The sequence below is a fragment of the Bidens hawaiensis genome, unplaced genomic scaffold (assembly GCF_021521415.1).
Source record: "Bidens hawaiensis isolate Kalapana, Puna unplaced genomic scaffold, B.hawaiensis_p1.1 tig00015320_1, whole genome shotgun sequence".
In the NCBI taxonomy this organism is placed as follows: Eukaryota; Viridiplantae; Streptophyta; class Magnoliopsida; order Asterales; family Asteraceae; genus Bidens; species Bidens hawaiensis.
The window spans coordinates 111,128-170,626 of record NW_027492369.1 but is presented as its reverse complement, the minus strand read 5'-3'; the positions used below and the strand labels follow the sequence as shown (position 1 = coordinate 170,626).

The following is a 59,499-nucleotide window of genomic DNA, read 5'->3' as shown; positions in this document are numbered from 1 at the left end:
AGCTTGGCAGGTGCACTTCAATATCTTACCATTACCCGCCCAGACATCTCGTATGCAGTTCAACAAGTCTGCCTATTCATGCATGCCCCTCGTTAACTGCACTTTCAATTACTTAAGCGAATCCTTAGGTACATCAAGGGTAAAATATCTCAGGGCCTGCTTATCTCACCCTCCCGAACGACAAAACTGACAGCCTATTCGGATGCGGATTGGGGTGGGTGCCCCGACTCTCGTCGGTCAACATCCTGTTATTGTGTATACATGGGCGACAATTTAATTTCATGGTCCTCAAAGCGTCAACCTACAGTTTCACGATCTAGTGCTGAGGCCGAATATCAAGATGTCGCCAACACCGTAACCGAAATTAGTTGGATCCGTAACCTCTTGCTCGAACTTCACGTTCCGATTAGACACGCCATGATTTTTTATTGTGATAACATCTCTGCTGTTTTTTTAGCCGAAAATCCGCTACAACATCAACGAACCAAACATGTCGAGCTAGACATACACTTTGTTCGTGAAAAAGTCCGCCTTGGCTCCGTTAAAGTTCTACATGTTCCGGCCGATTACCAATACACAGATATCTTCACAAATGGGTTACCAAAACACTTATTTCAATGTTTTCGATCCAGTTTATGCCTCCGCTCATTCTCGGCTTCAACTGCGGGGGACTGTTAGCCGATAATATCACAATGATATTATTGGCATGTATTGTGTATTTAAATGTAATCGTTATTCAGTTTTGCATGATTGACTTTCCTCAGTTAGCTCCATAATTGTAGCCTTGTAACTGATAACATTGTATTATTATTTATAGTCATTGTTAATAAAAGATTGGTCAAGGGGAATTACAAAACCTTACAAGATATTATATATTATTAATCAACTATGCATAGAGATACAATGAGGATGATTATAAAAAAAATTTAATCAAATAATATTTTCTAAACATGATAACAATACCCTAGCTAATAATATGAATCATATTATTTACAAGTGCAACAACATATTATTAGTAATACTTCAGAGGTTATGAACACTGAGAATGATATGCATTCATATGTTTGATTGTGACAGTTATCTTCAACGGGTGCAAAACATGGTGAGATCGATTTTGAGTTTTGGGGGAACTTGACAGGCGAACCTTACACGGTGCACACCAATATTTACACCCAAGGTCAAGGCAACAGAGAGCAACAATTCAAATTGTGGTTTACCCGACCGCCAATTATCACAACTATACAATTCATTGGAATCCAACTGAAGTTGTGTGAGTAAACCGACACTAAGCACCATTTTAATCTTCATGATATCAAACATCAAACGGTTGTTTGAATATATATTAACTACTTGTTAGTGTATTACAGATGGTACATTGATAGTCTACCAATTCGAGTCTTCAGAAACCATCAAAGTGAAGGGATTGCATACCTAACCAACAAGGGATGCGAGTCTACTCCAGTTTGTGGAATGCTGATAACTGGGCTACAAGAGGTGGGCTTGTAAAAATTGACTGGACTTCTGCACCTTTTGAGGCTTACTGACGTCTCCTGCTTATCAATAGTTGAGTTTCAGGCAACAAGGTCAAATGAAACGAGTAAGAGATAACTACATGATCTACAACTACTGTACATATTTCAAGCGCTTTAATGGATATATGGCACCCGAATGTTCTAAACTACAATACTAACCTAAGCAAGATTCAACGATTCAAACATGTTTCCAATTCACTGAAGATTATTCTTTTCATTTGTACTCAAAATTTATTTCAAGATTCTTTTTTTGTTCAACACAAGTGTTGTTTTCCTCTTAATTCTTTCTAGTTTGAGATTTTTAATTCGGTGTCTCACTTCGTGTTTGTGAATTAAATTCTTTAGACTATACAAGCCTTGAAGATTATTCTTTTTGTTAAACTCCAATTTATTTCAACATTTCAAGATTCTTTTGTTTCACTTGAGTTTTACTTCCTTTTATGCTTGGTGGTTTGATTTATTAATTCGGTGCCTCAAATTCATGTTTGTGAATTACAACTGCTACAGACCAAATAACCTGAATAATATATAACACGAACCTGGATTAATATATAACTCGAGTAGTGGCATATCCAAATGTGGCGAACCACAATCTTTTGATAGTTTTAGATCTTCTTCAACCCCAACTTAATGGTTGCTATGGTTATTCCTACTAAAGAAAGTTGTCGATTAGCATGAAAGAAACTTTGGACGAAATTCACCATAATAATAATTTCCAGTTTTTTATACGGTCTGGCCAACGGTGACAATGCCTACAATGTCAAGATTCAAGAATAAAATGATACTTGTTCGATTGATGGAATATGGATGTTGGAGTAATTATTATTAATTGACAAGCTTACATATATAAACTCGTACGTCATGTTTGATGTGCATGAGTGCAAGATTGAGTGACTGTCACAATTTTATATCAACATCTTAATGAAACAAGATCTTAAATTGAAGATTAACACATATTATCAGCTAACCGTATATGATTAAAACTAATTTCTTGATGATGTTAATATATAATCTATTTAGCTTTTTCATCTCTACCCTACCTAGGTTTTAGAATCTCCGGGAGTTACTTCAAGAATATTTGGATCTTTACATGTAGGATCGTCGGGACAAGGTTCTTTAGGCCATAGATCACAGCCTCATGGAGGGCATGGAATTAGTTTTAGATCGTAATCTCCTGGAGGGCAAGGACATGGTTTTGGTGCCGGGGGCAAGGAGGTGTTTTTGGATTGTTACCTCCTAGAGGGCGAGGACATGGTTTTGGTGCCGGAGGGTAAGGAGGTGCTTCTGGATCATCACCTCCTGGAGGGCAAGGACATGGTTTTGGTGCCGGGAGGCAAGGAGGTGCGTTTGGATCGTTACCTCCTGGAGGGCAAGGACATGGTTTTGATATCGGAGGGCTAGGAGGTGCTTTTGGATCGTCACCTCCCATAGGGAAAGGACCTTGTTCGGGTACTGGAGGGCAAGGAGTTGCTTTTAGATCATTACCTCCAGGAGGGCAAGGAATTGGTATAGGAGCGTTACCTCCAGGAGGGCGGATAGTGTTTCCTCCCGAAGGACATGGTACATTACTTCCTTGAGGGCAGGGAATTGGTATAGGAGCATTGCGCTCCGGAGGGTATGGAGCGCTGCCTCCCGGAGCGCATGGAACATTACCTCCTGGAGGGCATGGAGCATTGCCTCCCGACGGACAAGATGCGTTGCCTCCAGGAGGGCATGGAGTGTTGCCTCCCTGGGGGAATGGATTGTTGCATCCTGAGGGCAGGGAATATGTATATGTTTGTTGTCTCCCGGAGGGCATGGTGCTCCAGGTGGGCATGGTGCGTTGTCTCCCGGTGGGCATGGTGCTCCCGGAGGGCATGGGGCTCCAGGTGGGCATGGTGTGTTACTTTCTCGAGGGCACGAAGCTTTGCCTCCCGGAAGGCATGGAGTGTTTTCCCCTGTATGGCACGGAGTGTTGCTACTCGGAGGGCATGGAGGTTTGCCTCCCGGAGGACATGGTGCTCCTGGAAGGCATGGTGAGTTGCCTCCCGGAGGCCATGGTGCTCCGGGTGGGCATGGTGTGTTGCCTCTCGGAGGACATGATGCCCCGGGTGGGCATGGTGTGTCGCCTTTCGGAGGACAAGGAGCTGGTTTTGGATCGTTGCCTCCTTGAGGACTAGGAGCTAGTGTTGGCGTTTTTCCTCCTGGATTCACTCTTGGTCCTGAGTCTTTATCAGCTGGGCAATTGAAAGGCTTGCCATCTTTGCATTGACATTCAATTTTGATGAAATTTTCTGCAAGAACAAAACGTATAAGTAGCAAATGAAGGAGGGATAAAACGGGTTTGATTGAAACCATTCCTTATTAGAATTATTTTAATGTAATCTAACAGTTTCTCAAATCTTTTCATTTTTCGCTTTGCCACTTTATTTGGTTTTGTTGTCAAGAGGGTCAATAAAGGTGGAAGTACTTTGTGGTTATGTGGTAAGTATATGGAGAAACACGAGGCCCGCAAATTTCTGATTTTGAAAGTTTCCAATTCCTATCAATAGAGAAAAGCCTATGAGAATCAAATCTTTTTATTGAATTGAACATAACACTTAATTTGAGTTTTATGATTAGTTAAAAGTAATTATATAAATCAGTAAAAAAAATTCAAGTAAGAATACTATGAGTCAAAGCAGGTTGGGTTTGTGGTTCATGTAAGTAAGAATGCATATTTATAATGAGCAAAGACGGACTGGTTCGGGTTTAGATGTAAACCGGTGTTTGTGTCCTTTTTTCATGAATATAGATAACTAGTTTTATACTCATTAAGTAGCCCGGAGTTTAATGTCATAAAAAAAAATCTATATTCTTTTGTATTAGAAACCATAATAGTATGTGTTTAAACTTAAAAATAAAAGCACAACTCATTTAACTCATGACTAAAAAAAATGACCGACTTCATTAAAAGTTCCAATGCGTTTTGTCTCATATTCACCAAGTACCATCCTTTAGATGCTATGACCGTCACAGGGTCCTTGCAAGCTCACAGGTTCCTTGCAAGCTCCAATGAGTGCACACTCACCAAAACTACTTATGAAGATGGGTGATGTTCGTCAATTACACCAACCACACTGCTTAAAAACACACTAACTTCTATATTCTCTTTTTCTCAAAGCTATAGTAGAGTAGAAGATAAAAATGAAAGCAATTAGCTGCTAAGCAGAGATGCCATTACCAACCTTATCTTTGTTTCCCTATATCATTCCATAAGCATGACAAATAACATCTATTTTACTACCATAATGAAACTAAAATGGGATTGCTATCATTGTAATATTCAAAAATGTAACATTACAGAAAAAGTAAGTTATCATGAAAATTAACAATAGTAAGAAATTAACACCAAGATGTACAACTTTGAGAAAAACCTCTTATCCTTCTAACAAAAAATCATTATAAGTAAAAGACTACATCTGCCATACTTCTTGACCAAAAATATTACTTATGGCTTTCCCAAGTACCTACCCATCTAATGTATAGTTCCGACATGCGTTAATCGCTCCACACAAAGCAAAACACATGTAGTCTTTGTTTAGAACTTAGAAGAAACCTGTTAGAAAGGCGTTTTATGTTCAGATCACAGTTTTGCTGCATAATTATGTCCAAATTATCCCAAAAATACTGCTGAACCGTAAACGAATTTAGATTTTCAATTTTGCTGCATAATTATGTCCAAATTAGTTGCACAAAACTGCAGCTTTCGGTTCCTGATAATCAAACTCCAATATAGAAATTATTGTAATCTTTCAAACAGTTTGGCTCAATATGTTTGCAATTAATCTCTTAAATTAAGTTTTACCCAAGCAATTAAGTACTTGTTCGAATTTCAAGTGATCAATGGTCGAACTGTAATTTCATCAACCAAAATAATCCATGATCAATCCATTTCACCATAAAAAAAAACTATAAATTCACCGTAAACTCGTTATAACTATTCGTACCTTTGAGAATATTCACGCATGATACTGAAATTAAATGCCATGAATCACTTCATAAAGGCAAATGATATGCCTTAAAATAAATAAATATATACATACATACCCGTTTAACTAAATGGATTCACAGGTTGGACCGATCTTTTTTTATAGTTTGACCGTAGAACTTTTAGTTTTAGTTAGTAAAGTTTAACCCACGCCCGGCGGACTGTATGTACTGGAATGCTTTACCACTACATAACACCCCATGGCGCCCGAAACACTGCCCCAGGACGCCATAGGGGTAAATTTTGCATACAGGCGTGATGTGTATAACACCATTTTGTTCATTTCCCCCTTCACATTTAATCACATAAATGTCACATGTCACATAACACCTCTGTTTGGTCCCTTTTTGTTATTTAGTCTTTTGTATTGAACTTTTGTATGTTTTGAGCTTTAGTGTTTATTTTGTATGTAATAAGCCCAAGGGAAATAATATAATCAAGCCCATTGGGCATTTGACAATGAAATGTTTCTCATGCATGCTCCTCTATAAATAGGGAGCATGCCATGAGAAAGAAGAACCTTTGGCCAAAACTTTCTCACTTACACTTCCTTACTTCCTTTCTAGTTTTTTCCTCTCTCTCACTCTAATCGTTTTCTCTCTCACTCTTCCTTTCTAAACCCGAAAATAACTTCTCAAGATCCGAGACCACTTAGGTGACTTGGTGTGATTTCAGATAGCACTAAGTTCGGTTGATCCAAAGATTGTTGTTAATCCACCCGAAACGGAACCTACAATTGGTATCAGAGCGGGTCGAATCTTATGATTCAACTTTGTTCTTGATATTCGGGTTCTATTTCCGCGATTACCCGAACCGAGACGTTAAAACACCCGTTGAAGTTTGAAAATAAAGTTTGAAGATCTCGAAAAATAAGTGGAAAATAAGCGTGTTTGAAGCTTCTCCTTGTAGATTTGGATATTCGGGATCTACAAGTGCCAGATCCAGGCGTTTCGGGAACCGTTCCGCCATACGCCGAGAATCTAGCGACCCTATGGTTCTTCTCCGACGATGATTCCAGAGATTGGAGACGTAAAAATCAAACTCCGACTTGTCAGTTATCTCTGATTGTTTCTATATGAAATTAATTCTCTCGTGGTTGCCGGTGACCATGGTGGTGGCTGCGGCGGACGAAGGATAATGATAGATAGATGTGGAGTGGAATGATGAACTGAAGGTGTTTAGAGAGTGACCGGTCGGAGCTCGAGTTACTGGGTCACTGGTGGTTTTGTGACATCGACGACAATGACAAATTTGATGATCGGAAGTGTTGATGGCGGGTCTGAGTTGAGTAAATCTAATGTTTCGAGTGACTGGTAGACCTCTCCGTTGATGCTTAATTTTTTCGGAGATGAATGGTGGATGTCGATTAGATAGAACTTTTGGGTAATGACAACTCCATGTTGGCGGCTGCCATTGTGTGTAGGGTTTCTGGATTCCATCTTGACTAAATTCACATGTTGGGCCACCATCCCCTGTAATGGGCCATGTATGATTGGAGGTAACAATTAATTTTTTTTTGGGTTATGGTGAATATAATTGGGCTGTTCTAGGATGACTTGGACAATTGGGCCGAAATGACTCAGGTCCAACATGTTAAACTCTTTTATTTTTGGGCCTATATGGCTAGGGACCTGATTATACAACCCAATTTCCTTGATGGTCGATTTAGGCCAGAATGTATCATATTGGTGTATTGTTGTGGGCTTTCCATATTCTAGGTTATTGGAGTTGATCAAGGAAATTCAAGATTAATTGGATTTTCATCATTATTTGATCGTGTTCAAATCATATTATTTATATGTTATCTTCAAGGCGTTCGAGAATTGGATCCTGAAAACATGGGCTACGAGCATCCGAGATGCTTATTTATTAAGGTGATAATTTTTAAACAAGTTGGATTTAATAGGGAATTAAATTGTTTAAGCTCTCAACCTAAAAATGTGGGATACGAATATCTGGGATACTTATTTATTAGGGGTGAGTTACTTAAATAATTTCATTCACGGAAATAATAAGCTTTGCCATTTGATCGTTCTCCCCGGTATTTCGTCAAGCTCTTCTGAACCTATATTGCTTAAGATCCGAGATGGATAAAGAAGCGAGAACGTCTTCATGAATGAATTAGGTGGATCATACCTTGAGGGGGTGATTGAAGAAGCTTCGGTTATCGGGTTGATTTGCGAAAATGAGAGACAAGGTTTGACGATGTTTTGAGATCACAAGTCAAGGGGTGATTGTAAGGCAAAAAATGTGACTTGCGATATCAAAGTACGAAACCCGTTATATATTTATGGTCAAGATAATATTTAATGTTGGCGAGCAAAACCGGACACGAAACGAGAACTTCGACACGCGTTTAAGCTTAACGGGAAAGCTTCTAGATTATATTTTTTTGCTATAAATAGGACTTGTATTGTTAGTTTATTTGTGTGTTTTGATGGTGTAAACAACCACCCAAGGGGAGCTCACCTTGGGTGGGATCGGTTCGTTTTAATATTATGAATCTTTTTGTACCGTTTACGAGATCATTCATTTATTTTATCGTTATATTATTTATGTTCGGTCGTTTGTTTCACCGCACCCGTCTCGAACGTTTATCAAGAACAAAGCCGTTCGTTTGTCGGATCCGGCGGTTTCGGAACCTACAACCTCATAATTGCCACCACATGATCTTATGGCTTCTAATACATGTTTATATCCATTTGAGATTCAAATCTACAACCACTTGATTGATAAATTACTTTTGTACCATTAAGTTAAAAGGTTATAGGCAAATAGCTCAACTTCCAATAACTTGCATGCACATTATGTTGTAGCAAAATATTGATATGATATATTTACTATCCATGAATAATCGGCAACATCATAAAGTACTTCATTTTGTTACATTTTTTCATGCATATTAACAATAAAAGACAAATAATACTATTACCGGCTTAAGACTATTCACAAGCCAAACCGAACCGAACGAGGGTCTGCTCATGCTCCGCACATTTACAGATCAACTGAGCCGATCTGCCTGTTTACAAAGCAAGCCGAAATCGAGCATGCATTTTAGCGCCGAGCGAGTTTCGAACAAGCACCGACAAGGTTTCGAAGTTCGAGCCGAAATCAAACGTGTTCCTCCAAATTAATTTACTAATCTCTTTAAAATTTTCTTAGTTCCTTGTCTATCGCCTAAGGTCAGTCGGGATTTTTACCTTATAATAGTACTAAAAAGAGTTTTTTTACAGGGAACAACTGATCCACATACCCGAGTGCAAAACATATTTCAGGGTCCAAATTGGTCTGTTTTTCTTAGGATCTATAATTTGATAAATGTTTTAACTTGACATTATTTTACTACACTTTAGGAAAATTGATTAAATTAAAGCATTAATATAATAAAACAAAATAGCAACTACATTACTGTACGTATAAAACAATAGCTCATCATTTTAATCATGTTTCTATGCATATCTTTTACTTTTATCACTTGTTAGGGTGAGGGGGTGCATTCAGGCGAGGAAGCAAAATGACTAGGTGGCAAGGTTGGCCACACGATCGGTATCACACTGGAACGTTGGCCTCCACTCTTGTGAAGCCGCAAAATCAACAACAAGCGGGACCATGGCGCTAGGCGAGGAAGAGAACAAAGAGAAAGGGAAGCAGGATAACGGCGGTGACGTGACAACGATATCGGAACTTCTTGATATGACACACATCACCCTTAAAGAAACACATTGCACACTGAACACATTAAAAAGAAATACCAATACATGCTAGTATCTTTTACATTTCTTTAAAATTGTTTTTTTTTTCTTTTTTACTTTACAAAAGTTTCATTTTTCATCTTTATAAAAACCTTTTATTCGTGTCACACCTAACTTAAATGATGTTTGAGATGATTAAAACGCACAGTAGAGTACTAAAACATTAACGAGACGAGCTACAAAGTTTTGAACCTCAAGCATGACACATTTACTATTGATTATTTGTTTATTTAAACCCATATATGATTACTTTTATACATATATATATATTGTAGTTATGTTTTGAATTGCAGATAATAAATCTTGTGTAATATATTTTTATTATATTGGATGAAAGTTATTATATTTAACTCTAGTCGGACTCAAAATCCTTTAAACTCATATCAATTTAGCCAAACATGAATAGCTTGAACTACCTATCCATGGTCCTAATAAGCACATGAAAACCCATTTTAATGGGCCCATAAAGGCCTTCTCCTTTTGAAATGACAATAGGTCTTTATTTATTATGTTCCACTCAGAAAACTCGTGAACGCAATTTAGCACTGGGCGGGCAAGATCCTTTGCTTCCTGGGCATGAACCACCCGGAGGGCACGGAGCTCCCGGAGGGCACGGAGATCCTGGAGGGCAAGGAGATCCTGGAGAGCATGGAGTGTTTCCTCCCGGAGGGCATGGAGTTCCCGGAGGACATGAAGATTGGCTTGTCGGAGGGCACGGAGAACCTGGAAGGCATGGAGCTCCTGGAGGGCATGAAGTGCCACCTCCCGCAGGGCAAGCTCTGCTAGCCGGAGGGCACGGAGATCCTGGAGGGCAAGGAGAACCTGGAGGGCATGGAGCTCCTGGAGGGCATGAAGTGCCACCTCCCGCAGGGCAAGCTCTGCTAGTCGGAGGGCACGGAGATCCTGGAGGGCAAGGAGAACTTGGAGGGCATGGAGCTCCTGGAGGGCATGAAGTGCCACCTCCCGTAGGGCAAGCTCTGCTAGCCGGAGGGCACGAAGCTCCTGGGGGGCATGGAGAGTTTCCTCCTGGAGGGCATGGAGAGTTACCTCCTGCAGGGCAAGCTCTGCTAGCCGGAGGGCATGGAGCTCCCGGCGGGCATGGAGCTCCCGGCGGGCATGGACTGTTTCCTCTTGGAGGGCATGGAGCTCCTGGTGGGCATGAAGTGCTACCTCCCGCAGGGCAAGATCTGCTAGCCGGAGGGCACGAAGCTCCTGGGGGGCATGGAGAGTTTCCTCCTGGAGGGCATGGAGTGTTACCTCCACAAGATTTGACTCCTGGAGGGCAGGGAGCTCCTGGGGGGCAATTTCCTCTTGAAGGACATGGAGCTCCTGGGGCGCAGTTTCCTCCTGGAGGACATGGGCATGGAGTGTTACCTCCACAAGATTTGACTCCTGGAGGGCAGGGAGCTCCTGGGGGGCAGTTTCCTCCTGGAGGACATGGAGCACCAGGTGGGCATGGAGTGTTACCTCCGCAAGCTTTGACTGCAGGAGGAAATGAAGATTTAACTCTTGAAAGGCATTGAGTTCTGACTCCAGAAGGGCAAGGAATGTTGTCTTTCGGAGGACATGGAGCTTTGCCTTTTGTAGGACATGGAGCACCCGGAGGGCATGGAGCTCCCGGCGGGCATGATCCTTTACTTCCTGGGAATGAAGCACCTGGAGGACACGGAGATCCTGGAGGGCATGGAGCTCCTAGAGGGCACGGAGATCCTGGAGGGCAAGGAGTCCCTGGAGAGCATGGAGTGTTTCCTCCTGTAGGGCATGGACTGTTTCCTCCTGGAGGGCATGGAGCTCCCGGGAGGCATGGAGCGTTACCTCCCCCAGGGCAAGCTTGGACTCCCAGAGGGCATGGAGCTCCTGGAGGGCAAGGAATTGGTATAGGTTTATTGTTTGCTGCAGGGCATGGAGTGTCACTTCCTGGAGGGCATGGAGTGTTTCCCCCCGAAGGGCATGGAGTGTTGGCTCCTGGAGGGCAGGGAATGGGTATAGGTTTTTCGTCTCCTATAGGGCATGGTGCTCCAGGTGGGCATGAGTTACCTCCCGAAGGGCATGGTGCTCCAGGTGGGCATGGAGAGTTGCCTCCTGGAGGGCACGGTGCTCCGGGTTGGCATGATGAGTTTCCGCCCGAAGGGCATGGTGATCTAGGTGGGCATGACGTGTTGCTTCCTTGAGGGCATGGAATCGGTATTGGTTTGTTTTCTCTCGCAGGGCATGGTGCTCCTGGTGGGCATGGTGTGTTGCCTCCGGGAGGGCATGGTGCTCCAGGTGGGCGTGGTGTGTTGCCTCCCGAAGGGCATGCTGCCCCTGGTGGGCATGGAATTGGTATTGGTTTGTTTTCTCCAGTAGGGCATGGTGCTCCAGGTGGGCATGGTGTGTTTCCTCCCGGAGGGCATGGTGCCCCTGGTGGGCATGGTGCTCCAGGTGGGCATGGTGTGTTTCCTCCCGGAGGGCATGGTGCCCTTGGTGGGCATGGTGCTCTGGGTGGGCATGGTGTGTTGCTACTTGGAGGGCAGGGAGTTTTGTCTCCTGAAGGACATGGTGCTCCGGGGGGGCATGGTGAGTTGCCTCCTGGTGGGCATAGCGTGTTGCTACTCGGAGGACATGGAGTTTTGCCTCCTGAAGGACATGGTGCTTCGGGTGGGCATGGTGAGTTGCCTCCTGGAGGGCATGGTGCTCCGGGTGGGCAAGGTGTGTTGCTACTCGGAGGGCACGGTGCTCCAGGTGGACATGGTGCTCCTGGCGGGCATGGTGCTCCAGGTGGGCACGGTGTGTTACTACCCGGCGGACATGGAGTTTTACCTCCTGGAGGGCATAGTGCTTCGGGTGGGCATGGCGTGTTACTACTCGGAGGGCATGGCGCTCCAGGTGGGCATGGTGTGTTGCTACTCGGAGGGCATGGAGGTTTGGAACCCGGAGGGCATGGTGCTCCTGGTGGGCATGGTGTGTTGCTTCCCGGTGGGCATCGTGCTCCGGGTGGACATGGTGTGTTGCTTCCCGGAGGGCATGGTGCTCCGGGTGGGCATGGTGTGTTTCCTCTTGCAGGGCATGGAGCCTTGCCTCCTGGAGGGCATGGTGCTCCGGATGGACAAGGTGAATTACCTCCCGGAGGAGATGGTGCTCCAGGTGGGCATGGTGAGCCGCCTCCCGGTGGGCATGGTGAGCCGCCTCCTGGAGGGCATGGTGCCCCGGGTGGGCATGGTGAGCCTCCTTCAGGTGGGCATGGAGCTTTGCCTCCTGGAGGGCATGGTGATCCTGGTGGGCATGGTGAGCCGCCTCCCGGAGGACATGGTGCCCCGGGTGGGCATGGTGAGCGGCCTCCCGGTGGGCATGGAGCTTTGCCTCCTGGAGGGCATGGTGAGCCGCCTCCCGGTGGGCATGGAGCTTTGCCTCCTGGAGGGCATGGTGATCCTGGTGGGCATGGTGAGCCACCTCCCGGAGGGCAGGGTGTTCCGGGTGGGCATGGTGAGCCGCCTCCCGGTGGGCATGGAGCTTTGCCTCCTGGAGGGCATGGTGATCCTGGTGGGCATGGTGAGCCACCTCCCGGAGGGCAGGGTGTTCCGGGTGGGCATGGTGAGCCGCCTCCTGGAGGACATGGTGCTCCGGGTGGGCATGGTGAGCCGCCTCCCGGAGGACAAGGAGCGGGTTTTGAATCGTCACCTCCTGGAGGACTAGGAGTTGGTCCTGGAGGCGGTGAAGCGCCTCCTGTCAATCTTGGACCTGAGTCTTTGTCAGTTGGACAATTGAACGGCTTGCCATCTTTACATTGACACTCAATTTCAATGAAATTCTGGGCAAAAACAGAAGATACAAATAACAAATGAAGGACTGACAAAACTAGTTTGATTGAAGCCATCGGGTTCTAAGAATTTTTGTAATGTGATCTGTCAGTTTTTCGGATCTTTATAGTTGATGTGTTGGCTTAATTTTAGAAGGTTATGTGGGTATGTTTTCAAGATGATGTCCGTCACTCAATAAAGTGGAAAACACTTTGTGGTCGTGTGTAAGTACATGACGAAACACTAGGCAAACAAATTGGTCATTTTGAAACTTTCTATCAATTAATAGAAAAAGAGTCAAATTTTATTTAATTAATGAAATAACTAATCACATAAATTAATTAACTTTATTAAGTTTGTTATGTCTTTGTTAATAATATATTAATTAAATTTTATCGTTTAAACAAATTTGAACAGTTGTCAATGCATATGAAAATGGTCAACAAAGTTAAATCATGTTCCATGCAGCGGTGGAAACCATCTATCGGCTCCAATGTGAGCATTATAAAAGTCGAGTCGGATAGTGGTTCGGTTGGGTATAGATAGAGGTGCACAACCAACCCGGTTAACCGATTCCCCTATTCCAACCCGAAATCCTAACCAGCTACTGACCGGTCCACCACTAACCAGTTTATACCCGTTTCTAACCGTTAGAAACCGGTTTATATTATTGATATCTGAAACCGGTTACAAACATGTTAACCGAACTGGTTATTTGGTTTTTTTAATTATTTTTTTAAACTGGTTCTTTTTAGGTTAACTGGTTCGATTATACCCGAAACTGGTTATACCGTGTAGGTGTATCTTGTCTCAAAACCGGTTAACACCCGACCCGATTAACTGGTCTAACCAGTTATTTGACTGTTGATCACTAACCGGTTTTGAAAATAACCTGTTTTCAACCGGTTTGTGCATTACCAGGTATAGACATATGGATTCTTTACTCATGGTATTTTCTGCATGTTGGAATTTGGTTGTAAGGTTAGTGCATGTAAAAAAGAAAATCAATAAATAGCTAAATATATTTATTTGAGTACAAATGCTATTGTCTAAATGCATATAACTTAAAAGCTATTAGCTTGGGGTTTATAAAAGCTTCTTTTTATATAACTGTATTATTTTTATCCTTGCTACACCTAACTTAAATGATGTTTGACACACCTAAAACTCATAGTGGAGTTTAACAAGTAAACAACACCAGAGCTCGAACGTGACTCATTTAATTTATCAAAACTTGAGTTTGGCTCGTGAGAAACTTTTTAACAAAAACTCGGCCCGCCTACTATTTAGTAATTCTTTATTTTTTCTGTTTATACACATCCGTAACTACAACTTAATATATATTATTTAGTTAAATTTGTCATTATATATTAGCATTAGAGAATATATCCAAGTATCCAACTATCAATGGTTCTAAGTTCTAACATGCATGTGGTAGCCCATCCTAGTAGGCAGAAGCCTATAACTTTTCTCAGCCCATGGTCTTTGACTATCACACTTATTTTTTATTATTTTCTTAACCGTAAATTTCCATTAAACAAGCCAAACCCCCAACCTACCGAGAGAATAGCATGGGCTAAACAGAGAAATATTACATAATCAACTTTTTCCAGCTGCTCCAATCAAATTTTAAGCTATTGGTATTGTTTTTAATCCAAAAAAAACTTAAAACTTTTATGTCTTTCAGATTGTTTACGATCTTCAATGGCTCATTTTTCTTAAGATAGTTATTCCGAGTCCACCATATACACCAAATCGCCACCATAATTATGGATTAAACCATTTTCCTCTTGTGCTTAGTATCCAACATCTGTTTAACAGCATCAAAAATGTCATTTAGCTAAACAGCGTAAAAACTTGGTATATTACACCACATGTTTATTCTTTACCACACCACCATCTATCGGATGGTTTTAGATGTGACCATAATTGGTCTAGCCAAGGTTATCTTCTATAATATAATATTCTAGTTTAAATATATTGTACTAGATTGAAATTTGTTATGCCAAATCACACACCTCATACTTTGGTTCATTGGTAATTTTAAAAGGTTAATGGCTATTTTATTAGTTTTTTGATCAAGATGGATCATTCGATGATTTCCCATAAAATAAATATATTTTATTCGAATTTGATGTTATATGTTATGTTTATTTAACAATTCTGATTTTAAATGAGATTATTATTTAAAGTATATATAATAATATACTTTTAATATAATATAAAATTACATAATAAATAGTTCCTTTATATAACTGTGATAGAAAACCTGCAATATATATTATTTTATGCATACTTGTACTACAGATATGCAAAAGTAGTTATATATAATTAAGTATTAATTTTTAGAAATAATTGATTTAATAGCACATGTAAAGTACTAATACATGGAACTTGTTTTATTAGCATATATAAAAAATATATATATATATAGTGATCGAAATGATCCGAGCTGAAATTATAATATGATGGAATATTTAAGAAAAACAACTTTTAAGCACATGAACAATTTTTGTAATGTACTGATCTACATATTAGTTATATTACAAAAATGAAGTTCATTTAATACATAAAGGCAACTTGCTATCATTTTATAAACGTTGAAATAAAATTGACCAAAGTGTAAGTAGTATGATCATCACGTACTAATAGTTTAATAATTAATACAAAAGTGTTTTTTAAGCCAACTTGTTTCATAGCATGGCTTTTGGTGTCATCCAAATATTTAAATCTGGCGGGTAAGTTTGTATGTCATCATTTTAATATTTTTATCATGCAATAATTTGTTTTTTTGTTCGATGTTATTAAGTTATCAATCCAGGTAGAAAAGTACTTCCAAATTAATTTAAAAAATATATTCCTTAAAATGGGTTTAATATACGCAGGTAAGTTTTAAACAACGGTCAAACTCAACCAAATGATATAATAAGCATATTTGTCTCTTTTCATCAAGTAAATCGTTATTAATGTGATGATAAACAAATCAGTGGAGATTAGCAAATTGAATTTGATGTTTCCTTAAATTACAATATTTTAATTTTAGGGCCATCAATAGAATTGATCAGTCTAAGTTACGTACTTTATTTGTTTGTTTCACGAAAACTGGTGAAATCGAAACGCATATTCGAAGGATCACATGTTCGATTGAACAACGAATAGAGGAGAGCTAGAATAGTAACAAATTCACTCAAATTACTTCCGGTAGAGGAATTAAATAATTCAATTGAACTTAATGAAGTCAACATGGGAAAAAAAAGACTCTCTTTTCCACATTCGTAAAATCGTTAAACGGGAGCTTGAAGTTTAGCTCTTGATTTTAGTTCCACCATTTTACGCTAGAATTGTAATAATAATTATAAATGACCAGTCGAGACAAACTAAAGCTCGAGCTCATAAGTTACTTATGAACAGAGCTCAAGACAAAAGCATAGAGTTCGAAATGAGTCGATCTCAAACTCAAGTGAGTCACACTCTATGCTATCGCTTAACTTGTCTCGTTTGTGCAGTTGAGCCTAAAATCACTTGAAATTTACATCAACTTTTGTCGAAGGTATGATGCTATAGTCATTTTCTATACAAATCTAATCCCCCCCCCCCCTCCCGACGTCCGGGATTAATTTTCATTGGGGCCAAGCCACTCTAGGCGTTGTTAATCTTGGCGAGGCCGAGCCAGGCCCACCCCCACCCACACATAAACTTAAAAGTTGCATCTCATATTGATTTTGAAGCTTTCATTATCAAATAAAAACTTGAAGAAAATATAAATATATAATATTATATAATATAATATAATAAAGTGGAAACATAATCAAAAGTCATTACATACTCACTGGTCAGTTGATCACTAACTTTAAAATAATCTTTTTGTGTGTCTCAAGGTATAACTAAACCAAATAAATGTCAAATACAAACACTTAAAAAGTAAACCCTCTTTGCACAAAAAAGCCATGAACTTTCCGGCAAGAAACCTGCCGGAGTTTCTTCAAATTCCGGTGACCAAACAAAAGAACCTTATTATCATCACCACCTTCATCATATCTGTAATCATCATCTCACCTAAGCCAACACTATCACAATCTTTATCGAATTCTCCGACCGGTGATATTGATTCAAACTCACCGGATTCCACCACTAATTTCCAACCAAGTTTAGCTGTTGTCATCGGAGTTCTTGCTGTCATGTTTTCGTTAACATTCTTACTTTTAATCTATGCAAAATGTTTTCACAGACCCTCTTCTCTTCAATACTTGAATCAAGAAAACTTTGGTGGTGTATTACCTAGGTCAGTTTCTAGGGTTTCTGGTATCGATAAAACCGTGATCGAATCGCTCCCGTTTTTCAGGTTTTCAACGTTAAAAGGTTTACGAAACGGGTTAGAATGCTCCATTTGTTTGTCTAGATTTGAAGATGTCGAGATGCTACGATTGTTGCCTAAATGCAAACACGCGTTTCATATTGATTGTGTAGACAGGTGGCTTGAGAAACACTCGGGGTGTCCGCTTTGTAGGTGTAAAGTAAGCGAAGAGGATGTGACACTTTTCACATATTCAAGTAGTTTTCGGTTTTTAAATAATGAATCAGCTCGTGAAGGTTCAAACTTGGAGTTGTTTGTTGAAAGGGAAGGATCCACAAGATTTGGAAGTCGAAGAAGTGTCGAAAAGATTGAAAAGATCGAAGACGACGAGTATGATCAAGAGATCTTGCACAAGTTTAATCATAGGATAATAATATCTGATTATGAACATGGTTTAATAGGGAAAAATAGATGGAGCAGTTTGAGTTCATCTGATCTTTTGTTTTTAAAATCCGAAATGATTACTTGTTTGTCAAGCAACCGATTCCATCCTTACCCGAATACTGAAATTACATGTGTAAACAATGATCAAGTGATCAAGATCAAGGAAGAAATCAAAAGAAAAAGGGAGTTCGAGAAAAAGATCAAGAAACTCCCGGGTGGAGAGCTCGGTGTCGAATCAACCAAAGAGGTGAAATCAGCGAAGCTAGTCGGGGAACGATCGATGTCCGAGATTATAGTTCATCCAAGGTTTCTTGGTGTTGAAGAATCAAGTAATAAGGAAGCTAATTGTAGTGGGATTAGGGCTAAAGAAGAGAGATTAACGAGATTATGGCTACCTATTGCTAGAAGAACTATTCAATGGTTTGCTAATAGAGAGGTTCAACAACAACAAATTAACACAAAATCTCAAGCTTAAGTTATAGATTTACCATTTTATTTAGGAAATATAGTGTATACCTTTTTATAGAAATTTATTTGGTATGTATAACAAAATATAGAGTTTAATATCCTTTTTTTTTCTTAGCATATATATAGTTATAACTTAATTGTATTAATGTATTGTTCACTGCATATGTTTTTATGTATTTTTGTGCTTAATTAATCAATTAAAGGTGCCAAAATTAATTAGGTATAAAAGAGTCAATTAAAGCAAAACATAAATATTTCCGAAATGATATTTATGGATTTTATTTACCAGATGTTATGCAGGAAGATATATTTTAATATAAACGTATGCTGTCTTTCCTAAAACAATAAATTAAACAATATTTTTTTGAAGCTCCAAATGGACAATCTCATGCAAGAACATGCTAACATGTTATGACATCCTTTTGTGATCAGTTTTACGTTACAACTAGTTTTGTTTTTATCAAATATTAATTAGCATTATAAAATTTGTGTTTAATTAATAAAGAATAATTCTATTCAGAAAACTAAAAAAAATCATGTAATGACTTATAGATGTTGGATGAAAGATAATCCATATATATTGAGAGAGGGATTAGAAATAGTGGTGGTTAAATTTTTTTCTATTGTATCATATCTTCCTTCTTTCTACTCTAAAACACAATATTAAGTGATACATGTCGCATTTTTATGCATCCTAAAATTTTTTTTCATGTAAAACGTCTAACTCATTTTACATATTTGAAACCTGTTTTCAAATTATCATTATAGCTTCTCAATTTTACATTTATCATTTATTTTATTTGTATATCAAACTCGTCCGAGATCATCCGTAGTGGTGGCCTTATTGTGACGTTTTGAAGCCATAATAATTGGGAGCACCGCCCCAAGACATTATGAGTGACGTTTTGAGTGGACATTTTGGATGGCGTTATGTACATAACTTGTAGTGGCCAGTGTTTTGAGGAGAGTTGTGTGAGAGATAGGAGAGTGGAGGAATAAAATAATGATTGTGAGTGAGTTACGGACAATTTTCCACTACACTTGTTTTTTGCAAAACTTTGAAATACTGACTAAACGTCACATGACGTAAAATGTCTGGGGTTACCTAGTTTTGACTACACATGGTCTGAATAAGGAATCACCCGTCATTGAAAACCATAATCTTCACCATTAATTAGCAATATATTTAACAAACAACTTTTTTTAAGGGTATATTGGTTTTTAATTGTCGTAACTATTGTCTTTTAGTCACTGTTGGTCCTAACTAATGATTGGCTACTGATGGTCCCAACTTTTAAAGTATTTGTTCCTAATGGTCCGCGACTAACAGAATCCTAACGCCGTTAGTTTCAGATCGTCAGGAAAACGTTTTTGGCCAGAAAATTCAAATTTGTTACCGGAAAACACCAACTTGAACACCGCAACCACCGCCAATTGACTCACCACTAACCAACTACCACCACTTGAGCACCATCAACCGATTCCGACAATGGTTCTAAGGTTTCCGCCGACCTCAATAATTGGGGTTTTTACTAGAAAAAAGTTCCTAAAGGTCCGATACGAAGTTACCAAGATGTTTGGGATGAAAATGTTAAGTTTTTGAGAAAAAAATTGAGTTTTCCGGCCAAAATCGTTTTTTCGGCGACTTAAAACTAACGACGTTAGGATTCTGTTAGTCGCGGACCATTAGGAACAAATACTTTAAAAGATGAGACCATTAGTAGCCAATTCATTAGTTGGGACCAGCAGTGACCAAAAGATAATAGTTGGGATGATTAAAAACCAATATACCTTTTTTAAGAAATCCTTAGAAGTTTTTTATTTTCTACAAATAAATTTTTATGATTATTTAAAGGTAATAGTTATGTATCTTAAATTCTTAATCTTAAAAGATACCACATTAACAATATTATCCTATAAATTTACATTGTATTTAATAGACCAATTCCACGCCATTATAGTTAAATACTTAAATAGGGTGTCGTCCTCAACAGTTTAAACTATCGTGACACTATTTGTCCAAAAAACGACTTTGAGGATTCATTAAACAAATACATCAAGACAAATTAATATTCAATGTCACAATAAGAAAATGTCGTTTACTCGATCGTCCACATCTATCTTAATTTTAGCTTTGTCACCATGTTTCCAATGTTTTGTAAGTATTCTAAAAGTCAAGAATTCAACTCACATGATAAATAAGCCAATAACAAAATATTTATTGGCATTTTAGTTGTCAATGTTTCAATATACTTTTATAGTTTAACATGGTGCGACTTTAAGGGAGTTTAGTTATATATCTTTTGTATGTTTAGTTTGTATATCTAGAGTGTATTTAGTTTGTATTCAACTCACATGATAAATACCCGAGTTAGCTTTTCTGAGACTAGATGTCAACCGTTCATATTGATTTTGACGCTTCAAGTTTGACTCATCCAAAAACACTATCAAGAAGGAAACTCACCACTATGAAAAAACTTCTTTGAGTCAGATTTCAAACCGAGACTTCAAAGATTCCAAGTCTTAACCGTCACCCCTCGTCATTGAACCCAAAGGCCAATCAGAGTGTATTTAGTTTGTACTTTGTCCAACTCCCCAATTTGTTTTCTTTGAAAACAGATAAGTCTTGTTTAGTGGCAGATCGGTGTGTCGAAACAAATGAGGTATGTTCGCTTCAGTTGAACTAGAAATTTCAGCATGTTTACGTGATGATGTTAACAAACTGATGGAGTTGTTAGAATTCTATATTATTTCACGTTCAACAAGTTCAAGGGTAGCTATGCAGGGACGGATCCAAGAATTTTACTCAGTAGGTGCCAAAAAATGGTCAATTCAGAACGAGCCAGGTCAAAATGGGTCAAACAAAAACGGGTCAAATCAAAATGGTTTGGGTAAAAAATACATTAAATAAACCACATACAGAAATGTAAGCAACAAATTTCATCAAAAATAATAAACAAAATATATATTACAATTGAGAAAACCTTTCCATAGTCATTATAGCTCAAAGCTCTTACTGGATTTGAACTGGGGAAAAAGGATTTGCAGTCCCCCGCCTTACCACTCGGCCATGCCGCCAAAACGATACACAATAGGAGAAATTTTTACCTTTTTTGTTGGATTACTCAATTTTAGTTTATTGTACTTGCATCCCGCCTGGGGAGTACGTTCGCAAGAATGAAACTCAAAGGAATTGACGGGGGCCCGCACAAGCGGTGGAACATGTGGTTTAATTCGATGCAAAGCGAAGAACCTTACCAGGGCTTGACATACCAATAAAAAAGTTACAAAGTTAAATAGTGTAGAACTATAAAAAGGAAATGGTATTCTTAATATCTCATATTTGTTCTAATTTTCATAACGGTCCAATTAAACTCAAGAATTTACCACTATATAAATAACTAATTAATGAAGTGGTTAGACAATTAAATAATCTGGGCTTAACTATTATTTTGTGAAAAGAAAAATTAAACTTATGTTTGACAAGTTGGGCTCAGAAAGTTGGGTTTGGGGCATTAGAAAAAACATGGATGGGGCACTTGGGGTAATTGAACATAATATATTAGAAGTTTATTAAAGAAAATACGAACTTGAGGGGATGCCTATACTCCCCCCGACCCAACACTGTATCTGCCCCTGTGGCTATGACAAATGGTTGGGTGGAGGCGACGCGTTTGGGTTGTTTTCGGTAATATCAATGAAAAAGTGCTTGTACAAGGCAGATCCTCCTACTTAAAAGTGCATTTTGAAGTGGAATAATTGGGTTTCATTGAAAGTGAAAGCTATAGCGTGGCGGGCCCTTCAAAATTGTCTTCCCACGAGTGATAATTAATTGCCCGAAACGCCTCGAATATATATTCGCATAAATTGGATGGTTTCTTTTCTTGGCCACATCATATTCTTTATCCAGCATTTTCTTTATAATGTTGGGAGCACGTTTGAAGCGGGTGTTTTGAGAGAAAAACATGGGTGGGAAACGCCCCCACTACGGGTGGTCTTATGCCGAGACGCTACGGGGATACGTGTTTTTGCTGTGATCGGCTGTTTTCATTAAAATGTAATAAAAAAAACTAAAGTCAAATGGCTGTTAGTAGGTTAAAAAAAGTCAAAATTGTTTCCCAAAATGTCAAAGAAGGCTATTCTAGTCAAAATAGGCAGGCTGAAGATAATAACTTCACGGATTTCTTGACGATATAGTCTCCTCGCCTGAAGTTTATTTCTTTAGAAACGTTTTCATTTAATTATTAGATTTTTTTTAATAGCAAACGATACATCCAACTCTACTTCCTTCTAAATTACACCAAATTTCTCATTTATTTGAGATAAAACCCAAAACGTCTCATCTAAGAGGTTTGCACCTCTATCATGCCAACTATTCCTACAATGACAGATAATTAGTTAACCAATCGTATCAAAACCTTTTCGAACTTTTTTTTTCTAAAGAGCAACAATTATAAATGACAACGATTTACATCTAGTACTATAGGCAAGCAACCCAGCACGAATGGCAGCGGGTAAGGTTTACTGAATACCTAATTATAAAAGGTTGTTTCATATATCATGCCCATCTATCGGGTCATTACCTATTGGGTTTCTGGTATTAAGATACTAGTTAGTATGATATATACCCATATATTTCATTTTCTTTAATAAAAAAAAAATCACGTCTAGTATATGTTATTGAGTAATCAGTTCATGTAAACGAGCACCTCACTGAATCCCACACGGCCACACTCCTCCCTTACTAGGTCTCATACCTTATTACCCGACTTTATATCCGTCCTAAGTGTTTCAGGTATATATTCCATCAGCTTTAGATTTCATTTTATTCCCTTGAGACAAGCCAAAGAACACAGTTACAAAGGTAAGGAAAGTTTATGATTTTAAATTTACTTATTTACACCATGCAGGACCTGATTACTCAATTTTTTAACTACTTTTTTTATAAAAAAAAAGTTGAAATTAATTTATGATTCTATAGTCTATAAATAATTTATAATTTACAACATAAACAATCTTTCCAAATTCCATGTGTCTGTATGTGTGCAAATTTTCTTAATTGAAATAAAAGACAAAAAGACGAAGCATGCATTAATTCCTAGCGGGAATATCGTTATGTATCAAAAAGTGTATGCATCTTTTCCTCAATGGCTGCAACTTGTTTCTTCTATCAAAATCCTAATAATAGAATCAACACATATCCTCTATACTTGTTATTTTCTATCATCAGCTTTTTCTATCATCAACTTTTGATGGATGTAATAGTTTAATTTGAAACTTAAAAAAAGCAAACATTTTCTTTAACAATCATTTGGATCACTAGCGGGTCAGTGACTTACCGATCATCTTCATTCTATCATAAGAAGGAAGCTCACCATATATGAGAAATCCTCTTGACCCAACCTGAAACCTCATATTTTTTGTTATAATTAGGACTTGAACCCAAGACCTCCCAGGCATGCTTATATAAGTAAAAAAGAGATTTTGTTTGGTTAAAGAGCTTCTAAAATACCTCAAGCAATTTATCGATAAAAAAACTCTTATGAAACTCGTTCATGTTGGACTTAATCGGATCAAAACATCAAGCAACACAAACAACACCGATGTATTTGTAGTAACTCATCACGACTCCCTTTCAATATTATTCAAACAAAAATCACACAAAATATAATTACTATATTCCATTTTTACTAACATTAATTTGTTTTGTGCTTCAACTCTTATTCCTACTAATACTCAATACTGAAACAGATTATAAATAAACTTTTTCTCTAATTCTTCTCTCCTAACAATAATATAATTAAATACTATTTAATTTAAACTTTAATATTTATCTAATCTTATCTTTAAATTCTTTATTTATTCACCCCCTATACTTGTTGGTTGTCCATACTTAACCCTCGATTATATATAAAATCAAGATTATATCCTTCAGTATGGCATCTTATGGTTTATTTGGCTAGCTTGCTACAATAAGATTTTCGACAATAGTAATACAAGTGCATCTTTGTTGGTGGAAGAAATAAAGGTGAAACCATATCTTTGAATTAAGGCATCGTAAACGGACCAAACATCATAGTATTGAATCAAAACCAATCACAAAGGTTTTTCTACTTAAAAACATGCAAATTAAACATCTTAGAAATATAGATCTTGACTATACTAAAGCATCTACGAAAGCAACTAAAATATTTTCCTTAAGTATCAAAAAGTTAACGGGCATTCAGCCCAATGGTATCTTTGTGGGTGAATGATGGAGGGACGTTGTTAGAATTTCTATTTATATGAATCTCTCGGCCCATTTTTTATTAAAGTATATACTAGAACATGGTTTATTTTATAGAATTTAGCATAGTTGATAAATATATATGTATACGAAATGTATATTGATTTAAAACTTAATCTAAATGCATGTCAGTTGTTTAAGATATGTATTTTGAGAATATTTAATCAAGACCGAGGTTCATGAATGACTCTTAAAAGTCTGTTCGTAGGTAACTTAAAAAAATAAATATGTCAGACCGAGTAAGAGTTACTAAGTTGAATTCTAGCTTTAGAAATAGAATTTGAAAAGAGCTAAACTTGTGCTCTTTTTAATTGAACGAGTCTAGCATGAGCTCACTTATTATGAGGTAACGTTTATATTTTATAGAAGACCTTGTCATCCACAAAAAGGAAAATGTGTCATACAGTTATCCTAGCCAAAAATGAAATAATATCCCAAAACTACATATCCTGATAAACGTATTCTTTCAATGAAGATGCAAGGTTACCATCAACAAAATGTCTTCTTTTGTTTCTCTCACTCAAGTTATTTACAAGAGTCATTATTTTGACAACCAACGAGATCATTCGACTTTTAGTATTACAAGTTGCATATATGAAGAAAATTGTGGGATCAGAGTCCACCGTTGCTTGGACGGATGCATTATTTATGCATCATTGTGACTTTAAAAGATAACAAAATTAACCAGGCTCGTGAATGAAACAAGTGCCCAAAATCATACCACCTAGGCGAAATATTGGAAATTATCAAATTATGAATAAACTTTATCAATAACCTAAACCAGAATCTCGTCCACAGAGAACTTGGAGCAAGTGCAAACCCGACAAATCACTCGACTGGAGAAATCGCTTATTAGTCGTCATAAACAAAATTATATAAATGTCATTTAATTAAATGATTAAAAAGATACAGCCTAGCTTCCCATTTTTCCATTTACGTTCGATACACTTTCCTTTCATATACGTCCATTTACATTCGTTCTTTTAACTATTAAATAAACCCAAATAAACCTATTGACAATCAAACACGAACAAAATGTGGTCATTTTAGTGTTCAAGTTCGTTCAGTAAACCTTAAATAAACAAACTTTAACAAACCCTTGTCACATTCATCCAATTCACTCACGATTCTACTTCATTTACAATTCCACATACCTCCACTTGACTATAAACAAAATTTAAACAAAGATAAGCTTAAAATTTCAAGATATTTCAAGATATTTCAAGATATTGTTAAGTCTTAAAACCAATATCTAAGTCCATTAGTCGTCTCATCTTATCAAGTTGACTTTGTGAATCTTAGGCCCACCATCATTTATATAAAAAGGACTAAAATAATAATAAATATTTACAAAAAGGACTAGAATGGTTACTTGATTAATACTTAAGACACCATTTATGTAATTATAGTTGTGGATAATCATTGAATTCAACTCACAAGTCACATATACGTACCATACAACTCATATATTTATATCCACAATCATATTCATATATATATGTTTATGTTCATGTTGAAGCACCCATAAACACCAATATATTAATCTAACAATGGCCGGTGGAGGAATGGTGAGTGACAAAGGCGGCGCTAGGGCGGCGTTGTACGAACATAGGATAACCTCGTACTTTGTTTTCGCATGTATTGTTGCGGCTCTTGGTGGATCCTTGTTTGGTTATGATCTTGGTGTCTCTGGTTAGTGTTTTTATTATCGTTATTATTATTATTATTATTATTACTCTCTTGTTACCTTGGTTTTCCGGTTGCCAATAATATATACACTCGCCGGAAAATAATAATATCAAATGGTTTGACTGATTCAATGGATGAGTTTGTTTGCTAGCATGAAGATCGGAATTTTAATAATATACTATATTAGTATTAATATTAATAATATTATATTATTGATCTTACTGAGCCATTGACTCATTGTCAGTCGATCTAACCAATTGTACTGTACAGTTGTATGGGTATTTTGGTAATTTTGCAAAAGGGTTCTTTATTTATTTAGTTGCTTTTATGATGATTTGTTACCATTTTTTTTAATCAGTTTTAAGGTTGATTTTATGAGGCTATTTATTATGAAATTTATATTGTTTTAATGGATATTGTTTTAATGTTTTAATGGATAATTTGGACTTTCCAAGTATAAGTTGAATAGTTTTGGTAACAATATAACTAGTAAAGTTTGTTAGTTACAAACAAACTTACTAATAAATTATTGTTTTAATGGATGATTTTGGATTTTCCAAAAAAAGTTAAAACAATTATGGTAAACACTATAATTAGTAAAGTTTGTTAGTTACATGTTAGTTACAAGCAAACAAACGTACTAATAAATCTCTACTGTTATGGGTGTTGTCTTTTAGCCCGAATGACAGGGGTTCGAGACTCATTAAAATTCGAGCTTTTTTAAGTTGTAGTTTTATATATAAAAAAAAATATCTTGTAGTAGTATTCATCTACATATATCTAATTAATGCATGGTATGCTAAAGTCCACAAATTGTATTCTTTTGACGATTCAAATGATGCATATAAGTCTATACAACTACATAATTACAAACTAACAACCATACAACAATATGTCATCAACTCTTAACAACAATGAACAATCCAATTGATCTTTCTTTTCTATGTTCCCATTAAATCATCAATAATACAACAATAACATGTTATGTTCAATTTTTTCCACTTATAGGTTAAATTTTGACTATTAAAAAGTTGACTCTAAAAAAAGTCAAATTTTGTCTAATAATGCCATGCAGGTGGTGTAACATCTATGGACCATTTTTTGAAAGAATTTTTCCCAAAAGTTTACAGAAGAAAACAAGCACATCTCAAAGAAACTGATTACTGCAAATATGACAACCAAATCCTCACACTTTTCACCTCATCACTTTACTTTGCTGCCCTTGTTTCCACCTTTTTAGCATCCCATGTCACCCGGAATAAGGGCCGGAGAGCCAGTATTCTATGGGGTGCTGTCAGCTTCTTCCTTGGAGCCGTCATGAATGCGGGAGCTCAAAACGTCGCCATGCTCATCATTGGCAGGTGCCTTCTTGGTGTCGGGATTGGATTCGGTAACCAAGTAAGTGTTTTGCTTGCTTATTAAAATTGTTGACCGATTATAAAAGCTCGAGCTTGACACATTTCGGGCTGTTGTTAGTTAATTTAAATATTATTGACTTGTTTTTATCATAGTTTGGTATATTATAATTCACACACCATTTTTTTCTATATGGCTCATATAGATAATACGAGCCGTATACGACCTGAGTCGTGTCAGTTTGTATCGGCTCTCTACGAGCAGTTGAAGACCTATACGGCTCGTATAGGGCTATACGGGCGTATAGGCTGAAAAAGCTGTTTTTCTTGTCCCCTCTGTACGCTTGTCAATCATGCGTGGTCTATACGGCCCTTATAGCCCTCTACGAGCCGTATAGGCCTGTACAGTCGACTTTACAGTCAGCATGAGGGTGGTTTATGAAGATACTTCTCTAGTTAATATATTAAATAAAAAGTTATAAAGATAATATATATGCTCGTTTAGGCTCCCAAGCCAGCTTGAGCTCAATAAGTGAAGCTCGGGCTTGGGCTTGTTTATTAAACAAGATTATTTTTAGCTGTGAGCCCAATATCGAGTAGCCCATGAGTGGCTTGGCTTGTGTAAACCGCTAGTTAAAGATTAAAGCTTTTTTCTTCTATAAACCAATAAAAGCTCTGTAAGATGTATATTATTAACAAGTTATACATATTTAGATGTATATGATGATACAAATCATACAATAAGAATAATTACAAAGAGAACCTAATTAAATCAAGCTAATATATTCTCTCTGTTATCGTGTTTCTTGATTATGCAGGCGGTTCCTCTTTATCTGTCGGAAATGGCACCCGCGAAGATTAGAGGGACAGTAAACCAACTGTTTCAGTTGACAACTTGTTTAGGTATATTCATAGCCAACTTTGTAAACAATGCAACTGAGAAACACTCATGGGGATGGAGATTATCACTTGGGTTAGCCACAGTCCCTGCAACATTAATGTTTATCGGTGGGCTTTTCCTACCCGAAACACCAAACAGTTTAGTAGAACAAGGAAGGTTAGAGGAAGGAAGAAGTGTTTTGGAGAAAGTTAGAGGTACAAAGAACGTAGAAGCCGAGTTTCAAGATCTTCTTGAAGCAAGTGAGGCTGCAAAAGCGATAAAACATCCGTTTAGAAACCTTTTAAAGCGGAAAAATAAACCGCAGTTGATCATTGGAGCTTTGGGTATACCTGCATTTCAACAACTTACTGGTATGAATTCGGTTTTGTTTTATGCGCCCGTGATCTTTCAGAGCTTGGGGTTCGGATCTGGTACCGCGTTATGATCATCAACAATCACTAGTGGGACTCTTGTGGTTGCTACATTTATTTCAATGGCTTTTGTTGATAAGTTTGGTAGAAGAGCATTTTTCTTGGAGGCTGGCACTGAAATGATCATCTGCATGGTAATTTGTTTCACTCTAGAACTAACATAATTGCAAAAGTTTTTTTTTTTTTTTGAATTATTATTATTTGATTTTGGTGATATGTGACAAGTTCTATTTTCTTGACCAGTTTCTTGTTACAATATGTATGTTTTTGTTAATTTTCTTAGACTTTAGGGGACTTTAAAACCAGCATAATAGCAAATAGAGTATTAGTTTGTGTTTTGGGTGGGATAACTTGCTACAATTTCTATGTTCTTCACCATTTTCTTGATTTTCATGTCACTTTAGAACCAATATAACAGCAAAAATCATCTTTCTGTGCCTTGAATATTGGGTTGGGATGATCTATTACAAACTTTATGTTCTTGATCATTTTTTAAAATTTTCAGGGCACTTTAGGATCAGCATAATAGCAAAATCTTTTTGAATTTTCGTTTAGTGGGGTCAGGTGATCTGTTGTTAGTAGGGGTGCAAACAAGCCGAGCTACTCGAGATCGGCTCATTAAAAAGCTCGATCGAGCTGAGCTTAATCAAGCCCGAGTCTAAAAGTAAGCTCATTTAAGAAACGAGCCCGAGCCCGAGCCCTAGGGATGGCAATAAAACCCGAACCCGATGGGAAAACCCGAAACCCAACACAATTGGGACGGGTAATATCCGACCCATTAGGGTTTGGGATCGGGTTTGAAAATTTTCATGGGTTTGGGACGGGTTTGGGATTTGTAATATACCCGATTACCCGACCCGATTACTCGATAACATTGACCCATTTACCCGGTTATATACCCGATATACCCGACATAGCTTTATATATTTTTATTTAATATATATTAATATAAAATATTATATTTGTATAGATGATTAAGATAATAGTCTCTTAAAGTTTTCAAATCCTAAATGTCTTTATTCTCTTAGTCTCGGTTCACAACATATTCCATCAATTATTCTAATTTCCAATTAACAGTTCGTAACCTTTTTGGTTAAATATAGTTTGCTTCTTTCTTGTTTCTTCTAAGAATTCTTTTTTGGTTACTTCTTTTCCTTTTTGTTATGAAAATTCGAAGAAAAATATTATTTGTTGAAACTTATTTACTAATTCTTTGAGACATTTATTTTTATGGTAATTTATTAGTTATATTTTGTCGAAATCCGATAGAAACCCGGCCGATTTTTTTGTCAAAACTCAATAAGAAACCCGAAACCTGATGGGTATCCGAGATACCCGATGGGTAATTACCTGATAAATACCCGACGGGTCTGGGACGGGGTTCTATAATCGGGTCCGGGTCTGGGAATGCCTAGACCCGTCCCAAACCCGACCCATTGCCATCCCTACCGAGCCCAAGCTTCACTTATCGAGCTCAAGCCGGCCCACGAGCCTAAACGAGCCTGCCATTTATATAAATTTTTAAAAATATATATTTAATAATTATAGATAATGTTATGAAAAAATAAATAAAAATAACTAAATAACTAAATAATATATATATATATATATATATAATGTTATGAAAAAATAAATAAAAATAACTAAATAATATATATTATTTCATACATAAAATTATAATAAAAAAAATATAAAGGTAATTATAGTTATTTAAAAAAATAATGGATAAATAGTAAACGAGTCGAGCCCGAGCCAAGCTTGAGCTTGAAAATCTACTCACGAGCTGAGCTTGAGCTCTGTGTAAGTTAAATGAGTCGTGCTAGCATAGTAATAGTAAAAATTGCATCTTTTTATACAAGTTTTATATTCATGGCACTCTACATCCCACATAATAGTAAAAATTGCATTTTTTATTAGCAAAGTGGAATGATTTGTCACAAGTTTTATTTTCTTGAAAATCTTGGAAAACTTTAATTTTCAGGTGGCTGTGGCTATAACACTTGCTCTCAAATTCGGACAAGGAGTTGAGCTACCAAAAGGAATTGGGATTTTCCTTGTGATTTTGATCTGCATTTTCGTTTTAGCTTACGGGCGATCATGGGGCCCGTTAGGCTGGCTAGTTCCAAGTGAACTGTTCCCCTTAGAAACAAGATCGGCTGGACAAAGTATCGTGGTTTGCGTCAACATGTTCTTTACGGCATTGGTTGCACAATGCTTCCTCGTGTCGCTATGTCATCTCAAATACGGCATCTTCTTGTTGTTTGCCGCATTGATTGTGATCATGTCCTGCTTCATCTACTTCTTGTTACCGGAAACCAAACAAGTCCCGATCGAAGAGATACATTTGCTATTCGAAAAACATTGGCTGTGGAAATGGTATTGCGCGCCTGAAGATGAAAAACCAGGAATGAAACCTGTTTAAGCCTTTTTAATTGTTTTTATTAGATGCTAAATTTATTTATGTTTTGGTGGTGGTATGTACTTCTAATGATACATGTAAAGCATTTGGTTCAATGGGATTTAATAGAAATGAAGTTTAAATTCCATTTAACCAGATTTTACGTCATGTTTGGTTTCCTTCTCAATGTAATTGAATTGCCACTAAATGATGGACTCCTTAAACAATGGGATTGGAATGTTTTCTGTGAATGTTGAATAGGGCTGGCATATCATGTATACCCGTACACGATAACACACGAACATGAAACACGTATACCTGTACACGACACGAAAACTTATCGTGTGCCTGTATCCTAAACACGAACACAAACTTGTTAATACCATGTATACACAATAAGACACGAACCTGCGAGAATCGAAGAAGGGTTCGGCCATTCGGTTTCTGGTGGAGTCCCTGCAATTGCCAGGAGGCTGAACTGCCGGAGAATCAGAGATTTGGAGAGGTATACTGGAGAAACGAAGGGCTGCGACTACCAAAGATCCGGAGAAGGGATTGCGCGCTGTGTCTTTGATGTTGGATTGGAATGATGTGCGGCGTGTTCAGTTGTTTGGTATAAAAATTTAAGGTTAACTATTTAGAGTATATAACATATTTTTTATCTATAAAAAAATTTAATATGTACTTAACAGGTAAATGAGTATTTTACCTGTTAAGACACGAAAATTAACAGGTCGATTCGTGTCTACGTGTTTAGTACACGAAACCTGCTAAGGCCATGCCTGATACTTGTTAAAGTCGTGTAGGTTCGCGTCGTGTATTTGTGTATATAGTGTCTAAATGGCCAACTCTGATGTTGAATTCATTTGGTTTAAGGGATTATCTTGCAACCTTGTAAACGTGGAGCCATTAAGAGGTCAGAAACTTACCAATTAAGACCTTAATGAACCGTTAACATTTACTTTTAAATGAACCAAACACACTCATTATTATCATTATTCCTTATATTATTGTTATTAGTGTCCATGCATTTGGTAACTTTTGATAAAGGTTATCTTAATACTTAAATGGAATTAAATCAAAACACATTTATCCCAGTTTCCTTAAATTTCTTACATTTTTACCCTTATTTCTATATTCAAGATTAAAATACATTTTTATAAAACTGTAACTAAAGTCAAAAGGATTGAATTGCAAGTATCATTTAACTACCTAAGTGCATAGGTTTATAATTCTTCTTTTGTGTCAAAAATTAAAAAACACAATCATTATGATTTATGAACAATAATAATGCTCGTGCTCGATATGAAGTTTTAGTTTTAGTGCATGGCAGCAAATCAGCAATTATTTGGTAGCAGCTTTTCATTATTCGATGATGCTATTTCACTTTCTATAGAAAGAAAGAAAATAACAACAAGAAGAAGAAGTCACATTTATGAACTATACAAGTCTTGTATGTCATACATATAAAAGATAAGATGGATTTATCAACAGCTTAACCAGTTAACCACAACCGTGCTTCATTGCATCTGCTAGACTGTTAGTTGATCCGGTAGCATGTGTAACACTCTTGGGGCGACGCTAGTAGTTTATTGGTGATCGGCTTTTCATTACAACTACGAATCGCTAAGAATACATATATTTTTCTCATTTATATGATTTACGATTGAAACAAAACAAATAAAAAAATAAATAAGAGAAGCATCATATTTCAAAATATTTGTTTAAACTTAATATATAAAATAGAGAATATTGCTCGGCCTATTGCTTATAGGCCCATAAGGACTAAAAAGGTAGTATTTAAAGACCGTCTGACAATAAATGTTACTTGATTAATACTTAAGACACCAATTGTATAATTCTTGCTCTGGGTAAAAAAAACAAACATATATATACGAACAAAAACAATGATTGAGGCTAACATATCTCACACATGTTGGAAGGGTAAGTGAAAAATGAGAGATGATATGATGGCTTTAGTAGGAAAATAGATACATTCAGTAAAAATCATACTAAGATGCACACTTAACACAACCCGATAACAATTGATTCGACGACAACTTTTCATCGTCTTAACCACATCCACAAGGTACTTCATACTTGTAGGATTGTAGCAACAGCCAACAATCCGACATTCTCTTGATCGACAACCTACGTATGTTTAAGAATACGGATATTATTTGCATCATGTCTCGGATAACACAAACAAATAAAGAGTAAACTGCGGTTTTTGTCCCTATAGTTTGTTCAAATCTGTTGTTTAGTCAAATAGTTTCAAATTTACGATTTTCGTCCATGTGGTTTCATTTTACTTGCAATTAAACCCGACCTCACTAACCCCGTTAAGTGTGGTCGTTAAATCAATCAGCATCCCATTCATGTGAGGGGCAGTTTTGTCCCTTTTTTTCCAAATGAACCCCAGCCCCTCACGTGAGGGGGCTTGTGAATTAGGACGGAGTTTTATTTTGGAAGAAAATTGACAAAACTGCCCCTCACGTAAATGGCATGCTGATGGATTTATTGGCCAGACTTACAGGTTTAATTGCAAATAAAATAAAACAACATGAATAAAAATCACAAATTTAAAATTATTTGATTAAAACAACCGATTTTGACAAACCAATGAATACCCCTGTTTACTATAAGTCAGTTTTTACTCCGGTCGAGCCTATCTAAAAATCAATATGGTCTAGCTAGTTATCACTTCTAATATACATAGAAAGACATTGCGAATGCATGGTTTATAATTCTCCTCATCTTAATATCTTTTTCCATGTGGGTGTACGTTTTTCCCAGGCCCACAATCAATTGGACTATTGTCTATTGATACATAGTTTAAGGACTAAAAAAGGTAGTATTCAAAATCAACTGACTACAAATGTTACTTGATTAATATTCAAGACACTATTTATGTAATTCTCCACGAATGAATAATTGAATTTTGAAGTTATAAACCATTCCAACCCACACAATTGATATCTATGCATAATCATAGTTACATAGATATTTTAGTTACGTTTCTTTGATCGTGACATAATTTCCCGTGACCACAATGGCCGGCAGAGGAATGGTGAGCGACAAGGGCGGCACGAGGGCAGAATTCTACGAGCATAAGATCACCTCCTACTTTATTTTTGCTTGCATCGTTGCTGCTCTTGGCGGATCTTTGTTTGGATATGATCTTGGCATATCCGGTTAGTCTTTCTATCACTCGACCACAAAACATAATACTTGCCTCATAGAAAAGAATATACACTTGATCCTAACATCTAGTACTAAACAAATAAACAAGTGACAGAAACATATATACAAGTTTAATATAAATATCTATAGATACAAGGGCTTACAATCTCTCTCTCTCTCTCTCTCTCTCCCTCTCTCTCTCTATATATATATATACATGTATGTATGTATGTATATGATAATATTCCGAGTGAATAATACGGTTTGGATGTTTTTCTATTTTTAATAAACAGACAAAGTATTTAAAAAGTAGGGTTTAGATCAAATAAAAATGACTTTTATTGTTTAAAGTGTACAAATAACTAGAATAATTATGTTAACAATAGAATAATTATTATTACACTATAACTTTTGAACTAGAGTAATTATTATTACAGTATACTATTTTTTGTAACATAATAGTTCAAAACTGTAATTACTTCAGTTATTTGTATGTTTAATATGTAAATTTTATTTGTATCGGATCTCATCTCTTAAAAAGTATGCATGTGAACATAAAAGGGTTTTTCAAATAATTACAAAGGTTTTTAGTTTTGTAATGTCATTAAAATGTGCATAGTTATATAAAGGTTTTAGAACATGACCATATTAGCACACATTTATTATAAAGTTGAAAGCTAAAACAAACTAAAACAATACAAATTCTTCCATTGATGATTTACAGGTGGAGTAACATCCATGGACTATTTCTTGAAAGAATTCTTCCCAGAAGTTTACAAACGAAAACAAGAACATCTAACCGAAACCGATTACTGCAAATACGACAGCCAAATCCTGACTCTTTTCACATCCTCACTATATTTTGCAGCCCTCATTTCCACCTTTTTAGCATCCCATGTCACACGGAATAGTGGCCGAAGAGCCAGTATACTGTGGGGCGCCCTAAGCTTCGTTGTAGGATCCGTCATCAACGCAGGAGCTCTAAACATCGCAATGCTCGTCATTGGCAGATGTTTTCTCGGTGTTGGAATCGGATTTGGGAACCAGGTAAGTGTTATTGAAATTGTTCTTATTGATTAAGCCTAAGAAATAATTAAAGCTTTTGAACAATGACTATATAACCATTGAAAATTGTCCTAGAAAAGTGTGTAATCAATAATTAGAACCTAAAGGTATTAAAACTTATTTTTTATTATTTTTAACTACTAAATATTTTACACTCGACAGGGATTATACCATTGATCTCCTTAAACGGATAGTTAAAAAACTAAAATGATCAAAACTTCATTTTTTCAAAATAATATTTATAAAAGAAATTGAATTGTTAAAAACTTACAGGCATCAAACTTAATAAAAAATGTTTAGAAACTTAATTCTTTTTAAAACTACTTAAAACATGTCACCGGCGTAAGAATATGCAAATCTTGCGGCCACTTAGGCGGACTAGTTGCTTGTTGGTCTCTTGATGGTTTACTTATAATAAACCATTTTGTTGGTCGTTCAAAAAAAACTTAACGCAGGTTTATTGGTGTCCACGGCTAGTTTGGTAAAGAGTATTTTTTCTAATTAAATAGTTAATTTGGTGATTTTCCCAATTTATTATTATTATTATTATTATTATTATTATTATTATTATTATTATTATTATTATTATTATTATTATTATTATTATTATTATTATTATTTGTTTCTTGATTGTCTAGGCAGTTCCTCTTTATTTGTCTGAAATGGCACCAGCAAAGATAAGAGGTTCAATAAACCAATTATTTCAGTTGACAACTTGTTTAGGTGTATTTATTGCCAACTTTATAAACAATGCAACCGAGAAACACACTTGGGGTTGGAGATTATCACTTGGGTTAGCCGCAGTTCCAGCAACACTAATGTTTATCGGTGGGATTTTCCTACCCGAAACACCAAACAGTTTAGTAGAACAAGGAAGATTAGAGGAAGGAAGACGTGTTTTGGAGAAAGTTAGAGGTACAAAGAACGTAGAAGCCGAGTTTCAAGATCTTGTTGAAGCAAGTGAGGCTGCAAAAGCGATAAAACATCCGTTTAGAAACCTTTTAAAGCGGAAAAATAGACCGCAATTGATTATTGGAGCCTTGGGTATACCTGCATTTCAACAACTTACTGGGAATAATTCGATATTGTTCTATGCACCGGTGATCTTTCAAAGCTTGGGATTTGGCTCTAGCGCATCGTTATGGTCATCAACAATTACGGGTGGAATTCCTATTATTGCTACGTTAATTTCGATGGCGTTTGTTGATAAGTATGGTAGAAGGGCATTTTTCTTGGAAGCTGGCACTGAAATGATCATATGCATGGTAATGGTAATCAGTTCTGTTCTACCGAAACTGACTCAAACTTTTTGAAGGCCTAAAACGAATTTTAAATCAGGGTTCTTTGCATTTCATAACATTTTTTTTTTCATTTAATGACACATGTATATGATTTCTAAAAGGCTCAAGTTTACAAGTGACACATGCATTTTAGTGCCAATTAAATTGCAAAAGTTGTGTTTTTTATTTATTTTATTTATTTATTTTTTGGTTAGTGGTAAAGGCAATCTTTCGTAGGTTATACATTTTTGAAAATTTTCTAGATTTTTGGTTACTTATTTCAAATTAAAACCAAAAAAATTGAAACTTTTTCTTGATTTTCAGGTGGCAGTGGCAATAACCTTAGCTCTTAAGTTTGGACAAGGAGTTGAGCTACCAAAAGGAATTGGGATTTTTCTTGTGATTATGATATGCATTTTCGTTTTGGCATACGGGCGATCATGGGGGCCGTTAGGTTGGCTAGTTCCAAGTGAATTGTTCCCCTTAGAAACAAGGTCGGCGGGCCAAAGTATGGTGGTTTGTGTCAACATGTTTTTTACGGCTTTGGTTGCACAATGCTTCCTTGTGTCGCTATGTTATCTTAGATACGGCATTTTCTTGTTGTTTGCCGCGTTGATTGGGATCATGACATGCTTCATCTACTTCTTGTTACCCGAAACCAAACAAGTTCCGATTGAGGAGGTACATTTGCTATGGCGAAAACATTGGTTATGGAAATCATATTGTGAACCTGAAGATCAACTAAATGATGGACTCCTCTAAATAAGGGATTTGGAATGTCTTGATGTTGTGTAGAACTGTTCATACTTTTAAATATTATTATTATTATTATTATAAACATTTATTCATAACTCATAACTCTTAAATTATTGATGGCATAATAATATCAACATTGAGTTAAAAAGTTGTATTCTTGCTTATTTGAATGATAACTATGTTTAAACCTTTGAACGGGTGTTGATCATATACATGTGAGTCGAATTTGTTTTGATGTGATTTATTTTATATTGATTCGACATATAGTTTATGGTACGCCACCCCAATTATGCTCAGTACGTCGTAATTCATTTAGTTAAAGATCAGGCAATTAGTTTGTAAGTACATGAATTGTGCTTTAGGTTAGTGGTATGATCGATCAAGATAATTAAACATTGTTTTCGTTGATTAAGTCTTGCAATTAAGTAACCGAACCGAAAACCAGGAGTATTTGCTCATTTCTTGTCTTCATAACCAATTCCAACTCTCTCGAGCTTATGCGACGTTTCTTGTTTCTTGATTCGTTCCATTTTATTTTAGCTTAGTTAACCAAGTCGTCAACCAATTCTTTTAATTTTACTTTTATAATCAAACTAGACATATACTACTAACCACATGCTCCGGTAGACACAATACCCTACTTACTATAGCTTTTTAGGTCATTTTATGTAGACCACCAATGACTTAATGATGATCTCACACATACATGTTATGGGTTACATGACACGACACATTCAACACAATAAAAAGTACATAGTTCAATAACAAGAATGACACCACATGCCATGCTTAGCATGCTCTAAATATAAGCAATTTGCGATAACTCAGTTAAAGCATTTACTAGTACTACCCAAAATTTTCCAAGATCACATAAAAGTCATAAGTCGTTTCAATCATCTTTCCATACACAGTTAGATTCCTCGTTTGAAATGACAAAATTTTAGCAATAACTAGCGTCATAAAAAAAACATCAAAAAGATCAAGACAAACACGCTTCTATACATAAAACACAAGGCGAATTTCACATCTTTAGAGTAGTCATACCAACGCCCACCCGATATGAAGTTCGATTGGTGTAATTTAATCAGCTCTCCACCTGATCCTGGTCACCCGTTTGATTAATAAAAATTTTACTTATTCAAAACCCAAAAAAAAAAAAAAAAAAAAAAAAAACCAAAAAAAAATCCAACACCACCTTTGACAAAGATTGTGAAATTGGGAAACCCCCTAAATTGAAGCCAACATTGGCAATTTTTTTTCAGTGGAGACACAAGTTCAATTCACACTAGTATTGATCCTAAGAGGTTGTCAGTTTGAATCCCAAGCTTATATAGGTTTTCGTTCCACCATGTGTTACGACTAAAAGTTCCACTCTTATGATGGCACAATTAACGACTATCAAGTGGCAGTCGACAGTATGGTTTCCCGTGAGAATGCTCTAGCCAACTCTAAGGCCCGCACGAGCTCGTTTAAATTAACATAATTTAACCAGAATACGAAAACGAGGCTCTACTATTTGAAAAGTATGACACACAAAAAAGAAACCCGGCGTTCAGACAGAAACACTAATTCTACCAAATCATTATTGCTCTTGTTTCAAAACATGCATTGGGTCCCACCCAGTTTGATTATTAATTAATTAAATAAATATTTTACTGTACACACTACACACAACACTCATAATTCACTCCCAACAACAAGAATCATCAGTCTGCTTGCTCACTTTGATCAACAATTTTTAGGGTTTCAAGTCAACCCACTTCAAGAATCATCAAATTCAACTCTCTGGTTTGTACTTTGTGCTTCCTGAGTTGTTCTTTAAGCTTTATGAATGATATTGCACCATAAAAATTGAAACTTTATCCAGTATGAAGAAACCCCCAATTCAATTCCAATTTATTCATCAAATTATTAAAAGAAAATGGGTTTTGATAGTGGTTTTAGTAGCTGCAATCCATTTATTTTGTCTAACAATTATGCTTCCTTTTGGGCACAATAACCCTTCAAATTATGATGCTTTAGAAGCATTTCAAGAAAGTTTTGAATTTGATAAAAGCAGAGATTTTGATGATGTTTTTGTGGAGGAAAATGATGAAACAATACAGGGATTGTCATCTGTAAACAATAATATGTCTATCGGCTCGAAGATTGTAAGTTCGGTTAAGGAGCCCGTTGTCGATAAGTCAGTAAATGGATTGATTCCGGTTCTTCCGATTAATGAGAAGTATAATTTGTTCCAAAGTGATGATGTTAAGAGAATGAGGTGTTTGATGCCACCAAAATCGGTTATGTACATTGACCAAATGGACCGTTTGTTGACCCGAAACCGAAAGTCGTCTAGAGCTATGGTATAATTATTGATATTCTTGAATCTGTTTTACAAATTTGTTTAAAAATGTCTTTTTGTAATTGATATCATTAATCATATTGTTTTTGCAGAGACCGAGATGGTCTTCGCCACGCGACCAAGACATTATCGCTGCAAAGGTACAAATTACGAAAACGCCCTCCCGAGTGACGGATCAAGAACTTTATGCTCCGGTGTTTCGTAACGTATCAATGTTCAAAAGGTTAATCATAATCTCACTTTATATATATTTAGTCATAGCGCGTACAAATATACAAATGTACAACTAATTGCCTAGCATGTTAACGTGTAACACAGGAGCTATGAACTCATGGAACGCACACTCAAAGTGTACGTATACAAAGAAGGGGATAAACCGATATTTCATCAACCGATACTTAAGGGATTATATGCATCCGAGGGGTGGTTTATGAAGCTTATGGAGGGTAATAAACGGTTTGTAGTTAAAGACCCACGAAAAGCTCACTTGTTTTATATGCCATTTAGTGCACGGATGCTAGAACATAAGTTATACGTTCGTAATTCTCACAATCGGACAAATTTAAGACAGTTTTTGAAGGTTTATGCAGAAAATATCGCTTCTAAATACCCGTTTTGGAATAGAACCGGTGGAGCGGATCATTTTCTTGTTGCTTGCCATGATTGGGTGAGTTTCTTGTGCATTGGTTAATGTTTAGAAGGTAGCAAAATGGGCCGGGTCAGGTCAGGTCGGATCGATTGGGTTCACCCAAACTAGTTCAATAATAATCTAGTTTGTTAATGTAATGATTCACAAAGTTATATGCAATAAAGCAACTCTCAACTCATTTCGACTATTGTTTTTATTTGGCCCGTTTAAGATAAAAAAGATAATGGTTTATGTAGGGGCGCTAAACGGGTTGAGCTCGTAGTTTCTCGCTTGACATGAGCACAAGCACGACACGAATGTTCACGGGTTGGCACGAACACAATCCGTGTAAAAATAAATTAATTTGTTTGCATATATTAACTTTAAAACTACTATTTTGCAGGCACCATATGAAACAAGGCACCATATGGAACACTGCATGAAAGCACTCTGCAACGCTGATGTCACCACCGGGTTCAAGATCGGGAGAGACGTCTCCCTGCCCGAATGCTACGTCCGGTCTGCCCGAAACCCGCTCCGTGACCTAGGCGGAAAACCTGCTTCCAAGCGGAAGATTTTAGCCTTTTACGCAGGAAGCATACACGGGTACTTACGTAAAATCTTACTCGAATACTGGAACAACAAAGACCCCGATATAAAGATTCTAGGCCCGATGCCACCCGGGGTCGCTAGCAAAATGAACTACATTGAAAACATGAAAAGCAGCAAGTTTTGCATATGCCCAAAAGGGTACGAAGTAAACAGCCCGCGGGTCGTAGAGGCGATATTTTACGAGTGCGTGCCTGTAATTATTTCGGACAACTTCGTCCCTCCATTTTTCGAGGTGTTAAACTGGGCGTCGTTTTCGGTTGTTGTAGCCGAAAAAGACATACCCGAGTTGAGAAATATACTTATGGCGATCGGTGACGCAAGATATCGCGAATTGCAGCATGGAGTGAAGAAAGTTCAAAGGCATTTTTTATGGAATGTTAAGGGTGTTAAGTATGATTTATTTCATATGATCTTACACTCAATTTGGTACAATAGGATTTTCCAATTTAAGCCTAGATAGGGTTGTACAATTGTAAATTTGTAATATCACTGCTAATGTTGTGAGTACTTAGTATGCTGTATAGAATTGTTGGTAATCATAGTGTTATGGATGTATATTTTAGTGTATTGGAATAATTTGCCGATCGAGATAGTAACGTCAGTAACTAATCGAGTTAGGTGGCACTGGAGTGCAGCTAGGGCTGTTCATGAGCCGAGCCGAACCGAGCGAAGGCTTGCTCGTTGCTTGGCTCATTTACAACCGAACCGAACTGAACGACTGAAATTCGAACTGAGCGAAAATCGAAACGAGCCAAAATCGAACCGAGCATTTTTCGGTCGAATATCGAGCGATTTTCAAGCGTTATTTATTACTTTTTCACTCTAAAAATTTCAATAATATTATATATAAAAAAAATTAAAACTATTCGAGCCGAACTGAACCGAGCAGACCTTTGCTTGTTGCTTGACTCGTTACAAACCAAACCAAGCAGAGCGGCTCGTTTACAATCGAGCGAAAAAACGAGCAAGCATTTTTCGAGCAATTTCCGAGCAAGCAACGAGCGAGTTTGAGCAGCAAGCGGTTTGGACGTCCCTGGCTAACAGTAACTAATGTTATTTGGGCTTTTTTATTGGTTTTTTATACTTGGGTTTAAGTAATTATTTTACTTCGGCTTAAGTGTAATGTTAGGTGGACTTTTATAATTAATTTATTTGGGCTCATATGAGAATTATATTTGTCAAAAGAGTAAGTTTTATGTTGGTCGGGTTGGGTTGACCTGAAAGACTTTCCTTCCGAAAGTTTTGAACTTTAATAGTCGGTTAGACGATTTTTGAAGAAAACAATGACCAACAAAAACAACTAACTATCGAGAGCTACGCAACAGAAACACATAACAATTTTCGTGTGAATTTGATTGAACATATATACGAGTTTGGTTTACACGACAATGAGGACTTGCCTTTTTGAATTTGAACTTATGTATTTTTTTTATAAGGATTACTCTATAGAATAGCAACCAAGTTTTGAAATTGTTTCAGTTAAATCACTCATAAAATATTTTGTTCCAATCAGGTCACTAAAGTTTCTTTTTTATTCAAATCCTATATATTTTACCTGTATAGCAGGTTTTTTAGGTTTATTTATTTATTTTTAAATAGTTTGATATACATAATATTTTATAAAAAATTGAAAAAAATAGTAAAAAGTGAGAAAAATATTTTTAAATTACGAAAAATTGCAAAAACAGAAAAACTGAAAAATTGAAAAAAGAAATCTAAAAAATTGCGAAATATCACAATATAATTAATATGCTCCTATATTTGTTTGTTTGTTTGTTTGTTTTTCCGTATGAAGCAATTAATAATTCTACTATTAGATATTTTACATCACTAACTATCTTTTTGAAAAATTTCTTAAAAAATTGGTGGTTTCTTATAAAAAGCCGTAACTTAAAATTTTCCACTTTTTTTTGGCCATTTTTCGCAATTTTAAAATTATTTTTCTCAATTTTTGCTATTTTTAAAAAAAATATATTTTGCAATGTCAAACTATTAAAAAAAACCTAGATAACCTACTATCCAGGTAAAATATCTAGGATTGGAACAAAAAAAAAACTTTTGTGACATGATTGGAATAAAATATTTTATTAGTCACCTAATTAGAATAATTTCAAAACTTTGTTATTATTATATAGAGTAACCCCATTTTTTTATAAGTATTAAAATATTATTTGAATTTATTTAATAAGTATTAAAATATTTAATCTTTTATTCGTCTTAAAATATCTTTTAAGAATCAGTCAGTGATTATAAAGAATTGTTAGCGAGACTGAGAGCCTCTCCAGCTTAAGTGGCATCTTCATGGCTCACACTCCCTATGTATATCACATGCCCTAAGAATTTGTTGCCCTTGATCCTTCATCCTTTCTACCCGGACTATTTTTTTACTTGACTCAACTTGCCACCACTCATACAATATAGAATTCTCGGCCCCTCACTATTTTGAATCTAGATGATTCATGCGGTTATTGAAAAAACATTGTGAAACAAAGTTGCTAATCGAGCGAGAAACATTAGAGAATAAAGATGTTATGGTGAGATTTTTGGCTAACAATCTAGCAATAATGACGGCCTTAGCATGTAAGTTGTGTGGGACAATGAAACAATAAATACAATAACTTGCATCCTTACAAGATTTTGAGCGATTAAGACACTATTAGATGCGATTTTATAGCTTTTCGGCTATTTAATTCAATTGTTCTTTATTTATTACCATTTATCATGTATTATATGAAATTTCTAAAATGGATCATGAAACTATATAATTTAATTTATCCATTGTCCTGTATTTTTTTTCCCTTACAGAAACATGAGTTTTATAAATTCACAAACTATAAGAAATCATATATTTGTCTTTTCATATTGATTGATATTTTATAGAACAGTTGATTGGAGAAGCCTAATTTATCATATTATTGTTTTTTGTAGCCTTTTTTTATTTATAAATTTTGTGAACCAAGTAAACAAAACATGAGAAAGAAATGTGAAATATATTAGATTTCAATGGCTTATACATTCAGAAAAAAGACAAACCAAAACCATAAGTGATTTTAAATTATATGATTTTCGGCTTGGCAACCGATTACTTTTAATCATTAGTTTGTTCTAAAATATCAAAAATACATAAATGTTAAGTGAATATAATATATATACATATTTATAATAAAGGTTAGAAATACAAATATGATTAATGAATATAATATATATACATAAAATTAATAAAAGTTAGTTTTTTTCTTTTTGGACAACCGAATATATCAAAACTAGGACAATAGGACTAGGGATGACCAAACCTGTACCGAATTCGATTCGGTATGTTGGTTAGAGGTGCTCAAATCGGGTTTTTCAAAAACTCGGGTTCGGGTATGACCGGGTATTGGAAAATCGGGTATTAGCAATACCCGGGTCGGGTTCGGGTCCGGGTATTGTCTCTAAAAACCATACCCTATGCATCGGGTTCGGGTCGGGTATAGAACCGGGTATTCAAAAATCGGGTATTTAAATACCCTATTTCCGGGTATTGAATAAACCCTATTTTCAGGTTTTTTTTGGGTTTTCTTGGGCTTTTTTCCGGATATTTTTTGGGTATAGATTGGATTTTTTAAGAGGTTGCACTTTTTACGGGTATTTTCGGGTAATTTCGGATATAAATCGGGTATTTGAAAAACCGGATTTCAGGTATTGGAGAAACCCGGTTCCTGGTATGAAACCAGTTCGGGGTTTCGAGTATTACCGGGTATAAATCAGGTCCGGTTCCGGGTACGGGTTTTGGTACTGAAATGCATACCTTATCCGTACCCTACGGGTAGGGTCGGGTACGGGTTTGGGTATCAAAAACCCGAGTATTAAAAAAACCGGTTCCGGGTATTTTTTTCGGGTCCGGTTCCAGGTTCGGGTTTTTTGTGCACCTCTAATGTTGGTATCAAATCGGTATCAAGTTTTGAGTTTTCGGGACCGGTGCTGGTATTTCTCGAATTTTGCACGATACCGAGTCGATACCGGTACCATCCCGAGCTCATCCCTAAATAGGACAAGTGGACAGAGCCCAAGGACATATAAGAAAAGTAAAAGTAAAGAAATATAAACAGCTAAGTAGCTTCACGGATTCAGAAATCTAAAAATATAAAACCCGAAAGATATAAACACATGGTGGTTATTAAGACACGCTTTCTCTTATTTGGTCACTAGGCATGAAACAACTTTTAACATAATATGGCCCACTGTGAAAACACCACTCTCCAAACTCATAAGAGGAGAAACCTCTGTTAAATCTGTACACGCATGTTTCCTCTCATCCATCCATCTAAAGACCAAAATGGGAGTGTTGTCCTACCAAGTTCTAATGCCATTATTTTTTAAGTTATGTCCTTCTCAGCCCCTATCAATTACCCATTATAGTTTGTAATTTAGTTACAAATCTTATAGGTCAACTAAACCTCGCATATTGTTTACATGGAACTTAAATCTTGGTGTCTAAAGATTAGTGGAATGTTTTAGGTAACATGCTAAAATAAATCTAATTATAGTTGAAGACATGTTGTATACGTTTATAACTTATATACGGGTACTAATAAATAGTAAATGCATTTGATATGAAAACACAAATATTACTATACACAAGATGAAATTCGAATCTCAAAGGACTATGTAACTAAGTAAGCGACAAACGGGCAATATTTACCCGGCATCTAGCTTTTGTGAACGATGGTATTATTAACTTTGAGCCAGTTTAACCGGTAGGTGTCCTTATTTAGCCACACTAGTATATGTTTCTTAGGTTTTGACGAGTAAATAGTCGATATTTTGGAAACAACAATGTGTATCAACCAAATGAACCCTACAACAACTAATACACAGTCACGTGTCCCTTGAGCTCGTATCATCGACCCCTAAGCTATAGAAACTGTCCTCATACCAGTAAATCTATGATGTGTGTGGGTCTGTCACTCCTCAATACTAACGGTTGATAATCAACAAGTGGACACATCATGAATAGAACTAGTGAGCATATGTATTATATGATTAGACTTGGAATTATATTGCAAATTAGTTTGGTAGTATTATTCTAGAGATCAGCCCACACCTATTAAAATAATGAACCCTACACCAACTAATAATGGGTCGCTTATTGGGCCGGGTGAGGTCACATACTCACTGAAGAAGCGTGTATCGACTTACTTGTATACGATCAACGTTCATCGGGTACGAGTGTGCTATATCACCGATGGTTTTCCGAGATACGAGTTCTTCGACCTACAAAACGAACAGCACCGTAAGCTTACCCCTCAGAAAGGGACAGAGGGGTCCTCTTTGGGGTAACCCTCCGGTGTGAGAATCAGGTATTGTAGGAGAAGATAATCAAGATGTGAAAATGAGTAAGGGACTTAGAGTATATTTTCTTGCCTCCTTTTGCACTGTTGAGGTGGTGTGGTATTTATAGTATTAGGGTTTTCAATGATTGGGCTCAGACCCAATTAGGGCCTTTTTGGCCTCCTCCTATTGCTTCGCGCCATGTGTACTTAGGACACCTGGTGCTTTTTCATTGATTATTCTCTGACCAAGGTATTTCACCTGACCCATGTGCCATCACGTGGTGGCACATGGGCTTTGCTGAGTTGTCCACCCTTCATTGGCAGCTGTCAACATCAGCACATTCTTTATTCCTTAAAAGATACCTTCTGGAAGGTTGCCTGATGAGTACAATCATGGTTGTCCTTATCCTGATTTGGATTAGACTATTGTCTCATTTGTTGTGTGTCGCTTACGCGCGGCCTTTATGCGCCTATCCCGGGGATGCGCAAGGTCTTCTCTTTATTCTCACAGATGTTTCATGCGCTTGCGCGTATGTGATATGCGCCACGTGCAGATGTTTCATGCGCTTGCACATAGGTTTTGGCTTTGTGTCTTCATGACATCCTGATTTCAAGCCTCTTGTCTATATCTTGTGGGTTGACCGCCCCGCTCGATGTTAAGGCGGATGCATACCCCTTCAAGCCCCCCCAGTCTAATGTGTGTCTTGTCTCGCGCGAGCGAGGTAAGATAGATATTAGACTTAATAGTTTGCTTTTTCAATAGGGCTTGTTTTTTCTTTTTCTTTTCTTGTATGCGCGTTGCGCGAAATTCCATCCCTTTGGTTAAAACGAATCGTCGATGCACGTGGTTGGTTGGTGTTGACATGCATCAGAGATAGAGACGTTATGTGTCAGACCTTTCGTGTGCTCGAGGTGCTACAGTGGCCTTTCACGTCTCCTCATGCAGTGTCAGGAACACGTGTCGCGCTTATGTTGGCCTACGCCTGCGAGTGGGGGCGCGTGAGCGTAGATCTGATTATTACTTGTTTCTCTTTCTCTCCCCTGGGCCTATAAAACCAAACCTTTTGAACTGTTTTTTCTTCATCTCCACTGTCATTTTCAGAGCTTTTGTCTATCATTTACATTCCGATTAAGAGCTTTCGTCTTCATCCCTGAATTCCGTGCTTAAAGTAACCATATTATTCGATTCGCAATTGTATGTCTGATAACCCAGACACCACAATTTCCCCTAGTAAAGGCCGTGTAAAATCAGTGGTTATGTCTACTTTGAAGAAAACCGGTAAGGGTATTCGGGTTGCCGAGGCTTCGTCGGAGGAGGGGGGAAAGAATAAAACGGCGAAAAGATGGGACAAGATCCCCTGCAAGTTGAAACAGCCTGAGCTTGATAGTCTCATTGCTTCTCAGGGGTTTTCTCCCTGAGTATGGTTGTCTGCTCCCGGCAGCCGGGCAGACGGCGGCGGATCCTCCCGCCGGCTATATCTCTTTATATTCTCACTTTTTCACCCGCTGTAATCTTCGTCTTCCGATGACGAGGTTTATAGGTGCGCTCCTCCAATTTTACGGGATTCATATATCTCAAGTCCATCCCTGTGGATTAGTGCGCATGACTCATGTTGAGTTCATGTGCAAAGCTCAGCGCGAGGAGCCCACCCCTCGGCGCTTTCAATTTTTTTATAAGCCGAAAATCCAAGATTCTTGGTTCTCATTCACACCGCGCAGTCAGAAGGTTAAGTGCTGCACTGTTACCTTCAAAAGCCTTCATGACTGGGCTGAAAAATTCTTTTTTATCAAGGCTGGTGTTATTCCCATTCGTATGACCATGCGCGCGATTACTTCCGCGCCCGCGGATGATGACGTTCTTAAGAATCCATCTGGCGCGTGGGTTAAAAAATTAACTGCTGAACCATCCCCCGCCAAGAATATTTGCGAGGAAGCATTGGTGGGGGTTGGTATGAGCAAGAGGTGGACTGACAGCGAGACTGAGCCTGTCATCCATGTTGATGGCTCAGGTGGGTTGTTTGTTCATTGCATTAATTTTGCGCGAGTATAATTCGTTTTGCTGATATCACTTGTCTTGTTTTATGCAGAAAGCAAGGAATACATCCACGCCGCCTATGACGAGCATACAGAAGGTGGCTCTGTCACCCTGAACGCTGGGGAAGTTGCTTTCCCTGATCGCTTCGATGATATGTTCATCCCTGTCGACTTAGAATTTTGCTTTGACAGCGATGCGTCTGGTAAGCCCTTGTATTTGTGTTTAGGCCCTTGGAATACCAAATTTGGTTTTAACATTTCTGTTTCGCGTATTGTAGATGCCCTCGCTAATTATGGGTTGGAGCCTGTGGAAGAGGAAGGGGAGGACGAAGAAGCTGAAGCGCAAAAACTCAAGCGCAAGGCTAAAGGCAAAACTGGCGCAGGGGCCAGTAAAAAACAGAAAAAAGATGATGCCTCTGTTGCCCAGAATCTTCCTCCTACTCAAGTGAAGGGACTTGAGAAAACCAAGGGTTTTACTTCCAAGTTTTCCTCATCTTCTTTGCCTCAAGGTGTGGGCAATCCTCCAGTCCACACGAGGTATGGTGCTGCCACCTCATCTCTGCGCGCGGCAGACAAGGGAAGCGGTGCTGCGCCTGCTGTTTCATCTTCTCCAACAGGTATACTTTGTTTATATTTTGTGGTTTTATGAGCGTGATTCCGATAGAGTTATTAATGAAGCTTTGTTCACTCAAATGTTTGTAGAGCCGGCAACGTTGGTGGCTCAACCTCAGGCGCAGCAAGGTGCCAAGGCTATGCCGAAAATTGTTTTGAAGTCCTCTGTTTTGCCCTCAAAAAGGGGGAAAATGTACTTCATGGCGATACTTAATTCGCGGACTGCGGTGCGCCAAGGTATTTATTGCGCTTTGATTGTCTGATTTTTTCCTTTAGTTCAAGTCATGAATCATTTCTCCTTGTTGGTTTTTTCATAGGAATTATAGCTGGCACCCAAGCTGCTGGTGGCACTGCTAGCGCTGGCGCTGTTAGTTCTGCTCCTGCTCCAACAAGTACTGAATCTCCCCTCATTGGGATCACTAAGGAGCAGGAGACTATAACAGCGTCAAGACCTCCCTCACCTCCTCCTGCGCGCAGCCCTCCTCGCGAGACTATTTTTGATTCTTCCAAGTCGCAGGAGAAGAGACCTGTTATAGAGGATGACGAGGAGGTGAATTTTGAAAATTCTGATGGTGGCTGCGTGAGCCCTGTAGCGCCACGAGATTCGTGGCGCAGCCTTTTTCTCATGGGGCAGGCAGGAGCTCATCAGCTGGCGCTAATCGTTCTGCCGGTTCTCCTCAGGTATAAGTTTATTTTGCTCCGCTGTGCAGACTTCCAAATTAATGTTTAGATAACTAAAACGTTTCTTTGCGTTGCTTTGTGTTTGTAGGGAGCCGATCACATATATCGCCCGAGCTGGAGTATCACTGACGAGAGCTCATTCCAATCCTTGGGCGTATGTGAAGACTTTTGGGCTCACTCTGTTCCTCCAGCTGAAATGAGGTTTCAAGAGGACCGCGCTCGCGTGGATTTGCTTAATGACCACCTTTTTGCTGGGTCTGCGTTTTTTGCTGCCTCCCAAGAGCTTCGCAATGATTATATAAAGGTACGTGATGCCCTTGTGGAGGCCAAGCAAGAGGCTAAGATTTCTGCTTGGAATATTTCTGATGCCCGAGAGAAAGCTGAGAAACTACAAGCAGAACTTAGCGAGAACCGGGCAAGTTCCAACGCTGCTTTTGTGAAGCGCGGGCTTGAGCTGCAAGCTGCGCGAGAGAAACTGCAAGTGGCAGAGGCAGATGCGGCAAAGCACGCGCGTCAAGCGCGTGACCTGGAGTTGGCAGTGGAGGCGCGTGACCGAACTATTGCGCAGGTTAATACTGAAAAATCTTTGTTGGAAAGTGAGGTTGCGTGCCTGAAAGAAGAGCTTGTTGCTGCGCAAGCAGAGAAGAAAGAGGCCTTGGCGGCGGCGGCGTCCGAAAAGGAAGAGCTGAAGCAAGCCAAAGAAACTGTTGAGTTGTTAAACTCTCAGATTCCTGCTTTTGAGACGTCTGTCTCTTCTCTTGCGCAGGATCGTCATTGGCTGATTTCACAGGGTGTGACTCGTTGCGCTTATGCCATGAAATATTCAGACGAGTTCCAGACCCTTGTGATGGACTGTAATGCGGCGTCGCGCTTGGTGGGTCGGGCTGAGGGGTTTAAGGATGGTTATGAATATGGCATGCTAAAGAAGAATCCATCCGACTACCCTTATCAGCTTGACGCTGTCTGCGTTGACATGGCTGAGGTGGGGGAGAAGTACTTGAATACTCCAATTCCCATCCTTGAGCAGGTATTTTAACCTTAATGAGTTTACTTGACTTATTTTCATAATCTTTTGTACTTATATTGTTCCTTGTGACTTGCAGATAGCCGCGCTTGCTGACCAGCCCGATCTTGGCGCTTTAAAGAAATTACTTGATGAATGTGAAGGGATTGGTGGCAATGATGATGGCGCGGGCAACGCTACCTCTGCCAGCGGCTCTGGCGTGGCCAAAGGACCTACTCCTGACGCTATCATGACAGAAGACGACTATATTCAAGACGAACAGCTTGATTATGGTAAGTTTGGAGATGACGATGAGCGGGCTGCGCCAGATGCTGAGGGAGGAAATAATGATGAGGAAGATGAAGAGGCTGATATTAACATAGAGACTTGAAAAGCCCTTCTTGTTTTTTTTTTTTTTTTTTTTTTTTTTTTTTTTTTGTGTTTGTAGTTTTTACCTCATCATTTGTAAATTTGTAAACTTCTATGTTTCGGAATGAAAGTTTGTTTTTCCCTTATTCGCATCTTGCGCATTCCCAATTCATCTCTTTATATTGCATGTGTGTGCTTGTTGAATATAAGGTATGCTTACACATTGAAACTTGAACAAGGTTGTAAGGAAATTATTTTTACTTAATCCTTAACAGTTGTCATATTTCAAGTTTTTTTTTTTGCGATATTCTGAATATGCTGACACGTGCCTTGGCATTTCATTATTCCTCTTTTGCGCAACGTTATCGTGCATTTATTATAAGGAATTATGAATGAGTTTTTTAGCCTTTACGTGTCAGTATGTGTTACTCTGCTTATATCCATTATAATCCCATGCGCGGCCCCGACCTGAGACCTTAACAACTATGCTTTGGCATGTGCTTTGCCTTAGTTGTGCTTAGGTATTTTTATGGTCCAGCTGCGCAATACGTAGGATGGATGCTATGAGTAATTTGAGCTAAGGCTTATATTATTGGGCTAAGGCCCTGACGTTTTAGAGTTAAAACTCGTTAACGCGTCTGAGCTTGAAGCTCGCGCATGTATGTTTTATTTCGTTTTATTTTTAGTTTGATGTCAATACAATGTTGTTATATTGCTCAAAATTAATAAAGGGAAGTGTGAAACATGTATGCAAAAGGTAATAGAACGCATATAGAGCGTATCATTATTCATAATGGCTTAAAAATCCTTGATTACAAACTTGACAACTTTTACATGAAACATTTTCTAAGTTGTGCTGCGTTCCATGTGCGCGGGATCTTCTTTCCATTTAAATCTTTTAAAGCGTATGCGCCTTTTCCCAATTCTTCCGAGACTTGATAAGGTCCCTCCCAGTTGGGAGACATCTTTCCCGGGGGTATTGCGCGACTAGCTTCATTGTTCCGAAGGACAAAATCATCTTCTTGAAATGGCATTCTTTCACGCGCTGATTGTAGTATTTTTCTAGCTTTTTCTTGTATTTGGCTTCACTGTGATAGCCGCCTCTCTGCGTCCCTCAAGCAAATTGAGATCCAACCTCCTTTCTTGCTCGTTATCCGTCTTACTCATCATGAGCCAACTTGCCTGATTTCACATCTTTTTCGATCGCATCCTTCAAATGATGGCATGCATCAGTGTTGTGCCCTGTGGATTTGTGAAACTCACAATATTTGCCACTGTTCGGTGGTCCCTTATGGAGTAATGGCCTGGGGTTTTTAAACTGGACATTCTCTGTGCTTAACACTTGCGAAGGCGTTTTGGTGATAGGAGTCCATATTCTTGGTAGAGGTCTGTTAGGCTCTCTGCCGCCTTCCTTCTTGTCACCTTCTCCGCGATTAAGAATGTCTTTTTGGGGTTGGGGTGAACTTTGTTGCGCTTGCTTTTCTGTAGGAGAATAATTGGTTTGTTGCAACCTGGACCATACGGAGTTTTGTTTGCGCCTCTTTTCATTGTTGCGTGGTGCTTCTGTTTGATGCCCTTTATCTCTTGCTCTGCCTTGGGCAATTTGTTTTTCATTTCGCGCGAAGACTCGCGATGCTTCCATAAGCTTAGCCCAAGTGGCTGGCATGCCTTCTCTGCTCACGAGAGCTCTGCGGAGTTGATCACTGCGCGCACCTTGTATAAAGGCCACGCGCAAGAGTTGTTCAGTGATGCCTCCAATTGCAAGAGATTCCTGATTGAAACGAGTTATGTAGTCTTCAATGGTTTCATCATTCCTGCGTACGCAGTGCATGATGTCATCGGGGTCGGGCGTGTGTCTGCGCTGCTGTACAAAGTGAGCCTGGAACTTTTCCAATAGCTCTTCGAACCCATCGATTTGTCCTGTCGGCAAGCTTTCAAACCAGACACGCGCTGCGCCCGTGAGGCAGCGAGCAAACATGTGACACCATGTTGGCATCGTCCAGCTTTCTAAGTTTTCAGTGTTATAAAAACCTTGTAAGAAATCATCTGGATCTGTTGTACCATCGTACTTGCCTAAACCACTTGGCATCTTGGTTTTGTGTTGAATGGGAGCCTTCTCGATGCGCTCAGCGAATTTTGAATGTTTTACCAAGATGGCTGGCCTATATGGTGTGGTTACGTCCACTTGCTCTTTCGCTTGTGGGTTGTATGGTGTGTATAAATCCATATCAGCTTTGGCTCCAGGTGCTATGTGCATGTGTGCGCGAAGCTGTGAACCTCCTGCATGATATCTCGCGTCTTCTTCATGCTGTGCACCTCTTCCTCATCACTAATATCAGCTTGTTCGGTGTGAACAGAATGACCATCTTCCAGCGCGCGCGTCTTTTTTGTTGTTCCCTGAATGGTTTGTTTATCAAATGCGAGCTTTTGTGTTAAATCGGCTAACTTTTTGTGTTTTACCAACTCATTGTATTTGTCCATTAAACGCCGTTGTTCGTTTATGAGCCATTCTTTAGGGTCATTGGTTTCAACTTCCGGGCCCATTGGTCCTTTTTGTTTTGCACCAGTCAGATTTTGGAACGTGAGATCGTCTGGGGGAGTTTCAGTTTGACTATGAGGTGTTGTGTTGAAGGGATGGTTACTGGTGGTGCGCGCAGTGTCACGCGGCGCCCTCAGAACCTGATGTCCCTCATTAACATACTCAAGCTCATTATCCTCCCGAACTTGATCATTGTTTCGGACACCGGAAACCATGGTGAAGAGAAAATTGATGAAATTGTAGTTTTGCTGCCGTTGTAACAGGTGATGGCGCCAATGAAGAAGCGTGTATCGACTTACTTGTATACGATCAACGTTCATCGGGTACGAGTGTGCTATATCACCGACGGTTTTCCGAGATACGAGTTCTTCGACCTACAAAACGAACAGCACCGTGAGCTTACCTCTCAGAAAGGGACAGAGGGGTCCTCTTTGGGGTAACCCTCCGGTGTGAGAATCAGGTATTGTAGGAGAAGATAATCAAGATGTGAAAATGAGTAAGGGACTTAGAGTATATTTTCTTGCCTCCTTTTGCACTGTTGAGGTGGTGTGGTATTTATAGTATTAGGGTTTTCAATGATTGGGCTCAGACCCAATTAGGGCCTTTTTGGCCTCCTCCTATTGCTTCGCGCCACGTGTACTTAGGACACCTGGTGCTTTTTCATTGATTATTCTCTGACCAAGGTATTTCACCTGACACATGTGCCATCACGTGGTGGCACATGGGCTTTGCTGAGTTGTCCACCCTTCATTGGCAGCTGTCAACATCAGCACATTCTTTATTCCTTAAAAGATACCTTCTGGAAGGTTGCCTGATGAGTACAATCATGGTTGTCCTTATCCTGATTTGGATTAGACTATTGTCTCATTTGTTGTGTGTCGCTTACGCGCGGCCTCTATGCGCCTATCCCGGGGATGCGCAGGGTCTTCTCTTTATTCTCACAGATGTTTCATACGCTTGCGCGTATGTGATATGCGCCACGCGCAGATGTTTCATGCGCTTGCGCATAGGTTTTGGTTTTGTGTCTTCATGACATCCTGATTTCAAGCCTCTTGTCTATATCTTGTGGGTTGACCCGCCCCGCTCGATGTTAAGGCGGGTGCATACCCCTTCACTCACATTATCAACCCTAAATTTATTCAAAGGAACCCCATGCATATAATATTATAATCTTACATGAAAGATATCATGTATAGACCTTGTTGCATATGTTTAAATTCTAAAATAAGTCACCATATTTTAATGGCAAATTGGATTTTAACAATCCAAGCAAAATGCTATTGGCCGATAATAATCCCAACTTATTTTATTCTCACCAGTGGTCTCAAATTTAAAAACATTGGCTCCTAATAGTCCTTCGTTAGAAAAACCTAACGACGCTAAGTTTTTTTCCAAATTTCAAACTGATTTTTTAGGGTTTTTTATTGGAATGAGGATACGAGTCGATTGATAAAAAACTTAGCTCGAAACGATGCTCCAAACGGCTAGATTTGTGCTTCAAATAGGGTGTTTGAACTTCAAATTAACAAAAATTAAGCTGGTTGGAGTATCGTTTCGAGATAAGAGATAAGTTTTACATCAATCAACTCGTATCCTCCTTCCTATCAAAAGCCCTAAAATTATGCTTGAAATTGGAGAAAAAACTTAGCATCGTTAGATTTTTTTAACGGGTGACCATTGAGAGCCAATTTTTTTAAATTTGGGACCACTATTGAGAATAAACTAAGTTAAGATAATTATCGGCTAATAACAGATAGTTGGGATTATTAAAATCCAATTTACCTATTTTAATCAGTAAACTATACCTATGGGCAATGTGTTAAAATTGAATTTGAATTCGAATTTTATTTGTAACTTTTCTAAAAATTGCACGTATGATATCAACGGTAACATTTATTTTAACCCTTTATTTAAGGCACCGGTTATCCCATACACCACTTGAGTTATCCACACACCACTGCACTTCATACGATCGTATAGTTGTCATACGATCGTATGGCAATGCAGAACTTGTCAGCTTTTCACAAGATCTGGTCGGTTGCTCAGGAACATTTCATAGGATAGTATGTCAGCTATACGATCGTATTTTTTTATTTTTACAACCGGAAACTTTGAAGACCGTATGAACTTTGGGTATAACTTTTTTGAGAAATTATAACTTTGAAGATGCGTGTGAACTACCCTTTAATATTTAGAACTTTGTGTATAACTTTTTTATGAAATTATAACATTGAAAAAAGGCTTAAACTTTTATAACGCATAACTACTTGCTTGATTTGTTCGATCGGCGCGACACCGTATATGTCGAGGAAAACAAATTTCGCATAAAGCTAATTTGCTAGTTCTGTGACTATAACGACACCGTTTTGTGACTATAACGACACCGTTCTCAGGACATGTAGTTTGCGCCCATGCCTTCAATTCATCGAGAGACCCAAACAACTGAAACAAAATAAATATTTAGTGATGCTTATGCTTAAATAATACAAACATAATTTTAAAAAACTAGACCTGATCGGTTGTAAACACTTATGTGTTGTTATAGAATTCATTATCGTTATCGCCGTCGCCAAAAATTGGCACCACTCACGTTGGTTTGGTAGTGAACGAATGAGAAAAAAAACTTGTGTCGTTCGTGTTTTTATATTAAAACCGGTAGAATATTATATCACGTCCGGAATATTGTGTCGAGTCAAATAATACACAGAATATTATATCACGTCCGGAATATTATATCTTGTCATTACGTAAAACGAGGGTAAGCATGTACGGAATATTATACCATATTCCTTTAATAATTACGACCACAGATCTAAAGATATCTGTCTCAATAAAAAAATTTTTTGGTTTCCATACGATCGTATGGGAGTCATACTGTCGTATGGCTTATAATCATGCTCCGTACGTTAGTGTACTTTGGCTCCATATGATCGTATAGCTTCCATACGAGCGTATTTAGGGTGTATGAGGAGGGTATACCAATATCTTGCTTGTACTTTTGTCACGTGGGCTCCATACGATCGTATAGCTTCAATACGATCGAAAATCTTATATACGATCGTATTTAGGGTGTATGAGTTTTGAGAGAGGGTGTACCAATATCATATTCCTTATTTAAACAAAAAAAATTACACAATAATCCCCTCATCTTCTTCACTTATGGCACCTTTGATCTTTTGAGTCAGTAGACATTTATTTTTGTTTTTTTTAATAAGAGAAGAAATCGGTCATTTCACTCGAACTTAATAGATTTTCTAAACGCCTGCCTGCTCTAAGGACCATATGATAGAAGAATTTAACTTATCAAAAAAACATCCTTGTAATTTACTCTTTATAATATAATCTCTTACCATTTATTATCATTGTTTATTTGTTCATAAAATGTGTGACCATACCACCTCACATCATCACCGCTAACTGCTTCACAACCACAAATTTATGGTCACCATCACTCTAGTTTTTACTTAGAAAGAAGGTAATCATGAATTCTAGATTGTATAAACATGTAGGGCAAGTCACGTTGAGACTTCAGACAACAAACAAGTATCATCACCCAAATCTCTAGCATAAAGATTACGCGTCCTAAATCGGCCCTATATCACAAACACAATCGAAAACACAGGGCATCAAGATCTAATTAGGGGCGTTAAAAAAATCATAATCCATGTCTGAAAATTTGAATCCGAATTTTCTCCATAAATTTTGAATATCTGAATTTTTAGATTAGAATTGTGATTTTGAAAATTATTGGATATTCAGATATCTATAATATCTGAAATTTTTTTAAAGATACTATTATATGATGAATATTTATTGAAAATTTCATATATTTTGGATATTTCGATCAGTTTTGAGATATTTCGGAGTATTTTTGAATATTTCGAATATCTGGAACAACTTTTTTTTTTTAATTCTTAAGTACTTTATAAAAATATTTAAAGAAACACTCTAAATTGATGGTGTGCTTGGATTCAAAATATTGCATTGCTTATAAAACCAAATGTTATTTATTTACTTTTTAAGAGAATTGTTTTTAAAAAAAAATCAACAAGAATCAGATTAAATTTCAATTTATCGAATATTCTTTATGGGGCTGACGGGCTTTACAAAATGCCCATAAAATTACGTATCTCACAAATAAATCAATTGGGCCAACGTAGTTTGCAAATTGCAATAGCTATGTGTACAAGAATATTTAATAATTGAATAATACAATGGGCCCATTGGCAATTAATGAATTTGTTTTGCAGCCCATCAACAGTCTACACAGATTCTAGAGACCAATTTAGAAGCTAAATCATAGCTTAGGGTCCTTGATTGTAAATACTAAGGGTGAGCAATAACGAGCTGTAACTGAAATCAAACCAAAAACCGACGAAATCGAACAAATGTTAACAGATAACCACATTAACCGAAAATCAGTTGATGGCTATTTTTTTACCCCCGGTTAACCGAACCAAATAGAACCTCTCATATTTTAATATATTTCTGGCTTTTATATCTCATTTCATGTATCTCATATTTTATACAACCATTTCATGTAATTATGTATTTATATATATCCTATTTTTTGTATTTATGCATTCATTTCATGTATCTTTAAGCAAAAATTTAAGCCTAAATTTGATTTTGGTTATTAAACGAAATTGACCAAACCAAAAACCGACAAACTAGTAGAATAAACTGAACCAAAGACTGATTGACTAGGCTATAACCGAATCGTGCACTATATTTCAAGCTTTATTTTCTTGTGATGTTATCTGCACACCTGTCCTTATAGTTTTGCCATTCAAAGTCTTGCCACGTGATTTTGTAAAGGTGCCACGACAGAATTCAACCGAGTTCTTAAATGATAGAAAAAAATGGACCCAATTTATTTAATGTTCATTTAGATATTTGGTGTAGGAGTGGACCCAATTCACTAGCCCATTATAGCTCTTGACCCGATACATATGTATATAATAAATTGGTTGTTTATAAGTTACTAAGATTAAATGCTATATATTGTTTTACTAGCTTTTGAGCCCGTGTATTATATAGGATTTGTCAAATGAAAAAAAGAATAATAAAGTCCATTACTTGAAATAAAGACATAAAATTAAAGGTAAAAAAGAAATTACATATATAGTATAAACAATAAGAAATCTAGAATCTCAAATTTATATCCATACGGAAAACCTAGAAACAAAATAAATATTGATATGAGTTCAAAGAAACAGTAAAAATGGATTCAAATGGATTCATAACAATTATAAATCAGAAAAATAGTAGCACATAGAATGATTTGGTACATGTCTATGAATGAGGAACAACTTATTTTTATATGAACCTATTTCTTTTGATGAAATTGATTATATGATAAATGTTTATGAAATCCAAAAAAACAGAATTGACGGTTTTCAAAAAACAAAAAATTGGATATATATTTTTTCATCAAAAAACATGAATTGTAGGACTCCAATTTTTTAGCTATAATTGATTATGATTTTAGTGTTTGAAAGTTTTTTAGAATGATTATGTTTAGAAAATTAAATTAAATATTCAAAATTAAATAATCATGTTATTTGAAAATTTAAATTAAATAGCATAATTAAAACTTTATATATATGAAATGAGAAACTTTGCATAATTTAAACTGAATTCACGAGTCTTCATTGTTAAAAAAATGTTGATTTCTTTAATAAAATGTAAGGTATACATGAGCATAATTATATTTTAGATGTTAAATTATTGTAAATGGTCATTAATGTGTGAATAATATCTT

At 37.4% G+C, this 59,499-nt stretch overlaps 3 protein-coding genes and 2 pseudogenes across 5 annotated transcripts; all 5 read left to right on the top strand.

Annotated features, from left to right (window-relative positions):
• The window catches only part of LOC143548920 (putative xyloglucan endotransglucosylase/hydrolase protein 26), a 9,643-nt pseudogene extending 7,953 nt beyond the window's left edge, over positions 1-1,690 (top strand).
• Positions 1,691-16,999: 15,309 nt separating this feature from the next.
• Positions 17,000-18,429, top strand: LOC143548919 (E3 ubiquitin-protein ligase ATL42-like). The gene has a single exon (XM_077039958.1). The coding sequence runs from the start codon at positions 17,017-17,019 to the stop codon at positions 18,280-18,282; it is 1,266 nt and encodes a 421-aa protein (XP_076896073.1). The 5' UTR covers positions 17,000-17,016; the 3' UTR covers positions 18,283-18,429.
• A 7,669-nt stretch (positions 18,430-26,098) lies between these two features.
• Positions 26,099-31,369, top strand: LOC143548945 (sugar transport protein 14-like; annotated as a pseudogene). The gene is made up of 4 exons (XR_013138044.1): positions 26,099-26,253; positions 27,326-27,648; positions 28,424-29,050; positions 30,898-31,369. The product of XR_013138044.1 is annotated as a sugar transport protein 14-like (transcript).
• Positions 31,370-34,298: 2,929 nt separating this feature from the next.
• LOC143548944 (sugar transport protein 14-like) lies at positions 34,299-37,636 on the top strand. Of its 2 annotated transcripts, none has more exons than XM_077039978.1 (4): positions 34,299-34,508; positions 35,222-35,544; positions 36,201-36,827; positions 37,167-37,636. In XM_077039978.1, exons 1-4 carry the CDS (start codon positions 34,367-34,369, stop codon positions 37,602-37,604), a joined length of 1,530 nt encoding a protein of 509 aa, XP_076896093.1. In that variant the 5' UTR covers positions 34,299-34,366; the 3' UTR covers positions 37,605-37,636. The 2 variants fall into 2 exon arrangements, with proteins under 2 accessions (XP_076896093.1, XP_076896094.1); XM_077039979.1 differs by having other exon boundaries at positions 35,222-35,548; positions 36,205-36,827.
• A 1,728-nt stretch (positions 37,637-39,364) lies between these two features.
• LOC143548943 (putative glycosyltransferase At3g07620) lies at positions 39,365-41,655 on the top strand. Its single transcript, XM_077039977.1, has 4 exons — positions 39,365-39,946; positions 40,038-40,168; positions 40,264-40,612; positions 40,977-41,655. The coding sequence occupies exons 1-4, from the start codon at positions 39,467-39,469 to the stop codon at positions 41,643-41,645; spliced, it is 1,629 nt and encodes a 542-aa protein (XP_076896092.1). The 5' UTR covers positions 39,365-39,466; the 3' UTR covers positions 41,646-41,655.
• Positions 41,656-59,499: the final 17,844 nt, after the last annotated feature.

Bases quoted from the DNA above. Each gene is read 5' to 3' on its own strand.
- LOC143548919 (XM_077039958.1), top strand. From the start codon at position 17,017: ATGAACTTTCCGGCAAGAAACCTGCCGGAGTTTCTTCAAATTCCGGTG.
- LOC143548944 (XM_077039978.1), top strand. From the start codon at position 34,367: ATGGCCGGCAGAGGAATGGTGAGCGACAAGGGCGGCACGAGGGCAGAA. The intron at 34,509-35,221 runs GTTAGTCTTTCT...GATGATTTACAG, and splicing joins ATATGATCTTGGCATATCCG to GTGGAGTAACATCCATGGAC. The intron at 35,545-36,200 runs GTAAGTGTTATT...TTGATTGTCTAG, and splicing joins GAATCGGATTTGGGAACCAG to GCAGTTCCTCTTTATTTGTC.
- LOC143548943 (XM_077039977.1), top strand. From the start codon at position 39,467: ATGAAGAAACCCCCAATTCAATTCCAATTTATTCATCAAATTATTAAA. The intron at 40,169-40,263 runs GTTAATCATAAT...CGTGTAACACAG, and splicing joins AACGTATCAATGTTCAAAAG to GAGCTATGAACTCATGGAAC. The intron at 40,613-40,976 runs GTGAGTTTCTTG...ACTATTTTGCAG, and splicing joins TTGTTGCTTGCCATGATTGG to GCACCATATGAAACAAGGCA.